General features: G+C 43.4%; 5 protein-coding genes across 11 annotated transcripts in view; 3 read left to right on the forward strand and 2 right to left on the reverse strand.

The window, feature by feature from the left end:
• Positions 1-3,977: 3,977 nt before the first annotated feature.
• pde4a (phosphodiesterase 4A, cAMP-specific) lies at positions 3,978-19,959 on the forward strand. 2 transcript variants are annotated; one of them, XM_076086356.1, is made up of 15 exons: positions 3,978-4,840; positions 6,611-6,796; positions 7,206-7,242; positions 7,403-7,473; positions 8,267-8,316; positions 9,226-9,338; positions 14,377-14,470; positions 14,581-14,744; positions 15,535-15,633; positions 15,715-15,879; positions 16,022-16,121; positions 17,160-17,314; positions 17,401-17,523; positions 18,975-19,157; positions 19,299-19,959. In XM_076086356.1, the coding sequence occupies exons 1-15, from the start codon at positions 4,635-4,637 to the stop codon at positions 19,806-19,808; spliced, it is 2,256 nt and encodes a 751-aa protein (XP_075942471.1). In that variant the 5' UTR covers positions 3,978-4,634; the 3' UTR covers positions 19,809-19,959. The 2 variants fall into 2 exon arrangements, with proteins under 2 accessions (XP_075942471.1, XP_075942472.1); XM_076086357.1 differs by lacking the exons at positions 3,978-4,840; positions 6,611-6,796; positions 7,206-7,242; ... (1 more) ...; positions 8,267-8,316; positions 9,226-9,338 and adding an exon at positions 10,061-12,102.
• Positions 19,960-23,702: 3,743 nt separating this feature from the next.
• prkcsh (PRKCSH beta subunit of glucosidase II) lies at positions 23,703-29,541 on the forward strand. 2 transcript variants are annotated; one of them, XM_076086359.1, is made up of 18 exons: positions 23,703-23,728; positions 24,086-24,221; positions 24,364-24,480; positions 24,619-24,714; positions 24,801-24,858; positions 25,013-25,130; positions 25,329-25,458; positions 25,654-25,738; positions 25,955-26,033; positions 26,839-26,922; positions 27,006-27,170; positions 27,259-27,352; positions 27,678-27,747; positions 27,852-27,941; positions 28,016-28,090; positions 28,182-28,281; positions 28,367-28,526; positions 29,317-29,541. In XM_076086359.1, the coding sequence occupies exons 2-17, from the start codon at positions 24,131-24,133 to the stop codon at positions 28,511-28,513; spliced, it is 1,599 nt and encodes a 532-aa protein (XP_075942474.1). In that variant the 5' UTR covers positions 23,703-23,728; positions 24,086-24,130; the 3' UTR covers positions 28,514-28,526; positions 29,317-29,541. The 2 variants fall into 2 exon arrangements, with proteins under 2 accessions (XP_075942474.1, XP_075942475.1); XM_076086360.1 differs by having other exon boundaries at positions 24,104-24,221.
• Positions 29,542-35,765: 6,224 nt separating this feature from the next.
• On the reverse strand, positions 35,766-47,266 carry elavl3 (ELAV like neuron-specific RNA binding protein 3). 2 transcript variants are annotated; one of them, XM_076081241.1, is made up of 6 exons: positions 47,258-47,266; positions 40,487-40,703; positions 40,292-40,395; positions 38,140-38,293; positions 37,785-38,010; positions 35,766-36,096 (listed from the first exon to the last, which is right to left on the reverse strand). In XM_076081241.1, exons 1-6 carry the CDS (start codon positions 47,264-47,266, stop codon positions 35,769-35,771), a joined length of 1,038 nt encoding a protein of 345 aa, XP_075937356.1. In that variant the 3' UTR covers positions 35,766-35,768. The 2 variants fall into 2 exon arrangements, with proteins under 2 accessions (XP_075937356.1, XP_075937364.1); XM_076081249.1 differs by lacking the exon at positions 47,258-47,266 and adding an exon at positions 36,876-36,914 and having other exon boundaries at positions 40,487-40,709.
• An 8,461-nt stretch (positions 47,267-55,727) lies between these two features.
• Positions 55,728-68,771, forward strand: part of dock6 (dedicator of cytokinesis 6) — a 28,033-nt gene continuing 14,989 nt past the window's right edge. For 2 of the 4 annotated variants that reach the window (XM_076086363.1, XM_076086361.1), the window contains exons 1-20: positions 55,740-55,943; positions 57,794-57,881; positions 59,113-59,291; positions 59,500-59,568; positions 59,710-59,836; positions 60,244-60,456; positions 61,157-61,242; positions 61,336-61,402; positions 61,657-61,806; positions 62,012-62,092; positions 62,342-62,498; positions 62,644-62,774; positions 63,412-63,505; positions 63,602-63,764; positions 66,340-66,457; positions 66,951-67,021; positions 67,112-67,250; positions 67,392-67,493; positions 67,589-67,675; positions 68,365-68,596. In XM_076086363.1, coding sequence (XP_075942478.1) covers positions 55,894-55,943; positions 57,794-57,881; positions 59,113-59,291; positions 59,500-59,568; positions 59,710-59,836; positions 60,244-60,456; positions 61,157-61,242; positions 61,336-61,402; positions 61,657-61,806; positions 62,012-62,092; positions 62,342-62,498; positions 62,644-62,774; positions 63,412-63,505; positions 63,602-63,764; positions 66,340-66,457; positions 66,951-67,021; positions 67,112-67,250; positions 67,392-67,493; positions 67,589-67,675; positions 68,365-68,596 — 2,404 coding nt within the window. In that variant the 5' untranslated portion in view covers positions 55,740-55,893. Of the gene's footprint in view, positions 55,944-57,793; positions 57,882-59,112; positions 59,292-59,499; positions 59,569-59,709; positions 59,837-60,243; positions 60,457-61,156; positions 61,243-61,335; positions 61,403-61,656; positions 61,807-62,011; positions 62,093-62,341; positions 62,499-62,643; positions 62,775-63,411; positions 63,506-63,601; positions 63,765-66,339; positions 66,458-66,950; positions 67,022-67,111; positions 67,251-67,391; positions 67,494-67,588; positions 67,676-68,364; positions 68,597-68,771 lie in introns of all 4 variants that reach the window. The other 2 variants (XR_012952912.1, XM_076086362.1) reach the window with 2 other exon arrangements.
• Positions 64,330-65,597, reverse strand: angptl8 (angiopoietin like 8). The gene is made up of 4 exons (XM_076086633.1): positions 65,286-65,597; positions 64,713-64,856; positions 64,427-64,537; positions 64,330-64,347 (listed from the first exon to the last, which is right to left on the reverse strand). Exons 1-4 carry the CDS (start codon positions 65,595-65,597, stop codon positions 64,330-64,332), a joined length of 585 nt encoding a protein of 194 aa, XP_075942748.1.

A 68,771-nucleotide genomic window follows, 5' to 3' on the forward strand; every position in this document is an offset into this window, starting at 1 on the left:
AGATGCCCTCTCTTTGTCCATGTGGTGCCAGCACTTTCCCTTCAGAGCTTCTTCCTCTTGTGCATCGTACTGTAAATGTCGACATTAAAATAGAAGCAGGCTTGAGCGTGCTTCTGTCTTTCTGTCTCTCTTGTGATTGCCTGAGAGTCACAAAGGGCGAGTTGAGGCAAGCGGAGATGGCAAGCCTCGCTCTGGACATGCCATTTGAGATGTGTCAGTTACGGGCATGTTGCCCTAAAAGCATGCCCCAGCCTGAGAGAGTGCTTCATAATAAAAAATAAAAAAAACCTAATGTGCTCCATAGATCCGTGGATGATTCAACCGCAGCAATGGCGTACAGCTGTGATTACATGGTCAGCTTATAAAAGTAGCACCCTTTCCCAATTTGCAAGTCCCTGCTTCTATTCCCTTCAACTCCCCTCTCACTGCCTCGCCCACACTGGTAGCAATCAGCCAGGTGCTAAATGCCTGGGTGAGGCACAGCTCATGGGTGGATGGGGGCAGTACCGGGGGGGGGGGGGGGGATGATTGAAATTGCATTTGCACGTGGAAATAAGCATCTGCGCTTACTTGGCAAAGGAGGAAGCGCGGGGGCAGGAAATAACTGTCATTCTCTGAGCTGAGAGTACGGACTCTGTGTGTGTTGTGGGGAGAGAGAGGGTGATAGACTCAGGCAGGTTAATCATTAACTTAGTGAAGTGAAATGGATGAAGAAAAGGGGGGGGGGGGGGGGGGAGTATAGCTCAAATGAATGAGGGTTGGTGGTGCATCCCCTCGTGGGAGGCCTGATTAATGGCACCAGGCAGTGTGATGGAGGAAAAGAAGAGCTGACACCAACCAGACTTTTTGGAAAAGGCTGATGTGGCAGCAACTCGCACCGCCCAGGGAGGGGGCGGGGGGGGGGGGGGCTACCTCATGATGATTGTTAATGAATAATCGATTGCAAGAGTGCAGTCAATGGAGGGCATGTATGTGAATCTCTTCTACACTCTCATATAGACTTATAGGTTTAATTAAACTAATCGCTGTATTGACTCGGAGCCCCAAAGCCCTTTGAAGCTTCCCGTATTAATGACATGAAATCCAGCCCCCCCCCTTTTGTTGCAGAAATGTGTGCAGAGAAGAGAGAAATGAAGTGCTACTGCAGAACAGTTCAATTTCCCCGACTTATTCTGCACACAAGGACTCTCTGTAAGAAGATGCATGTTGTAATTTAATAAGCCCACCACCACAGTAATGGTGTGTGATGTTTCTTTATGCATCTAATTCAGCTTGATGTAGTGAAGCACCGATACTGATCCTGATATTGGTCCGATATTGGCTCAAATAGCTTGATATGGTATCAGATACTATTATTTTAATTAATAATAATTTAGTACATGTATGTATTTCTTCCTCACAGAGTTGCATTCAGCTTGTTGGATCGGTACTTGGTATCGGCAGATACCCACAGCCCAGGTACAGATATCGGTATCGGGACTGAAAAGGTCTGATTGGTGCATCCCTAGCTTGATGTCACAAACTTGCTGCACATGCGATAAATGAGCTCAGGTAGCGGGGCTACACGACAGACAGCAGCTTTAATGTGCTTCCTCTCCATCCTGACTGTTTGGTATCTTCCATACGAAGGAGTCACTCGGCTGGCACAAATCTCCTTTCCTCTAAAAATCTCTGATCATCATGTCATTGTCCGCAGGGAAACACTCCGGGGACTCTGCTTTCACATGATGAAACCAAGAGAGCGGCCCACAGCTCGGCTTATAATCACCCTGTGTACACATTAGTGCAACATGGGGGGGGGGAGTTGCCAGTTGTGTGTGTGTGTGTGCGCGCCCACATGTGTGCGCATGAGTCACGTTGAGAGGTTCCACCAGCTATTATTGAGCTGGGACTGGTGTATTTAATAGTAGATAGAATAATTGTCTGCTCATCAGCTCTCCAGAGACTACAATAGAAACTGTCATGTGAATTAGAATTCTTGACATTTTCCCAAAGTCTGTCGTTGAAAGGCACTGTTCAAACAGGCTGGATGTGTGTGAGACCTTTTCATAAGCAACTCTCTAAGACGCGTTCCACCATCCATCCCCCTGTGCGTCATAAACAAACGATAGTTACTCTCTCCCAGGAAAAGAGGGGAGGGGGAAAGCGAGACTCGGAAGAAAGGGTGAGTGTGCAAGGCAGGAGGCGAGGAGGAAACAGCTCGACAAGGCGCCTTACCTTTCCTGTGTTCCTGTGTTCCTGTGTGCTCGTGCTGTAAGCTGCTCGCAGAAAGGTGGAACTCAGAATGCATGCAGCAGGTTTTGCTTTTTTTTGGGGTTAGCTGCTCTTGCAGGAAAAAGGCTGAGGTACAAACGGATACTATTCACAAGTTGTTTCATTTGTGCTCTCATTCTGTATGTGCAGAGTGTATATTCATTAATTGTGACACGCAAAGTTTAAATAGCTTCCTTCATTAGTGTGCAGGTTGTCACACACACAATGTCTCTCTCTCACACGCACACACAATTTTAAATGTCCAATCTGTATTCCAAACACGACTAAAGGTTAGCCCCGCAACCAAAAACAAAAGATGTTTGGAGGTGAGTTTTCCACTCAGTCAAGCAGAAAGTAAGAATTAGATTTCATCAAGAATCAACCAACAGCATGTGATGCTGGAGAGTTTGATCTGTTTTCCTAACTTCTGCAGTGCAGACATCCATCCATCCATTATCCAAACCGCTTATCCTGTTCAGGGTCGCGGGGCGCTGGAGCCGATCCCAGCTGACATTGGGCGAAGGCAGGGTACACCCTGGACAGGTCGCCAGTTCATCGCAGGGCACATATAGAGACAGACAAACATTCATGCCCACATTCACACCTACGGGCAATTTCGAGTCTCCAAATAACCTAAGCTGCATGTCTTTGGACTGTGGGAGGAAGCCGGAGAACCCGGAGGGAACCCACGCTGCAACGGGGAGAACATGCAAGTGCAGACATTAAAAATGTAATAGTCATGTCTCTTAATTACATCACAAAGCTTGAAAATATATCTTAGTTATTTTTACTTTAGTCCTTAAACAATTGCACCATCAGCCCAACAACTAGCCTTCGTTGAGGCACTGGACTGCTATTATTAACTGTCATAAATCACAAAGAAACACCAGACAACTATACCTCTATAATACTCATATTGTTTGTTTTTGTCCAAAGTACATCTCACACTCAAACTCTTCAGTTATACGTGAAAAAATGTAATTAAACAGTTACATTTTTCAGTCAAGTATAACTTTGTGAAGCTGTGGACTATCAGAGAATGCCACAGGAAGGCAACACGGTAAGCTGTGCAATCGTTATTGAGAAATCCTCGTGTTTAACTTGCTCACCACGTCTTTAGTTCTCTCTTTAAAGGAAATTGCCACACTTGCAACAGCAATGTTTCCAAATGCAATTCTGGTAATTCTGGTATTAATACAGTTGTTACACTGCTGTTAATTAATACCTTCTATTATTAAAGTAATAAAGCTTGAAGCTGTCTAACATCTCCCATGTCATCAGTGAATTACTAGTGGTTGACCTAATGCACCTGGTTTGAAAGCTATTTCATTGTTTGAAAGCTATTTCATTGTTGCTCATGCAGAATATCAAGGCGGAGCTGTGTCTGCTCACGTCTAAAGGCCAAGGAGAGTGCTGTTAGTGAGCAAGGCTGTTGTCAAAATAAGAAATGTTTTGGGCGCAAACCTTGCACGCTCTTCAGTGGAACATGTAAACATTTACACAGGGGCGTGAGTCAACCCGCTTCCCCCTGACTTTTTTTTCTTCTTCTCTCTCCTCCTCTTTCTATCTTCCCTTCAAGTTACACAGCTTTTGTGTGTTGCTCGACTCCAGCGCCTGTTGTCTGTTACTCTTACTGATCAGCCTTTCCTGTTGCTGCAGAGGAACTGCGAGCAGTGAGATAAGGACAGTGAGAGCACATGCTTGCACCAGGGAGGCCGGGGGTGGGGAGGAGATAAAAAGTAACAGTTACAACGTGAAGGGCAAAGGCCTGCCTAATTGGGATATTACCAGAGATCATCACAGTTGTTTTTGCAGCCACGGGTGTCTCGGGGGTTGTGGACGTGTGACGCCAGCCACTCCACTGCAACAAGGAGACCAGATGGGGACAGAGGTCCAGTTTGGGCCGGCTGGTCCCAGCAGCAGGAAACAGCTGAGCTTTTGAAATATCAGAGGAGCTCTCTTCTGGGAGGCTGAGGAAGAGACAAACAATCCTGCACAGGGAAGGATTAAGGAGACCTTCATAAATCCAGGGAACAAACCGAGGATGTGAGAAAGGGGGGAACTGGAGTTTAAGCATCCAGGGCCTGAGGATCACAGCGCAGGATATGCATGTTTATGCACTTTGACTCCTCCAGCATGAGACACGCAGGGGAGCACGACTAAAGGGAGGATCAGGCCTCGCTATTAGAGCTCGCTGTGGAATTTAGGAGAGTTTGCATCACGTAGGGCAGGTGCTGCGCTTCTCGTCTGCCTGATACGTGAGTCGACGCACTAAAAAGCCGACGAGGGGGACTGCGTGGGAGGGAGACAGCCAGTTTTAAGTGGAGGCTGGGGGAGTTTTCTTTAACCGGTCGGCTCCACCAGGGCCAGAGAAGGCAGCGATGAGTCAGAGGAAGCTGACACGACAGATGAGGTTGTGGGAGAGTCCTGAGGGTCCACCTCCTGTGCCCTCTCTCACCTCACCTGTGTCACCGGTCGATCAGTCTCGAGGACACGGTGGCTCTGTTTTGTTTCGCCGTTTGAAACTGAACCGCAGTATTCAGGAGCGCAGACGCTCATTTCACTGTAACATCACATCTCTTTGCAGGTACAGTTTTGCATGAAAGCCACTGATCTTTGATTTCACCCAGTCCTCAGTAACATATCTCTGTTCTGCATCAGTTCAGATGCATGGGTGCATGGGCGGATTGTGAGACAACGGGCCCCTGGGCTCGGACATGCAGATGGCCCTCCCACCGCCCTTAGTTAGGAACAAGACACACAGTGGTTTACCCTCTTTTTGTAGACATTATGCTTCTCTTCGTAGTTGTTTTGTGTGTCTTTGTGGTTGTTTTGCATCTCTTTGTGGTCATTTACATCTCCTTATAGTTGTTGTGTGTCTCTTTGTGGTCATTTTATTTTTCTTTGTGGTCATTATTTGAGTCTCTTCCTGGTTGCTACGTGTCTTTTAGAGTGACATTTTGTAGGTGAAGGACAGGGAACCCGCTGACACTTTGGGCCCCTGGGCTTGTGCCCGGTAGGCCTGTTCAGTTATCCCTCCATGTTGAGATGAGGTGTGAGCATTATGAAAATGAATTATTCCAAGCACACACTCTGATAACCACAGTCAGATGGATTAGATTTTGGAAAGTGCTGAAATCAGAAGTCTCATAATTACTCTCAAAGTTTGCAGAAAAAAAAATAAAACGGGGATTAGTGCGTGCAGCTGGCAGAGGGTCCCCCTGGCAGACATTTCTGATGTGTTTTTTATTACCGGAGAAACTTGTTTGATGCTAATTTGATCTGTAGTCATATTCACAAAGCCTTCTGGGGAGAGGAGTGGCTCCTAATTGGCCAATTTATAAGTCAATTCCAAAAATATCACGCTTCACGTTTTAATTTTGGAAGTCAAACTGAAAACCAACTTCTGTTGTCAACTGAGAAGTTTTGGAGAAATGGGGGGGGGGGGGGGGGGGGATGTTGTGGAGATAAAAGTTATCCTACATTAAAAATAGATGCTGCAGCTACACTGCAACCTGCTTCCCCATCTGTCCTTGTCATCTCAACATCTGAATGCAGCCTGAAAGTGATTCATATTATTATTCATCTCATATCTGTGTAGAAGTGTAGTAAGGTTGAACAATTTTCAAGAAATATCTTAACACAATATTAACACGATAACTTGACTGATATGGCAGTGACGATATGAGTTGCAATATCAGACTGAAAGATCAACTCTAAAACCGCATTCGATCAATACTGACTTCATTTCTCAGCAGTAACGTAGAATCTTCTTTCATCTCAGGTTTGGTTGAGGAGTTTTGTTGAGGGCTGCTGGAGGATAAAGGCTTCCTGACTGCAGGTGTTGGTGACAAAGAGACTATTGTAAAGTGTTTGGCTGAGCTCGGCCTTCGAATGGATCCGACCTTGTGTTTAATGTTAATCAGCGATCTGCTGGTGGAACATTTCTGGTTTGGACGTTATACTGTATATCTGGTATCAGTCTTAAAATACAATATTGTCTTAGTGTAAGTAACAAGTTTTCTGAATATGTTTCAATATGCAAATGGAGCATTACTAACTTTTGGTGAATTTAGGAAGAATCTGCAGATTCAAACAGACAAAGTAGTAAAATAAACACCACATGTTTGGATGTTTTCTTTCCACAAGTCTGAAAGATCGAGTGGAAAAACCCGACTTGGTGCTGCAGCATCCGTCACATCTCTCTTTTCACCAACCTGCTCTCTAAGAGACTAGACTTGGGTGTTCATGCTTATCTTGTTGTCGCTGCAAAAGAGAAGCAGCAGCGAAACAGACACCCAAATGAAATGCAACAGATGTAAAAACCATTTCCTCCCTGTCCTCTCTAACCCTTCAGCTTCGATTCAGAGAATGGTCCCTCTCCAGGACGCAGTCCCATGGATTCGCAGGCGAGTCCTGGGTTGGTGCTCCACCCTTCTTTCCCCCAGAGCCAGCGCAGGGAGTCCTTCCTGTACCGCTCAGACTCAGACTACGACACGTCCCCCAAAACCATGTCACGCAACTCCTCCATCAACAGTGAGGGGTAAGCACGAAGCCACTGTCCATCACTGGGCCCATCACGTGGCAGCAACTCTTAAATCTGCAATGTCCACACAGACACACACACACACACACACACACCACAGTTACTGCACATTATTCCAATCAACACAGGAGTGGTTATGATTGTAATGATGCAATCATTATGCAAATTAAATCATGATGAATCTTCATCAACTGTTGTTCTCTGTTTCTTGGCTTGTCTTGCAGTAAGTTCAACGCACCCGAAACCCCCCATCAGTGTATTTCAGGACTATTTCTCTGTTTAGATCCACATAGGTCTTTGTAAACATCTGGCTCACAGATGCAGCCTCTCATATAAACACCAATACTGAGCTGCCCGAGACGCTCACATTCATCTCACTCTGCGCTTTTTGTTTTTCACCCTGCAGGCACGCCGAAGACATGATCGTCACCCCTTTCGCTCAGGTATGCTTTCCTGGTGCACCTCGTCTGACATGTTTAATTGCTGTAAATGACTAGAAAAGGTGGCTAATTAGTGCAGTGAACTTGTCTCTCCCACCCCCTCCCCCTCCTGTTCCCTCCCTCCCTCCTTCTCTCCCTCCTACGCTGTCCATCCATCCCCCAGGTGTTGGCCAGCCTACGAACTGTAAGAAGCAACTTCACCATCCTCGCCAATGTCACAACACCCACTAACAAGTCAGTATCATGTGCTGTCAAACACCCCTTCTCTCCCCCCCCCCCCCCCCCCCATACACTCCTCACAACTGCCTGCTTAGTTTGCAGCGTGTGTCTGCTAATGTCTCCTTCTCCGTGCTCCCGTAGGGAAACAATTTAGCCGTTTATGATTATCAGGCTGTGCTCAAGGAAAAAATACAATGTGCATTATTATTTGGCATCTCTCCAACAATGCTGGCTGAGAACAGAGTGCAGAGAGCATCACGCCTCAGATGTCCCTGAGTCTGTACACAGACGACAGAGAGACGGTCAATAACACTAAAAGGATTCTCCTTTGTAGAGCAGCAGATAGTGAGAGCTTGAGTTGACAGGCTTTTAGCTCCTCGTCAATATGATATATATACATATACATATATATATATATATACATATATATATATATATATATATATAGCAATGTACCACAGAATTATCAGCATCTATAATTATTCAGTGTTGTGCCCTGAAAATGCTTTCTTCAATGCTCAATTATGAGACCATGAAGACTGCATGAAAGGAGAGCAGAGCTTTGTCTTTGACTATTTTTGGATAATTAGATATTTTAATCATATCATATTTTAATCAATCTTATCCATTGGCATTTTAATCTATTTGTCTCTTTTTAGGGGCATATAAAGGAATACATATGTACACCCCCCCTGCGTGAGCCGAGCCTGTTGTTGCCTCCTCCTGTAACGCTGAGTGTGTGTTGAAGCCCAGCAGGGGGCAGCAGCGTGTGGTTCTCCTTCTGATGTAATGATGTGTTTGTCCACAGGAGGTCACCAGTGACAAGCCAACCCACTGTTCCCCAAGCTACACTCTCTGGTATGTTGTCAGCTAATTAAAACTCTTAGTCCAAAGAGTCCCACAGTCCCCTCACACGGCTGTGAGGACACGCTGAAGGCTCCCACACTCCCTGAATGCATCATCAGTAATGAAAATGACTGCACAGAACATCGTGAGGCTATTAGTGAGGATTTAATTAACTGTGCTGCATACATTGAAGAGACTCCACATATGATGCTGAAGTCACCAAAGATTTGTGTGTTAAGATGCAGAGAGAGATGACATGTTTAAAGGACCGAGAGAAAAGTCAGTAACCTACTGTTTGTATTCGGAGGACAAAATGTAACCAGTTGTATAAATGTTGCAGCATTGCAAAACCACAAACTATTTTACTTTAATGAAATATTTTTTGGGATATTAAAAGGAGCTGTCAATCACTTTTATATTTATTTATCTAATCTCACAGCTAACATATGTTTTGAATTTAAACTATACATTTTGTGTCACTAAGCTAATCATAATTCAAAATATAGGCCCACTGTATATGGATCATTTTTACAGCATTAGAAAACACAAATAAGTTAAATCTGATTGTTGTCTGATGTGAATATGTATATTTAGACCTGTCAATCAGGTTTAAAGTGATAGCTGTATTTTTAAACCTAAACTATATTTTGTTGTGTTGTTCAACTGATCATAACATAACATTGACCCGTCTTACACTGTTTACAAACATTATACTAATATACATTTTATATTAGTATAATATCTGATGTGGTCACATTGTTGTTGTCTTATTGTAGTTTTATTACATTTATTTAAAGACGCATTTAATCATTTATGGCCACCGTGGACATTTTTCAACTCTTAAACTAACTTACTGAGCAAAAGATCATTTTAAATGGAGGATCTTCTATCAGGTCACCACTGTGTGTCTGTCATTCACAGAGGAGACGTACCAGCAGATGGCTCGGGAGACTCTGGAGGAGCTGGACTGGTGTCTGGACCAGCTGGAGACCGTTCAGACCCACCGCTCAGTCAGCGATATGGCCTCCAACAAGGTGCACACCTGTCCACACACAAACTTTCACTGCCCTTCTGCCTCAACGTTAACTCAGTATGGCGCCGAGCTTGTTGATGAATCATTGGGTTGCAGCTGTATCACTGTACAAAATGCATTTTGGATAGAGCTTCCTGTTGAAGCTCCACCAAGGTCAATTATAAAATACATTAAAAAACAACCTGCATGAGTAGTTTGTAAAACATACTCGTTAAAAATACTTTTAAGAACACTGCATTTGGTTGTAAAAACCTTCATCTCTAACACCTGCCACATTCAACCTTCACACACTATTGTTTAGAACTTTTACGGAGGTTTGTTCATTAGAAGTAGTAATTCTGGAAAACATTTGTTTCCTGGGTTTATTTGTAAGCCTGTGGTATTAGTTGTCTTGATGAATAATTAATGCCTCATATGTGATCAACCGTCTCTGGGCTTTTATGGCATTTGTTAGACTAAACGCACCGATTATGCCGATTTAAGCATTAGTGTGTACAACTGCAAAAGATGCAGCATTACTACATCTGCATGCCCGTGTGTGTGTGAACATGGGAAGGCTTCTTAATTAAGTGTGTGTGCATTTGTATTTGTTGGGGTATGGGGACAGAGAGAGAGAGACGGGGGGGGGGGGGGAGAGAGAAAGAACAGGGGAAGGGTGACGGTATGTGGGTATGGAGGACATGAGGGGGGGGGGGGGGTGCTGATGCTGATGTCTCTGCTGTAACCTTGGTTGCTATCGAACAGCAGCAGGGTCTGCCCTTCCCTTTTAGTCATTGGCTTGCCACTCTGACCACAAACCATGTGGTTTGAGCAACAACCAATGAAATAGAGGTGATGCTCCTTTAATAGTGTTCTGTCTTAAAGAGACAGCATCCAGTGCCTTGTTTGTTTTATTCTGGAAATTCTTCCCATGTTGCACATCACTATTAATGAATGAAGGTTCTTTGTGTGTTTTGATTCAGTCAGGCTTGTGATGAAGGACTGAGGGAGAGGTAACAGGAGTGTGCTTAAAGGACATAATTTGTGTGTGTGTGTGTGTGTGTGTGTGTGTGTGTGTGTGTGTGTGCGTGCGCACATACAATGTGCAGAGAGAAGTCTCCTGGTAAACATAGTCTCTGTGAATATGTTGCTGCCTTTTCGCAGCTAAGCTACATAAATCCTCTGCACTGTGCCAACATGGAGGTACACATGAATATTCACACTCAGTCTCTCACTCTTGCTCACACCCTTGCACACACACATATTTTCGACAGACGTACATGCTGTCTTGTCGCACATGCGCACTCTGAGGCTGAGAGCAGAAGCAAGCGCAGACACGCACACACACATGCATGCGCCTGCAGCCACACTGCCTGATTAGCTTGCGAGAGCTGTCTACAGCATCCAGGGAAATGGCGCAAGAGGCAGAGCATTGGAGGAGGAACGGCAGCCTAAAGCGGCAGGATTAGACCTCTGGCATTCTGGCCAGCTGAGGCATGGATTGACTCGGAGCAGGGGACTGGGCTACGGAGCGATCAGGAGGCAGCCTGACTGACTGTGGACTGACTGTGTGTTGCTGGGATCGGTGTGAGACGGCTGATGCACCGGTAGGACTGGGCCGGGCCTCTGGATCCGTACCGTGGGGGAGGGGCAGCCGACGCAGGGAGAGGGAGCCTCTTTTTCCAGACCAGAGCTCTGGTGTGATTCTTCAGCCTGACCGTCTGCCACAGGCCTGCCTGCATCCCTCTCTGTCTCTTTCTCTCTCTCCCTCTCTCATCCTCCCCATCCTTGTTTTTCTCTTGCTATTGTCATCTGCTCCTTCCTCCTCCGATGTTCCCGCTGTCATCCAAGCTCCCTCTACCTCCATCACTCGAAACTATGGTCATCTTTCTGTCCTGGCGTCACCATCACTCCATCCCTCTAACCTCCATCATCTAAAAATTTTAGTACTGTTTGCCAAGCAGCTCAACTCTTGCAACATCATTTTTTCATTCACATCTCTCCCACATTCCCACTCATCTCCTCCATCGGCTCCTTTCTGTGCCCTTCAGACGGTCCCCCGCTACCCTCTCCTTTTCCTTTTCCCTCCATCTTCCCTCTTTCGGCTCCCATCCACCTCTACCCTGCAGTGACTGTAGATTTGGGTCAGTCTGCTCAGCAAATGGGATGAGATGTAGTCTCCACAGCAGCCGGATCCAGGGGGCTCCTGGTCTGCCCATCAGGGGGACCCTCATCTTCGGACCACACTAAGGCTGGAGCCTGACTCTGGACTGACTGGGTGGCCTGCTTTGGGGTGCTGCATGTAGGCGAGGACAGTCTGCACCAGCAGCCCCCACCCTCACCCCCTTTCCCCTGTTCCTTCACCCCCTCTCGGGGCAGCCGTCACTCTGGAGTGTCCCGGCTTGACTGGCTGTGGCCTTTCCTCACACAACCTGACGACACCCTCATGCCACTGGGGCACCCGCAGCGCCCCCACTCCGCTCCACTACCGCACCTCCTGCCTGTGCCACCGGCCCAAACCCCCCGTCACCCTCAACATGGGTGTGGTGGAGGCCATTGACCCAGCACCATCCCCCTGCCCCTCGCCTGTACCAGGGGGCTACAGGCTGCCCCGCTCCTCCAGCTACAGCCCCCTGCAGGGGAGGGCAGGGGCAGAGCTGGACCTCGGTGCGGCTGCTGGAGGGGTTCTGGAGGGAAGCGGGACGGCGGCGGAGCGCAGGACGCCCTTAGTCGACCTGTTCTGTGAGACCTGCTCCAGGCCCTGGCTCATCGGCTGGTGGGACCAGGTAGGGCTCGGAGAGCTTGCAGAGGGCAAACAAGGCCTGGCAGTGGCCATCTTGGATGTGGATTCTTCAAGTGTTACATCTAAGCATGCATTAACAACTCAGCTGTTTGTTTACTCCATCTTCTTATGTGTCTTTATTTAAATCCAGCAATAATGGTGTCAGTTTGGGAAATGTATGTGCTTATAAGGCAGGATTGACGTGTTGATTATATTCTGAATTGATGTGGTGGAGGAAGGTTTTGTGGGTCTGACGGTGGCTTTGCGAGGAGCTGTAAGGCAGTGTGTTCATGTACATAATTTATACACGAATCCACTGAAGGGGAACAGGGAGAGGAGCACAGAGTTTATTAACTCTGTTCAGTGGCATCACCTTGCAGCAGCAATGTAAACAAAAAGACAATATCACTCTTATTCTTCATCTTTCTATATCTGGTCTACATTTCTGTCCTTTGAGAATACACCTAGCTGCTTAAAATCTAGGAAATAGCTTTTGGACTTTGTGATAAGTAGTCCAGCCGTCTTTCCTGCAGGTACATTGCAGTGTCACATAATGTCCATTTCCATCCTCCACACCTGCGTCCCACATCCCTCTGTGTCTCTCTCCTGCTAGCCTGAGGCTAATACAGACTGAAGGAAGCCAAGCGGATTGTCAGTGAAGGACAATGCCTATTGTCTCAGGACTGAGTTTCTTTTGTCCTCAGGTGTACCGACATGTTACATCCATAACAATGTATGAAGTCAGACGTTGTGTCAGTTTTCTTTGACATGTCAGGTTTGCATTCGATGCGATATCTTGGCACCGTGTTACCAAAACAAACTCCGACTTTTGTCTTTCCTGTTTTCCTGAATGACATTGGGCACATTAGGATGAATGAGTTTGCTCTCTGCTGATATGTTTAATCAGTCGTACAGGTTGTAGTTCAGAGGAGGGTCATGTTTAGCATGTGTGTTATTCGGTTACAGTTATTCAAGATCATAGGCAGTTAGAAAAAAAAAAAAGCCCTCCTGGGTCCCTCACATATGCAGGTGTATGAGTGTGTGTGTGTGAGTGTGTGTTTGTGGTCATGTCTGTGCAGCGTCCGCATGTTTGCTCCATTAGTCAGTGTCATGAGGAAGAGTGTTGTTTGTCCTGGCACTCGGACTGGCACCGTGGAAGTGTTGGTTGTCAGCTATGACTCAGCGTTACAGCATTAGGGAAGGAAAGAACGAGAGCGAGAGAGAGGAGGAGGAGGTTTGGGCTGCGCCTGCTGCCTAAGTGTGCCACGGGGCTTGACTTGCTTTCCTGGCTCCTGGTGACTGATTCTACCTGACTGCTTCTACGATTTGCTGTCAGAGTATCTATCTGCTCGGCGTATCATGTGACGAGCGGCGGGCCGGATGGGATGGGTGGAAAAAGAGAGAGAACTGGGAGGAAAAGAGTGAAAGATGGATGGAATGCATGGAGTGTGTGAAATGGCATAGGAAGCCAGAGTGGAGCCTGTGACAGAGGAGACTGTTGTTTACCTCGAGAGGGAGGGAGGGCGGGAGGGGGGGGGGGGGGGGGCAGCAGTGGAGGGGTGGAGGGGAGGGTTGACCTTGGTAAAGGTCAGAGACACCTGCCTACTCCCTCAGATCGTCACCCAAGCAGCCACCGCTCTCACATCCAGCTGAAGGACTGACTGTGAGGAGGCAGTTGCCACGGCAACCGCTCTGGTTGCCGTGGAGATTGTTATGTGTGAAAGATCAGTCGGCGGGACACAGACCGAAGGGGTTATGTCCGAACCCTATTGTGCCTTGACATGACTTGTGCAACAGGTGACTATCGAGCCTCCAAATAAAAATAGATAAAATAATGAGAGAACATTCGGTGTTTAATGTCTGCAGGGATAATGTATTCACGTAATCACAGCCCGCACTGCACGGACCTGCAGACTAGTCGTTCATGATTGCCACTGTCGATGTTGGGAGAAGAATAAACATGCCACATTACCAATACAAATACACGGCAATCAAAATACAGGCACACTGAATTGGGGGTGCTGAACAGTATGTTCTCAAAAAGAGGAGGCATGATTCATCATTGGTTTTTCCTCACCCTTTAGTGAATGAAGCCAGAATAAGGGCGATCATTTCTTTTCTCATGTTTGACTCATTGGAATGTTTTGTTGTTTCAGAACAAGTACAATGTTAATAACTCTGAGGGTTTACCCATCTGCACGTCTCTACAATGTTGGATATGTCTGCTACTTTGTAAGTCAAGTCACTCACTTCCTGTGTCTGTCTCTGCTTCCCTCAGTTCAAGAGGATGTTGAACAGGGAGCTGTCCCATTTGTCAGAGATGAGTCGCTCAGGGAACCAGGTGTCAGAATACATCTCCACTACCTTTCTAGGTAAAACACACCTGTCAACCTCTATAGCGAGTCCCTTCTTGCGCTGATCCCAGGTCAAGTCTCCATCCTGGCTCACCTCTGACTCCCCCCCCCCCCCCCCCCCCCCCCAGATAAGCAGAACGAAGTGGAGATCCCGTCCCCGACTTTGAGGGAGAGGGAGAAGCCCATGTGTCAAATCAGCGGTGTGAAGAAGCTCACGCACAGTTCCAGCCTTTCAAACTCCACCACGCCTCGATTCGGTGTGAAGACTGAACATGAGGAAGTGTTAGCCAGGGTAAATATCTTACTGTGTTTTTATTGTGTTCATGACTTGTGTTTTTATGCTGCCTTGATGCAACAGAAAATCCTCTTGTGCGACAATAAAGATCTGAACTGAACTGAAAGGCACCAAAAGACGTTTTAATACCCATACTACCATACCATTTATTATGCCAGAAAAAAGATTTATAATGTCCCAATACATAATAATTCAAACGCAGTATGCCAAAATACCAGGATGCTCTACTAAATCCGGTTGCATTTTGCAGCATACAAGCCAGCATGCTTTTCTGGCGATTCTGACCCGCAATCCTTTGCGCAGCAGATACATGAGCGGGAGGGTCAAAGTTCAAGGTGCTATGTTATGAGGAAGTAGTCCCAAATGAATACATACTGCATGCAACATTACGCACTTTGTAAGGGCAGCTGCAGTGAACTAAAAGTAAAAAGAAATTGCGATTTGAAACGCAGCTACTGTTGTGATATCACATGTGAGTCACGTGAGTTTAAAAGCAGAAAGCGTTTCCACGACTTTAAAACTTCACCTGTCAACATCTTTTCGGCATTGGTCCATCAGAGTTAGAGCAAGAGCTTTCTTATTTCTCAGTGTGGAAAACAAAAAGTTTTGTATTCGAGGAAACCAATTTTTCCAACTCCAAAAACCACAAAACAACACAAGTGTTCGAGCTTCATGAAAACGTATTGTAGTCTAATGTAAAGAACACACAGCTGCAGTATCATGCACCTTTAAGAGTGGATTTAGATTTAGTGCTGATGTGTGTTAATCTTGTCTGTTGTGCCTTCAGGAGCTGAATGACTTGAACATGTGGGGCCTTAATATCTTTCGTGTGGCAGAGTACTCTAACAACCGTCCCCTCAGCTGCACAATGTATGCCATCTTCCAGGTGAGAGCTTTAACGAACAATGGACTATTCACTATGTCATGTAGCACGACTTCACTGTGACCATGACCCCTGTGGCTGCAGGAGAGAGATCTACTGAAGACCTTTATGATCCCCGTGGATACGTTTGTCACCTATGTGATGACCCTGGAGGACCACTACCATGCCAATGTGGCCTACCACAACAGCCTCCACGCTGCAGATGTCACTCAGTCTACTCACGTACTGCTATCCACTCCGGCGCTAGATGTAAATACCTCTACTGCTCAGCCAATACACATCGAACTTCACATGCTCAGGCTTTCATACATACCAGGCCCTCTACAAATAGTACAGTAGTCAAAAGTAAATTGTAAACGGCAGTTTAACGGATTACTTTTCTCTCTGACAGGCTGTGTTCACTGATCTAGAGATACTAGCTGCGTTATTTGCCGCTGCCATCCACGATGTGGACCATCCAGGGGTGTCCAACCAATTCCTCATAAACACAAGTGAGTCGAAATCAGATTAAAGAGACGACGTGAAAGAGACATGTGAATAAAAAAAAAAAAGAAGAAGTGCATAGGAAAAACAAAGGACATCTCGATGGCCAGGAGAAACTAAAACCTGCTTTCAGGGATAAATCCCAATGGTTGAGGAATGAATACAACTGATTTGTGTCGTATGGGACCAGGACTAGGAAGTCTCAACAGAGGCTGGAAAGCTATAAAAGAACCAGTGTAACAAAGACCGGTCTCGACTTCTGCCAACTCTGTGAAATTCACTGATTTTAGAAAGAACATGAAGATCGAAGATCACTTTTCTAGGTCAGCTAGACTGATTATACCTGGAATTTTAGTTCTTTCTACGCAGGAAAGGTTTGTCTTAAATGTTGTTCTATTGAGATTCAGAATATGCAATAGGAGTTATAATAAAGAATACATAAATAATATAATAATTACAACAAAATATTGTAAAAAGAAATTCTAAATACTAATAAAAGTAAAACAAAAACCCACAACAACAGAACTAATGGTTGACTAATTGTTTTTAAACTCTTATTTTAAATATCTATCATGTAAGTTTTCGTTGTCACATGAAATGAAATAAATTATAACTAATCATTACACTACAAAGCACTGGACACTACATTTCAGGACATGAGATAAGTGTTGTGATTTGTATATTTGAAGAGAAAGAATTTGAAGTATTGACAATTACGGACACTGAATTTGGTCTTTGGTTATTTGAAGTATAATTGTTTTTCTTTAGAGCTAATGTGTATGATGCACTCACTTTAGTTGAAACGATCCTATATTTTTGCCTTTGGTACCACAGTCACCCTCTGTTTGATACCCCTTTAGCTTGTTATTGTATGTTTTTAGTACATTTAGTCTGTAAATTGTGTGCTTTCGGTTGTTGTAAATGGGGATATTTGTCACTAAAGTTTTATTTGCACTGTGCTACTTCTTTAAATTGACGAAGTAGTTTTCTACATTTTGAAATGGATTCTCACACTGATGGTGGGTGTTGTATGGGGCTTCCCTCAGACTCAGAGCTGGCCCTGATGTACAACGACGAGTCCGTGTTGGAGAACCATCACCTCGCTGTGGGCTTCAAGCTGCTCCACGAGGACAACTGTGACATCTTCCAGAACCTGAGCAAGAGGCAGAGGCAGAGCCTGAGGAAACTTGTTATTGATATGGTGAGTGTCGTCAGCCCACTGCATCATGCTACCACCTCTCCATCTCTCTATTTTCTTCTCTCTAATGTATCATTTTTTCTTTCCAGGTTTTGGCAACAGATATGTCTAAACACATGAGTTTGCTGGCAGACCTCAAGACTATGGTGGAAACCAAGAAAGTGACAAGTTCTGGAGTACTGCTGCTTGACCATTACAATGATCGGATACAGGTGAGACGCTACCTCCGGCTTCCTTTAACAGATGTTCTGAGTCTGTTACAGAAGAACTGAGCATTACCGAAGCATTGACAGGATGTATTCAGTAAATTCCTTCCCTTCATTTTGTCAAAATGCCACGGCATGTTGTGGTCACAGTAAACTGTGTGCATGGACATTTTGTATTTTCTCCAACGTGTTTCAAATGCTGGTAAGTTTTGGTAGTTAAGACGACATGGAGCGGGCTGATGAAAGGTTAAGTAGTCTCTTCTTCCTAAGGAGGGGTTATAAGAGGTAGAACCACAAGATTTAACATCTGTAGGATCTGGTTATCAAGGATTATGTTTAAGTATTTGATGGAAGACGTAGGAGTTACTTTAGGAGACAGAAAGATCTTGTGTGGGGCAGAGAGTACAGAGCTGTTCGGTGTTATCTAAATTGAGTTTGACGTCAGCCAGACATGCAGAAATATTTGACCTGATTTCACCTTAATTGTGTCAAAATGTGAATGTGAGCTTTCTTTAAGAGGACCACGGGAAAGGAGAGAAGAGAAACATGCACAGAGTCTGTAAGAGTGGGGAGGAAGAGGTTGTTGTTGTTGTTGTTGTCTAAACTGAAGTCAGGAGACCCAGAAATAGGGAGGAGTGTTGGTTCAGTGTGTCAGTTTGAATCCTGACTAGTTGAGGTCCAACAAGTGTTTCTATGGGAATGCTTTGATTCAATAGTTTTGGAAGAGGATTAAGGAAAGCAGAGGCTCACCAATGCTGATGGTTTGATCCGCGGCTCCTCCAGTCCGCATGTCGAAGTGTCTTTGAGATAGAATCTGAACCCCAAGTTGCTCCCCGGGCGCTTCACAGCAGCTCACTGCTCCTAAAATGCTGAGGATGGGTCAAACGCAGAGCTCAGATGTCGTGTATGTCTGTGACGATAAAGAAGTCAACAATATCTTCTACAACGACACTATTCTCCAGTTGTTGATATTAGATGGCTGAAGGGTTCATGAGCATTGGAGAAACTAGGTGACTTGAAGTCAAATGTCACAAAATCATTGATGATCGACATTTAAGGGAGTGAAGGGGACGGGGTTAACGGTGCAGGTGGTTGCTGTGCTAAAACACAAAGGCTTCTGCACCTTCTGGTAATGAGAGGAAAGAACGAAAGAAGCCAGACTCAATACAGCAATGAGTGGTGGAGGAGCTTTTTGAATATGATAAACGTCAAGCCAAAGCATCAGCAGAAAAGGAAAAGGGCATGCAAGGGTGGAAATGTCTATGTGTATGACATAATGTGTATCACTCACAGTTAATAGAAGAGAAAAGAAGAGAGAGGAAAGTAAAAATCACAAAGCTGGTAGTGCACCACCTCCTCTCAGCTGATTTGTTGTCAGACGATCATTATGCATATCTGAATCCAGTGCTTATAACGTTGCATGTACATGATATAGAAACCTGTGCCTGTTTGTGCAGGTGTTGAGGAACATGGTGCACTGCGCTGACCTGAGCAATCCTACGAAACCCCTGGCTGTGTATCGACAATGGACGGAGAGAATCATGGAGGAGTTCTTCAGGCAGGGGGATAAGGAGAGAGAGCGAGGGATGGAGATCAGTCCCATGTGCGACAAACACACCGCGTCTGTGGAAAAGAGCCAGGTAAAAGAAATCCTGTGCACAACTGGATGAAGTGGGATGATCTGTCGTCATCCTCGTACATCTTTAATGCCGATTTGTAGGGAGTGAAATGACACCACTGAGATTTATATAACCCTCACACTCTTTTTCTTCTGGATGCAGGTGGGCTTTATTGACTACATTGTCCACCCGCTGTGGGAGACATGGGGGGACCTCGTGCACCCTGATGCCCAGGATATCTTGGACACGCTGGAGGACAACAGGGACTGGTACCAGAGCACTATACCACAAAGCCCTTCGCCTCCTCCCGTGTGCCAGGATAAGGATCTAAACGCCTGCATTGACAAGTTTCAGTTTGAGCTCACCCTCGAAGACAGCTCTCAGAGAGAAGAGGAAGACGAGGGGGACAAGCCTACGCCAAACCACATGGCACAGGACTGCAGTCAGGGGGAGGAGGAGGATGAGGAGGAGGAGGGTAAAAAAGAAGAAGACATAATGGCAGAGGAGGAAAATGAGGACATAATAGAAGAGGAAGACGAGGTTGCTATGGAGGAAGAGGATGTGGAGGAGGAACTGAAAGCTCAGTTGGAGGTGAGATCTGAGGAGAGACTTTCTGACACAAGTCCTGTAGAGGAAGAGGAAGATTCTTCTTCACAAGCTGAAGATACATGAGTTCTGCTCCTGTGTCTCCCTCCTCACTTGCACACATGATCTTGTTCATCCTTTCAATGGCCAAACCAAGAACAAATAAGACTGCAATGACAATACAGACCTTTAAATATATTTTTCAAAAAGGGAATCAATTAAAATCGCTTAAAGAGAAGGTGATTACACAGCAACTGTAGATTTATAGTGGTGACAAGTCCTCCGACTGACTTCACAACAAACTTTAGACAAAGAGGAATTTAGGAGAGAGCATTAGCGATGGGCAACTGAAGACAGCGTAGCACTCTGGGACTGGAATGCACACACACAAACACACAGACAGTAACAAACTCGAACACGTCGTAGGAGCAAGTCATGAATATATCAATTCAACGTGCGTATGTCATGCAGTACAATTGGAGCGCAAATGTACCTCCTCCTTTCTTACAAACACACTCACGCACACACACACACACACACTCGACTGTATGTTTGCATGTGTGCATTTACATGAGGGACATTGATCAGTAATGAATCTCTTTGGAATTGATCAGTAATGAATCTCTTTGGAAAAAGCCATCTCTTAATGGAGTATTAAGTAGTGTTCAGTCAGTATTAGTAATTCATGTTCGTTAGAACAGAAACTGTTCTCCTCAGAAAAGCTACACATCCGGGTGACTTTTTTTTTTCCATTTCTGTCGGAAAGAAAAATAAAAAAAATCCACAGAGTTGGAGGAGGAGAGAAGAAGATACGGAAGGAAAAGAAGATGCTGCGACGAGGGGGGGCCGCCGGGTCCCGTACCCCTTTTCCCTTTACGAGGAGAGTGCTACTGGTGCAAGATGTTCCTGAACGGAGCTGTCGTGAAGCAATGCATTGTGGGACAGGAGTGTGTGATTTTGTTATAATATTTTTTGTTTGTCTCTTGTTAAAGATCTCTCTTCACTGTTCATGGTGTTGTGGTGTGTATCTCACATGTCCAGTTTCTGTGGTCATATGTTTTAAGCTAAAAGTCTTCCTTTGTTGCTCTTCTGGTAATATAATAACTCAGAACTCTAGATGCAGAGCAATCACTACCACCACCACAAACCACCAGTGGACTCTTTCCAGCTTATGTTTTCATGTTCTATCTATTAGAATACTTTTTTTACTTTCTGAGAATAAGCCATGTGATGCTTTGAAGCATAAGTTTTGCCTATTTTCTATTTAACGGTTGCTAAATATGTTAAAGGGATTCAAAATTACTTCATCAGCAGAACAAATTTCCACTTGCCATCTCATACCCACATGCACTTGCGTGGTTATGTCTCCTCATACACAATGATTCTCACCAAAGTAAAGGATGAGAAACTTCAGTGGGTGACGAACAGGAAAATCAGGGAGGCAGAATGTTTGGAGAAAGAAAGCAGTGGTCCGGTCGTCCCTAATCATCCTCGTTATGTTTGATGCTTTTTTGCCTTAATGTCAGATGCAGGATACATACCTGCAAGTATGTAGATTTATAAGATATATAATAGATATCCTAGTATATTTATATCACGTCTGTATGCTTATTTCTGTGAGTATCAGTGTGTCTACAATGTATCCAGCATTGCATTTGGAGGGGAAAGGGGAACATTGCTGCCAGTTAGTTGTCGTGTTGTTGCTGTGCTCGGACCAACGTAAAGAATGTGTTGTTTTTTAATCAGGATGGTCAAAATCTTTAGCAACGTGGAGGCATGCAGAGGAAATAAGAAATGAGAGGCGGTGAGAATGAATAAGGATGTTTGAATCTGACCAGATATTGATTGGTTGACATGATGGAGTTGATGCGTGTGTGTGTTTGCGTGACTTACTAAGTGGTCATGAGTAAGCGAGTGAGTAACAGAAGGAGAGGGCAGGATGCTAAAGATGTTGTCATGTGTGTCATTGGTCCCTCACTGGCATCACCACGTTGTTGTTGAATGGTGTTCAGGATTCGATCAGCACAGCTTAAATAGGTCACAGTTTGTTTTCGGTGTTTGTTTTTCACAGGGTAAACAAAAGAACATGAATGTGGTTCTTTTGGAGGGTAAGTTTCTGCAGGTCAGTAACTGAGTTTATCTGAAATGACCACAGCTCGGTGCAACAGAAGCCTGTGTGTTTGATCTGCTCCGTCACAGGATGGAGCAGAGCTGCCGGGCCACCACACAGGCTTTCATCTTGTGGAATGGGAATCCAGGATTAATATTGCAGTTACTTAAATACAAGATTCCCATATGCATCGGCCTTTTACTTTCAAGATGTTGCTTTGTTTTTGTGGCTTCTTGCTATGTCATAAGCTATAAAAACATTAATATTTACTTGCCATACAAACACGATACTGTAGCAATTGTTTCTTATTAAAACAATTATTCAATTGATTGATTGCTGCCATTCTTTTTAAATGATGAAAAGAAAACCATGGGAAGTGTTTTCTTTGAACAGTTTGTGTACAGTTTATTTTTATATCATTCTGGTGGATGGTCTGGAAAATGAATCACGTGTTGATGATATATAGCTATAAGCATTACCACTCTTGTACATAATGTAATATTGGATTGTAAATGATAAATTTATCCAAGTCATGATGATTGACAAACAACCAGTTAAGGTTGTTAAGTGAATCACTAAAACACTGCAGGCCACATCCTCACCTTTTCATTCTCTGGTTATGTTCTCGCTCACTTGTGCTAACATTTTTTAATCGTCCACATTTATTGTTAAAATCAAATATATTTGTACCAGCACTTTATTTCGTCAGGTTTTGAGGCAGACAGTGTTCAGGTAGTGTACAGTCTGTGCTGGTGGTTTGGTCATTGGCAGTCACCTGTTGATTATATCCCATTGGGCCAAATCACAAACCGTCATTGTGCAGTAGTCAATGTTAACCCCTTTTCTAGAGACATAATCAAACAAACTAGTCATTCTCTATTAAAGGTCCACGTGAGATTGAACTCATTTGACTGATAAAGTCAAACGTAAGCTGATGTAGTCACATGGGATGTGACATGTTCAAAGGAGATAAATGTGTCCTAATCTAACTTGGCCATTTCTAGTACTATCAACACATCTATTTATTAGTAACTTTAATCATTAGCCTGATAGCCTACATGTCCGTCCAGTGGTGGCCTAACTAGCTGGTTCCCATCTGGGTTGCTGTCGGGTCACTTTCTCGCAGACTGACTCCCTCTGTGAATAATTCTCTGGGCTTTAATTCATGCGTTTGTTCACAAGTAAGAAAGATTATTCAAGGGGAAAAAACAACATGAAATGATTGTAATATTTGTAAATGATCTTGCTGTAATGTGTAAAATGTGTCCAAGTTATTTTTTATTATATTATTTTTATGAAAGTTTTTCCTCTCAACAGAGCTGAGGTGTCATTTTGTGAATAAATGCATTTAATAAGCAAACATCTATATATAAAACAATACTATAGTATATCAGTATATTTTTCTTTTATTTCACTGTTCGGTACTGTAAAGTGTGTTAAAAATACAAATAAAGTAAGATTTTTATATTAAATGCAATACCATTGTCGTGTTTGCTGTTAATTACATTTTCCTTGTATGCTAATCCACTCTTTACTGGTTTATTAAGTGTCAGCACTTTACTTGTTTGTATTGTATTGTTATTAATCCTGGGGCTGGTGCTGCAACGTCCCTTGGTTGGTAATACATTTAAATTATCGTTTTACAATAACATATATGGACGTTATTCACGTGATAATTGTTACGCTGTGAAGAGTGATGACTACCTGCACCTGACCTGTCTCTGGCATGAGATGGCTGCATCCTCCCCAGAATCCTCTACTTCAGACGGGTGTCATGACTCTCCACCAATCACAAGGGCTAATCAAAGCGTCGTCCAATCAGAGTGAAACAAGACAGAATGGCTTGGGGATATACGCATGCGCGTTAACAGTACGGAACTAGGCGGTGTGTTGACCGGTAATGATTAGCCATTAGCTTGTTTCTAAGAATTTATTTTTAATATTTTTTTGGCTTTACTCACTTTATTATTCTTGCACGCTAGGTCGACTATGCTGCTATTGTAACGACACATGTAATATTGGTGTTTTTTAAAATTATTTAAAAGGTTGCTTTCAGCTAAATTCGCTAGTTAGCATTCATTTGTTAGCTGTCGGCTAACTAACAAGAAGTCGTTGTGTTCTGTCGAGATAAGTAAAAACAAGCATAGATACCTAAGGTGGTTTAGACGCTTTTGTGTTTTATAACGTTATCGTCTATTTCACAACTAGTTGTGACAGAATACTTTCATTAACCTGCATATTGTGTCTCATGGAGACGTTTCCGGTGCGGCAGATTCTCTCTAAATACTGACCCACCATCATGACGTCCTGTCAGTACCTCCTGCTGCTGCTGTTGGGTGTGGGAGTCTCGGCGGTGGAGATCCAACGCCCTCGCGGTGTCCCTTTGTCAAGTAAGTACTTGTAACTCGATAACTAATAAGACCGGTTAACAGGTACAGCTGTGTTTACGCAGGGGTGAAAGTTCACAGTGAGTTTTCTGTAGTTTTGGAGCTGTCGTGGCACTGACTCGTTTCTTCTGTTCCACCTCTGAAGAACGGCAGTTCTATGAAGAGGGCAAACCTTTTACTTGCCTGGATGGCTCCCGCACTATTCCCTTTGACAGAGTGAATGATGACTACTGCGACTGCCAGGACGGCTCTGATGAGCCAGGTGGGTATAACCTGCATATTGGAGTCTCCTGTACTATTGTTTTCACAGTTTACTGAATTAAAAGCAGAGGCCTGCTTAGTCTGTTTAGTTCTTGCTTTGCCCGGTTATGACAATATCTAAAAGCACATTTATTTGCAGGCACGGCTGCTTGTCCCAATGGCAGCTTCCACTGCACCAATGCAGGTTTCAGACCTGGCTTCATCCCTTCCTCCCGCATCAATGACGGAATCTGTGGTATGAGTTTTAAACTGTGATCACCATTTCTTTTCGGGTGTGTTGTGTGTGCAGGATTTATTTTAACGTCTGTGTTTCCTGTTCAGACTGCTGTGACACAACGGATGAGTACAACAGTGGTGCTGCCTGTCAGAACACCTGCAGGTGGGAATGTTTCTTGTGTTATAAATCTAATAATTTATGCACGCTTCACAGTCGAACCCAGATTTCCCCATTGAGCCTATACGTGTGTTAACATACACGTATAGTTTCCAGAAAATATTGGATGTATTTTTTTTTAATCATGTGTGATTTGCAGGGAGATGGGGCGCAAAGAGAGGGAGAGCCTGCAGAAGATGGCAGAGATTACCAAGGAGGGCTTTCTGCTTAAACAACAACTTATTCAGGAGGCCAAGAGGGGCCTCGAGGATAAGAAGGTGTGAGAGACAAGAAAACCTTTGTTTGGTTGTGTAATAATCAACATCAAGAGCTTTAGAATATGTTTTTATTCCAAGATACTGATCCTTCAGTAGAGATTTTAGAAGGTGTCTCTTGTTTCATAAATTTAATGGAGTTTTAAGGTATTGTGTGGATCTTAAATTGGTTAATGGCGTTATTTTGATTTGTTTCAACAGGCCAAACATGCAGATATTGAGGTTAGCAAGAAAGATTTGGACAGCATGGTTGAGGCTCTGAGAACTGTGAAGGAGACGGCTGAGCAGCCAGAGAAAGAAGCCAAAGAGCGCCATCTGAAGGCCTGGGAAGGTAAACTAGGATGTGAAAGCATGTCTCTGTCTTATTAACCATGTTTGAGCTACACTGACGAACACTAGTAGTACTCAAAACAGCTCACTGTTGACTTTTGACCTGAAGTCAAAACATGTAGTGACGCTGTATATAAGTATGTGTTTGTGTGTGATCACAACCCCCGATGACTCTAAAATGAAATTGTTGTTTCAGATCAAAAGGCTGTTATTAACATGGAGAAGGACAAGGCTAAAATGGCGGAGGTGTTTCTTGAACTGGATGATGATGCAGATGGCTTGTGAGTAGTCCAGAATAATGAGCACCCATAATGAGGGAGCTCACCAGACACAACTAAAAAACAAAGTTGAATAAAATAGTGCAAAGAAGAGATGCAGCATTTGTTAATCTGGAGCAATATTTACTTTAAGTTGTCTTGTTCCTGAAAAACCTTTTGAGAATGGATTATTGCTCTTTAAAATGATTGTATGTTCATGCGTTCATTGTTTTGTGTCAGTGTCTCAGTGGCTGAGCTTCTGTCCCACTCTGAGCTCGACTCAAATTCAGAGGATTCATTCACAGAAGCAGAAGCTCAGGTGAATCTCTTCTTTTTGATTTGTTCTTATAAAAACACAGATGTTATTAGTAGGGCTGTACCAAATGTCAGGTTTTCAAATTAAGCTTTGAATGTCTGCCATAAAAAACATCGTCGAACAAAACCCTTAATTTGAATACATTTTTATAATTATTTTATTTATTAAATCAACTTTCTTTAATGAGTAAAACTCGTCAGTTTCGTTACATAAATCTAGCTGAGGACTGAATGCCGCTCGCCGTGTGTGTGTGTGTGTGTGTGTGTGTGTGTGTGTGTGTGTGTGTGTGTGTGTGTGTGTGTGTGTGTGTGTGTGTGTGTGTGTGTGTGTGTGTGTGTGTGTGTGTGTGTGTGTGTGTGTGTGTGTGTGTGTGTGTGTGTGTGTGTGTGTGTGTGTGTGTGAGAGACAGAGAGGGGAAGAGAAAGTGGGCTATTGATGCAATGTTTCTGTAAGTTATTGATGACTTACTCAGAATGCTACGATGTCATCTAAACACACAATATTTTCTAGTAAACTCACCCAAACCCGCCCGACTCGTGCATCCCTACTCTGCAGCCACGTCTGGAATCTAATTCTACAAAACATAACCCTAATAATATCAGTGTAGTAGTGTGTATCTACTGTGCAGAACTACCAAGTTTTAACTCAATGAATAGGCAGGAAGAAAAAAAAGCTGGGCAGCATTCTAATGACGATTCTGAATTTGAGTCAACATTATGAACGAAGCTTCAGACTATTCGGTGGAGCCTAAATTATCTTTAAACTTATTTGTTTCAATACAAACGTGAACATTGTCTTTGGTTTTTAGGGGCTGATGGGAGGAGTGGACAACGTGGACCCTGTAGCATTTGAGTCCGTTTGGAATAATATCAAAGAAAAATACATATCCGAGGTAAGAACCTGATGATGATTATTCTAGTTGGCTCCACGCGAGCAACCATCTCTCCTCTAAATGAGCCACTTTCTTGGCGTCAGGCCAACGCAGACACCCCAGCGCCTGTGGAGACCCCACCGGAGGAGATCAGCGAGCCCGAATCCGACAACGACTCTGAGCAGTACCCTGAAGAGGACATCCCAGAAGAAGAAGAGGATGAGGACGAAGAGGACGAAGATGATGACACAGAAGACCGAGACTATAAGGTAAGCCCGCTGAGTTTCTCCATCATACTTCTGCTGGATGACTCACGAGTCTTATTTCAGTGAGTCACTGTTGTCGGTTGATACGCAGAGCCCTCCTACGACGCAGACCCAAGAAAAGAAGGCTGACGACGACGAGGGGACCATGCCGCCCTACGACCAAGACACGCAGAGCCTCATCGATGGTAAGTGAGTGACTCAGTCAGTCCTTGGTTTGAGTGACTCACGCTGTAAAATGCTAAAGGGGAAACAAAAGCACATATGCGACTGCATACCTTTTTTTTTTTAACTTTTAATATGCTAACTTGAAACTCATCGCTCCTTCTGGTCGCGAAAAACAAGTTGTTTATCAGAAGAACGATGTGATTTATTGAACAGATGTGTTGCTTTTATGTCTTTTATCAAAAGCATCAACAGCAGGACATGGTTTGCTCAGACCTTATGTGAGCACATGTTTGTGTGAGTTAGGGCTGAAGTTACATATTTACATTCTGTGCATTTGATACCCAGCTGCTCAGAAAGCCCGCGATGCATTTGACGAGGCTGAGAAAGCGCTCCGGGAAGTTGATGATCAGATCAAGTAAGTACTAATAATATGAAAGATGTTTGTTCCCACAACTGCAGTCTAACTCTAAACGGCTGCAGTGGATTAAAGAAGATGCTGGATTTGCTTTGTGTCTGCAGGAGCCTCGAGAAGGAGATCTCCTTCGACCTTGGACCCAGTGCTGAGTTCGCCTACCTCTACAGCCAGTGTTACGAGTTGACTACTAGCGAGTATGTGCACACTCACACTAAAAATATTGATTGATTATTATTGTTATGTGACTAAGTTAATCTTTTGTCTTCAGGTATATCTACAGGCTCTGTCCATTCAACAGAGTATCACAGAAACCCAAGTTTGGTGGATCAGAAACTAACCTCGGGTAAGAGACGGTCTATCTTGTTTGTTGTTGTCTTTTGTTTTCTTTCATCCACACTTGGCTCCTCCCATACTTCATCCTTTACTTTGTGTAGATCATGGGGACACTGGGCAGGTCCCGAGGACAATATCTACGCTGTGATGAAGTATGAGCATGGAACAGGGTGCTGGCAAGGCCCGAACAGATCCACCACGGTGAGTCTCCACTTGATCTGTGTCTACACCTGATCTCTCATTGGACAAAGCACAGAAAAACGAGATATTGTTTGTTGTCTTTCAGATTAAATTAACGTGTGGAAAGGAGACGGTTTTGGTATCGACCTCAGAGCCCAGTCGCTGCGAGTACCTGATGGAGTTCATCAGCCCCGCTGTCTGCCAGGAACCTCCAAACCTGGATTCAGAGCTTCACGGGCACACGGAGCTCTAGATCCATTTTATTTGTGAGTAGCTAACTCTTCTGTGTTCGTTGAGACAATCCCGCACTGCACGGCACATACAGTGTGGTCTTCATGTTTCTGAGCAGAAAGTATACTGCACCTACAGTGAACAACTGATCACCATTTCTAAATGAGTGACAGTCAGAGCTGTTTAGCCTTCCAGCATTGTGTTTGTAAAGAAAAGTGATTTATTCTTTCTTTTTGAAACATGTATCAGGGTTTTCTGTGGTTACAGATACTGAGATAGCTTATCAGGTGATGTCGCTATAAACAATGTATAGTGACATCATACTGAGAGCTTTCCTGCTAGGCTCCGCCCTGATGCTGTACAGAGTGAATAGATATCAGCTGAAGCTTCCCTTTAAAAAAAAACAGGAACTATAAAAGGCTACTGTCAGTTATTTAACTTTTCAGACTGATTCAGTGTGTATTAAGTTTCTCCTGTTTAAGAGTCTTTATGATTGATGGTAATGTTGTAGACAGGACATTCATTATGTTAGTGTGGCTGACTTCAGGTCTGTTCAAGTGTGTAGGTGAGAGGGTCTGGGACAACAGAATTAGATTTTGGGTTTAATGTATTGTCGACCTAAATAAACACGGAATAACCCAAATATAAGTGCTGACTCCACAAGAAGTAGATTCTCATCACTGGTGTAAAAGCTGAGTCCTTTGGAAAAGAAACCTCTGGGGATTCATTTCAACTAAATTGCCCTTCCCTTTTCAACAACTAGGAAGTCCTGACTTAAGCAAAGCAGCCATTGAAATGAATGTGTGTGTGCGCTCACTCTTGCAGGTTGCTCTTGAGGGACCACAGTCACCGCAGCAACATGAAGTTGCCGTGAGCGTCACAACCGTGGCATCGATAAACAATTGAGAAGAAACGCTGGAAATTCCAAGGAGGAGTTGAATCGTCTACGCGTCTGACTTCCACTCCTACCTGTTGTGTTGTTTCTCTGATTTATGTCAAATGTCGTCATTCCATTGTTTTTCAATAAAGTTAATTTTATCATATTCCAAACTTGTGTCAATCAATTCTGTTGGCTTCCAAATAAGGTGCATGCAGTTTGTATGAACTGTAGTAGTATTGATGAAATATACACATAATATAAACATAGCTGTCAATAGCACATTAGGAAGAGCTGTGTAGAAATAGTCATCTTTTTGCCGCTAGGGGTCTCAGCCAAAACAATAACAAAAGATGGAGTGTGGTGACGTCATGAAGTAGTGTGGGATCATGGGAGTTGTTGTCTTCACTGATGTTAACTGTTAGGATTCCTTCAGGGTTCATTGTTCAGGAGGTTTTTGCTGCGAGACAAATCTTCCACAGCAAACAGCCCAGTTGATTTAAAACCGGTGAAAACACTGAATGAATCAGTTTCATGTTAGAGACGGTGTTTCTTCGAGGTGTCTGGTGGACACTGGGTGTCCTGCAGAGCTGCCGCCAACATTTGCCCCGCTTGTTTGATCCAGACGTCCAAAGTCTAAAATCCTTCATCCGGTTAACATATATTGTTAAATAGATCTAAAAATGTGACTTAAAAATGATTTAAAAAGTCAATTTATGACAGCTCATGGCTGAAGCTCAAAGGGGATATGATGCTGTTGACAGACAACCAAATGAAAGAGACAGTTACTCTCAATACACTTACGCATTTCTCTGGTTTTAAAGATTTGGGATAATGTAAGTACACAACTCAAAATATATAACACAGGTCTTGTTGTTTTTAAACATTTTAATGTGGAAGATTTACATATTATACCTTTTAACTAAAGCAGTGATATATATTATGTTCTTTCTTTCATACTCAAAGCATTACTTTAATGGATATGAAATATATGGATCCTTGTAAAAAATCCTATCGTATAACTAACCGGAGAGCATAAGGAAACAACTTGGTGACAGAAATGTTTGGTCAAAACATTCAATGATATCGTTTCCACAGTCAATAAAAATTGGGTCACTCAATATTTGTAACTTTTATTTTATTTTTTTTCTGGCATGTAAAGTACAAATAATTAAACAATTCCATGAAAAAGTCTTCAAGCGTCTTCAGCTGAAATCCCAGTAATAAATATCCTAGACTAAACTGAAAGGTTTATTTTTTTTTTCTTTGTTAAATTTTGACATTGTTCATTTGGTCATGTTTGGAAGTATGAGATTTTGTATTTCTTCCGCTGACATTGGTGCCAGCAGAACTGTTTTGATCATTTTCACCTTTTGATTTTGTTCTACCATTCCAGGAAAATGTAAGAAAAACATCACTAAGTTACTGCGTCCCCTCTTCTAAATAAATAGACACAAAATACAGTTGGTTGAGAAACAGAAGGACCACTCACCCCTTTACTACCCTCGAGACTCCCAAGAAAACCTTCCTGCAGCTTGTCTGAGCTCTAATATTTAGCTGGAGCTCTTGGCATCTTAGTTTCAATAGCACAAATTGATACAGATGATCTCAGCATTACAATGCTTTTGCAGAAATAGAGCCCATAGTGTCTTTTTTTCATAAGTCAGCCCATCAGCATAAACAGGAAAGCATCTTGCGAGCTCATCAAAGCTGGGACATCCCCTTTGTTCCTGGCCGGGTGCTGGACCCTCAAATGGGCCAAAGCCTCTCGCTACAGGGACTGTCCCACGTCTCAGGGGGTCCACAGAGTGGTTGAAAAAACAAGACTGTGATTAGATTAAATAATTAAAAGATTTTCATTTAACAAGACAAACAGAACACAGGCAGTAAAGGCATAACATCTAGCACACAGCATGTATGTTTGTACACTTCAATTAGTTAAATATAGCAGTGCATTCTTTGACTATGGAGAACGTTTCCAAATCGTACTTCTAAAGCTGTTTTTCTATTTGTCCCCCTTTTTAAGAAACATAATGGTGTAACCACAATTTTGGCAAACTTAAAATCTTTTAAACTTGCAAATATAATGAAATAAACCATAAATATACACAAAACATACTTTATACGAGGCAATAATAATAATCATAATAAATAGTTTTTAAGTTAACAATAAGTTAAAACTACAAGCTTAAAGTCGCCCAAATAATACAAGTTTGTTGGCGCTATTTTGAATTTTTTCTGTTTAAATTATTTTATGTTGCAACAAAAGCTACCACAGACTTTTACAAACACAATTGAACACAGTTTGATTGAAATAAAAAATCTAACTAAGTCTAAAATCTGCATACACTGTAAAAACTGCAACTAATTAAATAATGGAATCAAAATAACAAACTGTACCCAATCAATGCAACCAAACATGATCTTTGACCCATGTGTGTTCTCTATGGCAACATCAACAACACAAATACGCTAATTCAACAAGTGAGTCCGATATGTAAATGAAATCAATAAATTACAGGAAAAAAAAATGATATTTGAAATTGACATGGGCTAAAAACTGATGATATATTAGACAGTATTCCTTTCAAGGTCTTCGAGCGTCGCTCTATTCGGTCGGCCAAATATGCAGTTTTGTTTGAGCTTGCATGGTCAGAGCACAAATTGGGGGCTGAGGAAGTGATTATGGAAATTTACAGATCAGACCTCTCATTGCTTGTTTCATTTGAATGAGTCTGCTCATTTGAATGTTTTTTTGTCTGAACTTCTGCTCCTTTCACTATCCCGCAAACCTTTTCAGTGTGACGTTTAATTTCTTTTTTTAAAAATATATATCATTTGTTCTCAGTCAATATAAAAACAAAGCACATTGCACTTACTGTTCCATAGGAAAGTTTTTTTGTCTTTTTAAATGATTATTGTTGTTGCTCAAGCAGTGTAGTACTGTTTCCTGCCATAATCCTTGGCTCTCTGCTGTACATCCGGTGTAGGTCTTTGTATAGACTGTGTATGAAAGGTTATTTTGGGCTGTGGGTTTGGTTTGTTGGTGGACTGTACTACATCGGACATGGTCGGGTGAACAGCTCCAGCTGCAGTTCAACGTGGCCTGTTATCTCGCTTGTTCTTAACGTCTATCACTGGTCTGACCAAGTGCTCGGTCCTACGCTGCTGTCGACCCAAAATAGCTAGATTAGTCCTTTTTATGTGGTCGGCTCTGGAAACGGCAGCAACAATCATTCAGAGTATTTCGGGGGATGAAACAGTATAAGTCAGATCGAAAGATGCCAGAGTAAGTGGTGCAATGTTTTAAAGGATTAAATTGGTCACAAGACAAAGCAGATGATATAAATGTTGTGGGGAAATACAATATATGGACGCATCCGATTTTTCCCTTTGTCAAGAGGTGAATTATTTTTGATATGCCTTTTTTTATCATTCGGTGTGTGCATGAAATTTGTGCAAATGGGATTTGCTTGTAACTGTTTCATTTTTGCATTTGGTTTAGTGGTTATAGGATTTACAAACTGATATGTGCAACTTAGATATTCAAAAGTAATGATAACTGAAATTGTAGAGGGTCCTTGTTCAATAAATAACATAGATTTGTACAGCAATCACTCAGGGAATAATATAGTTAGTCTTAATTTATCCGTCTTGGTACTGACTTGCAAAGCAATTCTTTGGCAAAAATCAAATCTATCTAATCATAAAGAATCATGCTCAGTGTTCAATATAATTCTGCTGCACGGTTTGAATCTGCTTTTTACCTTTTTTTAATTTTTATTTGCAAGCAGCTATTGGGTTTTCCAGCTGGGCAATGAACCGGTCTCACTGCGGCTTTATCTGGGATTCTCAAGTCAAAGAACTTCTCTTCACTGCACCGTCATTGAAGCAACACTGTACACAACTTCAGGACAAGAGAGGAGAGTGCGTCTAAGCACTCAAACGTACAAATGGGTCAGGTTATATCCCCAACTGTTTCATTTCATTGATTTTTACATCAAATTTCTTTTTGTTAAGTTTGTTTCAATCAATGTGATATGGTTAAGTTTGTACGAGATACAATGTTCCTTCGCCCCCTCCCGAAATCCCCACCCATACACCGCATGCGTATTCCCCCTTGCTCTGCAAAGATCAGAGGGTTTAAAATAAAGCCATGCGATGTCCCAATTTTTCCAAGCTTTAAGAATCTGTAAAAATTCAGCACAAGGTCTTCGTCCTTTGTATGTATAAAAATAGATTTATCTCTAATGTAATCCTTTCAAAGAGATCGTCCTCTTTGGCTAACACAGCGTCATTTAGAAAAGCAAAAGCAAAAATGTCTTGAATATAGTTGACCTTATTTAATCTATTATCATGTGCAGATGTCTTGATATTGAAAGACACTAGCTCTCCCCATGGTTAATCTAGACAGGTTGGCCTTAATGTTTCATCCAAGGTGCCATAAATAATTTCATGCAATTGGGTTGGGGATATTTTGAGAAATGCTATTTTTGATTTTAGTGCCAAACAGATCTGAAGCGAATAAAGAAATACCTCTCTGTTGTAAACAGCAGTATTATTATAACACTTATTTGCAGGCTTGATGTTGTACAGTCATCTTTTGAGAGGGCAGGAGTTCAAAGTTTCTGGGGAGCTTTTTAGAGAATTGAGGGGTTTCAAATAAAATGGAGGAGCATTTGGCAAAGCTGGAGGAAGTGGTAGTCTTTTCTCCTCAAAGGATCTGCCATTATTTCAACATTGCCCGATATTGTCGCTCACAAGACTGAGTCAGTTTTAAACGTTCAGTCATTTGGAACTGTATTCCTCCGAATCTGCTCTTTGCACGTTGTTACGAGTGAATGGTTGAACATTTCACCTCATTATTTCGGGGAGCTTCGTTCTGTGCACTAGACGGAAGAATAATACCGGTGCTCTTGAGTTTTTGCTCATCTGTGTTGTGTCTCTGCAGACCAGCCCAGACCGTTGGTCAGTCCATGGGGTCTGTTACTTCGAGCAGCTACTTGGGTCTTAATTCCCTGCTTCCATTCGTCTGAATGAATCTAAAGACGTATCCTGTCTTGAGCACATTCATAATCCAAACATGTCAGCAAGAACAATATCATTTGGACGTGTTGTTTGCTTTTTCTCTCTTGACCTCTTCACACCAGATGGCCTTTCAGTTAAAGGGATATCACACCGAATCGTGGCTGACAAAGCCATGCTAAGTAAACTGGCCTGTGGGTAATAATGATAAAATACAGGTGCAATGAAAAAATGAAGCAAAAAGGGAAAAAAACACCGGTATTTTCCTTTTGAGGTGGCTGTGTTATGGTGAAACGGTTTCCCCCTCCAACTCGTCGTCACTCTCTCGCCCACTAGAGATTTACTAATGAGCACTGTCACCACGGGAGCACTGCCACTCTGCTCTAAGTTCACAGACAGTCTGCTTGAATCCATCCTGAGGATAGATTCCAAGAAGTACAGGAAATCTTTTTATGTTTTTGTGGACTAAATATATCTTCTAGTTATTGAAGTGTGTACTCTTAATGTTGTGTGAGACTGTGAGGGAAAGAGGGATTGTGATGGCTGTCGGACTACTCTTTTCTGTGACCGGTATTCATTGGTTCGCCGAAATTTTATTGGGTCTGAGCTAACGAGCTCACACAGGGTAGAGAAACTGCCTTCACGCTAGGCACCACCTAATTCAGGTCAGGAAACAGTAGTCAAAGTTTCTAGAAAATGCTTACATACTCGGCTATTATAACCACCTTAAATATTGAATATATAGTTATATTTTAATAGACGTATATAAGAGAACACTGTTTTTTAATTTCATTTTCTTTGATCTAAAAAAATCGCTGATTCAAAATGCCCAAGTGTAAAAAAGTGACTACATCCTCTCCAGCAAGATATTAGGAGAGATGATGGGGTAAGAGTTTGGGTAAATTGCACATATTTGTTCATTAAAATTTTTTTTTGATCGGTTTGTTCATCAGTTGTCATTATTTGCCTGAATTCAATCAAAGCAGTCAGTACACATTCTCTGTCACATTCGTTAGACTGTCTCCTAAATAGATAGCTCTTGCCCCTAACCCAACAAACCAGCTACGTACCCCTTCTAATTCAATCCAGGCAAATACAGGGAAGGACTAGCATGTTGTGTAAAGGAAAAAGAAAAACTCCACTAGTGTGTTTGTTTGATACTCTGACTCGTGTATGCTTGCGCTAATGGGTATGTTTGCTCATGTCTGTGCGTGTCTGCGTGTATCTGCATGTCTGTGATAATATATTATGGATTTGTGTGAGAATGTGTCAGAGAGAGACTCAGTCCAGGCCCATGTAGAGTGATGGCACAGGGAGCTCAGGTTCTGCTCCCTGCAGGTGGAAGGAGCTGGTGCCAGCTGCCTCTCTCTCTCTCTCAGGCCTTGTGCTGCTTGCTGGTCTTGAAGGAAACCTGCAGCACGCGGTCACCGAGGCGGTAGCCGTTAAGGCTAGCGATAGCCATGGCAGCTTCGTCGTAGTTGGTCATGGTGACAAAGCCAAAGCCCTTACATTTGTTGGTGGTGAAGTCACGGATGACCTTGACGTTGGTGACGGCGCCGAAAGGCCCGAAGAGCTGCCACAGGACGCTCTCGTCCGCCTCGGGGGACAGGTTGTACACAAAGATGCACCAGCCGGCTCCAGTTGGACCAGTAAGGTTGACCCCGGCCAGACTGGTCATGCTGTCAATGGTGATGGGGGAGAACCTGGGGAAGAGAGTAGGAGAGCTACCATGGGTGTCATTCTGAAGTTCCACACAGAATCCAGTTCTCTACACTGTCTCTTTATGGGCATGTGTCTGTGAGGAATGACTGGAGTCGGGGGACACCATCTCCATCCTCTCTGCTGTACAGTAAGTAGATAAATATGTGTGGGCACCACAGCGGCTCCAAACTACCCGCTCTCATACAAAATGCCACTGTGTGCCCTGAGACACAGACACCCACACAATGTGAATATTCTCTCTGCTGACCAAAGCCTCTGGAAGAATTAAACACATGAATCACAATGTTCAACAGAAATCACAGCATTGAACAAAACACAGAAACCTAGAGAGGGATGAAAAGCAAATTGGAATAAAAATCATACACAAACTGGAGCAAACAGAGGAGACGCAAACGGAATCTGGTATGTCCATGCTGGTGAAAAAAAGGGGACATTAAAGCAACTGAAACTGACAATGTTAGTTCATAAATAAATACATGTAAATTATTTATATTAATTAAAATAAAAGAACGAAAAGGTTAAACAAAGCCATGCCAGAATACCCTGCTGTTAGAAGCTTGCATCCTTGCTTATTGCAATTGCAGATAGTATTTTGTTGTCTGGGCTGCTTCTGTAACATGGTTTAAATGGGCTGTGGGTATTAAAAATGATGGCTATTATATCTGATTTGGAGATGAAGTCAGCAGGCGGTATTCCAGGCACTTTGTTTGAGGTTTTATTTTGGCATGGATGCTTTTGAAAATACACCTTTGGCATTTACCTCTTGACTCCGTAGCTGGCGTTTAGTAAATTGTCGAGTCTGCAACGCAAGAGGGAGAATGAAGGGGATGCAGAAGTTAGTTATGAGAGCTACAAGGAAGGGGGGCTTTCAGTTTACATGTTGTTCCTTCACCAGCTGGCCTCCAGAGGGCATCCTTCACTGCAGCGCAGTCCCAAACCCTCCAACCACAACCTGATAGACCTCTGTGAGTATGTGTCTCAGCTGGTATTTATTCTTCATTGTGAGTTCAGTTGGTTAATCTTCCAAAATAGATTCCCCTTTAATAGTTTAAATGTCACATCTACTGGTTCTAAATAAGTATCCATGCTGAGTAAGCGAGCATTCCAACCTGAGAGGGTATCTACAGTTGTTTGTGAGGTTCCACACAAATGTTTAAAACAGGAAGCCTTTGACTTTGACACCTTTTGAACCTTTATTCAAAATTACCGGCAATTGTACTCTTCATGGTGCCTATGTGGTATAGGCAAACGTTAAAGGTTCAGTGTTATTCTTCTTAAACCAACTTTATTTAGCTTTAGGTTTTTTGCTGTATTTGGAAAAGTCTGGTCTCTTACATTGGTTTTGAGCTGTTATTTGGATCTGGTCCCTTTCCAAGTGAAGGGATCATGCTGCAGTTTAAAAGAAAGTCAGAGAGAAAGAGTGAGGAGGGACAATGCAATATTGCCAATTCCTTCTGTACTGTAAAGCTATAATATTGCTTAAAGGAACAGTTCACTAATAAGTTGTGTTAATATTGACAGAAAACGTTTTTTTTAATATTTTGAATGCTTTCGATTACACAGTTGTCCTCACAAAATTAGACCACATTTGCTGTTTTCGGGGTGTGCCACTTCATCTGATTGATTTTTCTTCTCTTAGGTGGTGTGAAGTTGCCAAAATGTTCAGTACCTGAAACGCTGAGTCTGGTGGTGCAGGGGCCCCGTGTAGCGGCGGGCAGCAGTCTGGTACAGCTGAGTCAGTAAGGCCTGGCCCGTCTTCTGGCTGGGGTTGTTGGCGAACTTGACAGTGATGGGCTCGGCGGCGCCCAAAGGCTTCTGTCCGTTCAGACCTTTGATGGCCTCCTCGGCTTCGTTTCGCTTGTCAAACCGGATGAAGCCCACTCCTCGTGATATGCCTGCTCCGATTGAGAATACAAACCAATGTTACTACCTTGGCATCAAGGAGCGCTGTGGCGAACCAGTCTTTCATTCAGTGATGGAAAGGGCGCTGGAGTGACAGCTTGAGAAGTGAAATAAGGCTATACCTGTGACTTGGTCCACTAAGATGCGGGATGTGATGATGCGACCGTATTGGGAGAACAGCTGCTCCATGTCCTTCTGGCTCATGGTTTTAGGGAGTCCACTCACGTAAAGGTTGGCATCACGAATAGAAGCCGAGCTTGGCCGGGCATATGATACCTATAACACCCAAATACAATCAGGGATTAAATCAGAGTAAAACAAACAGGAACGTGTCAGAAAGACCTGATGTAACTGTAGTGAGTTCCCAACACAAAGTCCTCACTGTGACTCCTGCTGATTCCTCTTAACAGACCCAACTCTTAGCTATCTGTGGACTTAATCAGTGCCTTTAAGCTCAATGAGACCGTCACACACACACTATGAAGACTGTAATCGTTACCCAAACTGAAACCATCATCAGCTAACAAGCCTGAATGTCAGCTTTGTTGTGCACTGAATCACACATCAGCCTTAGTTGGTGTGTTTTTCTGAATCCACTGGTGACTTAATTAGACGTTTTTTGGTGCATCTGTGTTTATATCCCTTATGGTTTCCTGTTAGCATTTTACATGCATCTTATCTAATTGATTGTAAAGGGAAAAAAGGACCATACACTCATTCTGGTTTTGGTTTGTTTATGGGAGCATGTGAACACACGTGTGATAGATAATCCAGTTGGGTGCATTGTTGTCAGTGCTGTGTTTGCATGTGATGGAGAGACAGAGTGAGTGTTGTCTGAGATAGGCTGAGCTGCCCTTCTTGTCCTGCCTCCTTCCTTTGTCTCTATCCTCTGGGGGAGAACAGCTCCACTGGCAAACAGCAAACAATGTAAGTGCATCACAAGACTTGCAAGATGCTTGGCAACTTTTAAACACTCTGTTCACACATATGTATTGGTGTGATAAATATCATTTGCAAATTTTTGGAAGTATTTGCCTCTTTCGAATTGACTTTGCTCATTGCACGAGCACAACGAAAGCACTGATGCAAATTAAAAGGGCTTGTATGTTTCAGTTGAATACAGGTGTTCTGATTTCATCCATCAGCACTGAGCACCAGTGTCTATTGTGTACACAGACGGACTGTGTGAGCAGGAGGGTTGTGTTGTGCAGTGATTAGGGTGTTCTGGATGAGTCAGGGGGGAGCTGCTGTGTTCGGGGAGCAAAGGCTGCCCTATAATTAACCCTCTCCCTCTCGCTCCCACAGTACAGATGGTGCCTGAAGCCCATATGGCCTCTAATCCTGTCATTGGCATTCTGCTCTCTGAGCTACCCCCTACCCTACTGCTGCCCCCCCCCCCCCCCCCCCCTCAAAGCCTCACCCGTCTCTGTTGAAGCCTCCTACGAAATCAGAAAGATAAAACTAGGCTATGGAGCTGAATGATTATTTTTTACATCTGAGAAGTTCATTACAGACAGAGCGATCAAGGTATAGATACATCAGATGATTATTGAATGTCATAACACAAGATCAACAAAATCATATAATAATTGTCATGACAGTCGACACATACTACCTGGTTGTTCCAGAGTAAGAAGTATTGAATGACATTATACACAAATATTAAAAAAGGGACTGAATCCAGTTCTTTTCCTGCCGATAGCTTTTTGTTTGATCCGTCATTCGTCACAATGGACGTCTGTGTTCGTCGGCAGCTGTTGGAGGATCACCTGCTCTGCTCTCTCAGAGATTTGATTTCTCAATCCTGCAGTTTGTCTCAATCTTTGATCTACTTTGATCAGGTCGGGGGGGATGGAAGGAAGTAGTGTCTAATAATATGCCCCCTCTTTCCCTCATCTGATTTTGGGACAAAGAAGCCCTCTAATTAGCCCAGATTGGAGGCAGATGGGGTAACCAGGACTGACCCTAGTGCACCGCAGTCAGACTTCCTAATTACATTTCCATCACAATAACCTCTGCATGCTGTCCGCCCCTTGCTTTCTGACCTCCACTCTCTCCTGCTCTTTTCACCCTTTCTCTCTCTTCCTTTGTTCTGGCCACCGCTTCCTTCTGCCTCCTCCTCCTCGCCATTTTCTTCCCCTCCCTCTGTCACGTCTGTCGCGCCCCCCCCCCCCCCCCCCAATTGACAAAATCTCCACTTCCTTTTTGTCTAGCACATCTTCAGGAATCAAAAACATGACGAGTAAATACATTGTAGAGTAGAGGTCTGCTGACCTTGATTGTTTTAGTCTGCAGTTTGAGACCATTGAGTGTGTTGATGGCCTTATCTGCATCATTTGGATCCACATAGTTTACAAAGCCATACCCCAGACTCTGACCTGGAGACAAAGAACGAGACAGTGGTGTTAGTGATTCTCAAAGCCAGTCGTAGATGAGGTTTCTTTCTCCACGGTGGACAACGTGTTGTACCTGTTATCTTGTCTCTGACGAGCTTGCAGGATTCAATCTCTCCGATGCTACCAAACAAACTTTTGAACTCTTCCTGGGTCATGTTCTGAGGCAGATAGTTGACGATCAGGTTGGTTTTGCTGTCGTCTGTGGAGCCGTTGGTGCTAATGACTGGACCATTAGGCAGACTGGTTCCGCTTGGACCGTTGGACACCTGGGTTTCCATGGTGCTGATTATCTGCTGAGGAAGAGGGTGGAGTTAGATTTATAGTTCACAAAGAGGCTCAATAGGACACAGCAGATATACGGTCGTATAAATGTGCATGTGTTCATATTTAACATATAATACATCCACCAATACAAACGACACACGCGGGCTGTCCACTCTGTCACTGTCAGAGGGAAAGGTCAGGAATCAGCATTGCTAAAATGAATACGAGCTCTGATTTATTGCCTCCCCTCCCCCATTTTACACCCCATCCTTCCTCCTCTCTCGCTCCCTGCCTCTGGTCCTGCAGATGTCACAGTCCCTTTTTCCTTACTCCTCCCCTCCCCCTGCTCTCTTCCAGGGTCAGACCTCATTACATCATTACACAGGGATGGATACTAGTGATGGTGGTGGGTGTGGCTGGCGAGGGGCTGGGGGAGTTTGGGACGGCAGGGGTCGAGATGACGGACAAGAGGGAGAGTGACGTTGTGAAATGGATTTTTGAGCTCCAAGTAATAAAGGAATTTCATGGTTTGGTAGAAAAACAAGTCAGAACTACTCCTTTGTTCCGGTTTCTTTGTGGTCAACTGACTTTTGTTTTTGTAAGTGGAGTACGGCTGTGCGTTGGTGCACAGTGAGATGTTTGTGTTGCTCTGGAGTACACCGTGTTGCTTAATTTGATCCACAGGGGCTCCTCAAGGATAGAAACAAAACTTCATGCTCCACTTTCCCTTTCCCTTTCCCTTTCCCTTTCCCTTTCCTCACACTCACCACTTAGGTCTCTGGATCATAGTTTCCAGTGTAAGTCGACATGGAAAATCACTGCAAAATCTGATTTGTTCAGCTGTTTGAATTAGATATCCTCGGGGTACTAAAAATATACATTTTACATCCTATTTCATTGTGCATATATTGACTATAAGGCAGGCTTTTTTATTTGCATCTGTTATTTTCATGTTCAAACATCATTAAATGAAATATTTGATTCATTGCACATTCCATAGTAAATACGTATGAATGTTTCAAGTTAGCCTACCCTTGTTGACTCAAGCAACTAAAGAGAGCCTCTTTGACATTATTATTGAATTTTGATGCATTTGAATGTCTTTATTCTCACAAACAATGGTAGGGTGTTTGGATGAACAGTTTAAATCCATATACAGTGTGCTTGTTGTGCCATGATGTAGATTGTTATGTGAAATTGTGGGTTGGAGCTGTTTCAAATCTCTAACTGTTGGTGTTATGTTTGTCATTAAGTCCAAAGCAACAATGTGGACCAAATGAAAAAGAATCATTTCAAAATGATATTCAGTGAATTTCCTGACTTGATGGAGAAATACTGTAGGTGTCATTAAAACACAAACATTATTTATAACACAAGTATTTACCTGGCAGTTAGCCCCCGTGTTTTTTGGATTATGTCCTATAAAACCATAAACAAATAACAAGCTTTATTTTTATTCCTTCAGCTTTCCAATCTCTTGTAAATCCACCAACATGTTGTGTTTGTATGGGCTGTGTTTCTGTGTTATCATCACACTACTGGAATAATTCATTTCTCTCTCCTCTCCCAGCATCTGCGAGAGGCTCTGTCTAACCTGCCTTTTCTCCTCGTCTCTGTAACCTGCCATCTTGCTTTGAGCCTCACCTCGTCTCAGGTTGCCCAGGTAACAGCCCCTCAAAGACTGCATTGTTTTAATGGCTGAATGGCTTTCTGACTTTCAGTGTGCATTTGTGTCTGTGCTTATTAGGAGCAGAGATACAGGTCAGACGTTTCTCCTCCATGTATTAATGTTATATGGCTTTGCAGGAGCAGGGAATATCAGCAAGTCAAATTGATAAAGACAAGGGGAGAAGGAGCACAGTGACAGAGATAAGACAGCCTAAAAATAAAATGCTTCAGACGCACATCCACGCACAAAGGCGGTGCAACATCGACAGCAATCTGTCACAAGATCTTTATGCACTGGCTAAAATGCATGTTTTTCCTGCCATTGGGAATTACGATACGATTAACACGTGTTGACAAAAAAAGGTGGAATCAAGCTGTTGTGTTGTATTTATTGTACACTGTTATGTGTTGCGATGCATCTGACGAACTAGAAATATGAGCAACTGAATGTGTCCCAAATATGACAAAAAGCATTTTGAAGGGGAAAAAAAAACATATTTGGGCAAATTTGACTCGCCAACTGAAATAACCCTCAACATGGCAGAACACACATCAGTGAGCAGTGTGAAGTTATATAATTCACAGACCCACTGAGTAAGGGCTGGGCACACGAGAATGGCTGACACAAGCAGCAACTATAACATCGAGATTTTCATACGGAACAGCATGCAAATAGAAAAGATACAAAAACAGAAAGGATTGTTTCCTTAAGCCGTCATATTTCATATTCCCACAACAAAAATCAAATAGTGTGTTTTGGAGTTTGGTTTGCAGTAACCCCATTACTATGACAACGAGACAATAAATCATTGTGATGCTGTAGCCTACAAGAGCATGAATAATCCTAACATGCCCAGTATGGATCTACTCCTGGCTCCAGACATTTTCGACTACTGGAGACAATAAAAACGTACTCCCGAGGAGTACCGCATGACGTACTCGTTGCAAATATAATTTCCTCTTTTCTCTCTTCTATCTAATAAGAATGAAAACCCGTCATAAAAATTATCTTTTTGAAAACCCTCTTTTATAATTCCTAAAAGATTCCAGTTGTTAAGGTAGCACTATGTGTCCTTCACTCTTTTTTTCTATTTTGGGGCTCTGTGAGATCTCCCTTAATATTTAATGTACTGCATCAGCATCGCCCACACATGGTCCCAGACTTGCACGCAAACAAGAGCCCTGCCTCCTCTGCCAAACACATGAACCCAGACTTGCACGCAAACAAGAGCCCTCCCTCCACTGCCAAGCACACGTACCACCACCTACACTGTACACCATTAAATTACAAAACGCAGAAGCATTGCATGACTAAATGTAAATGCAGTCAGGGTTCTCTTGTCTTCGGATGCTTATAAACCGCTTTCCCCAATTCATTTCTGCTCCAAATGCAGCTCAGCACTGGAGGCTATGATGTACAGAAGAATACTCGTCTCCCAGTTTAAGTCATAAAATGAGATATGCCACATTACATGTTACAGTTCACTGACAATCACAATCAGTGTGAGATGGAACAAGAGAGAAAATGACACGGTCACCTTCAGTATTTTGATATAGTTCCAGCAAAAATGATTTGACATTTTCTGTCTTAGTGTAGATTTAAATTAACTTGCTGTGTGTGTGTGTGTGTGTGTGTGTGTGTGTGTGTGTGTGTGTGTGTGTGTGTGTGTGTGTGTGTGTGTATTTTGTGTACTTTAGTTATCTTTGTGTTCACACAATCAACAATCAAAATGATGAATAAAGACTTCACCACCTGGATCTTTCAATCTAACAATGATGAGAATGATTTCTCATTTGCACATTTAACCTTGTCTTAATGCATAATATAAAGTTTTTTTTCTGGAATGCATGAATTAAAACTGAAAGCTATAGGCTGAAGTGTAAATGAGCCCTCTAAATAACACAGATTACAGGATTATCCCAAACAAAGGGCATTAGCCACACTCTCTGCAGCTTAAGGGATCATGGTGGCAGCTGTAAAACAACAGGACGACAGGAGTCACAGTCCCCGTCAGCCATGCACTGAGGCTCCGTCCTATTCTCCGCTCCGCAGACTAAAAATAAACGATTTCTAAAAGATTTCAGCTCACTGAGTACGCGCTGCTTTGATAAGATGGGAGCAGACAACGTCAAAGGCTCAGGGAGACAAATGTGTCCTGCAAGTCCTTGTAGCATGCGGGGCGCTATCCAGCGTGCTGAAAAAGGGAGTGGCTTTCGGACGGTCTCGTTTGAGGCCACAGAGGCCCCTGAATCCAGCAAAGACCATCGAGTCGTTTTTTCTATATTGTGTTCACTTTGAAAACGTTTTAATTCGAGTAATTAAGAAAAATATAATCAAATATGTGGCTATTTAAATATGGAAAAATCCCTTGATTTCTCCGGTTCTCTAATTTAAGCCCCTTTAAAAAAAGAAAGGCAAGACTGAGCTCTGCAGGCATTCATGAACCAGAGCGCCTTTTTGCTGAATAAACGTATTGAAACGAGCAAACAAAAGAGCCACCCGTTCCTCCTCTTCTCTCGCAGAGGCTATGGCAGCACTATGAATATTAATGTAAACAGTGGCGCTTTGTGTCGTGGCCAGGGGCTGCAGGACTCTCCGGGAACAATGACTGTTACAGTTGCCAGCCACAAGTCAAAAACGCCATGATAGGTCAAATAAAACATCACCAATCCGAAATATTTATTTGCTGATTTGGACCGTTTTTCCTCAAAGCATTAACAGTCTTGTATTGTAATGGTTGTATTTAAAAAGCTGGGGAAACTGGCCTTAACTCGGCGAGAACAATGAGAATGGCCATAAATTGTCAGAGCAAAAACATGTTTTTCCACAACGCTCATGAAATTGTAAATCAATATTAACATTATTAAAGCTGTCCATACTATTTATATTTCATGACACATGAGCCCGAGAGAGTCGGTCAGAGATGGAGGGTACATTCACCTCTTTCTTCACTAAAGGTTTTATATTTGTTGCTTATAATTAAATGAAGTCGTTGGCAACAGGAGGCAAACCACCGCTTACATAATAACATAATTACATTTAACGTCTCATATAATTTACACAGGCCATGAACCAGCTGCAACACTACATGGAGCCTTTTGGTGTGTTTTTTTGGACTGAGAATAAAAATGTTCTCCAACCTAAACGATTTACATTTAACTTTGTATTTTTAGCTCAGCATCAAACAACAGTTTAGACTGCTTTACAGTGATGGCCTCGGCTGCCCTTGTCCTTGAATTGTGTAAGTGCCTCGGATAGGTTATCTGACTCAACGCTTTTTATTTGCTTGGCACTGCGGTACAGGCATGGAGGACTGCGGACCATGTGGAGGGGAGCTGTCCTCTGTCGGTGGGATTCTCTCGTCCTGCGAGGGACAATAGGTGATGTACAACAAAGAGAAAATAAAACTGGGATTGGAGATGTGTCAAGTGGACAGTCCGAGCCTTGCAAGCGAGGAAACAATGCTGTCCACCTCCATTTTGCGTATTTATTTTTCCGAAGCAATATTCAGATAATTTCAAACACAATGAAATGAGATGTTGAAGTTGTTCATGGGCCTAACTCCTTCTCCCACACCCTCTTCCTTCTATGTGATCAATTATGTATCTTGTGTTGCTATTCGTCACAGCCTGACATTTTACCACGTGTAGATATAATTCCAATTCAAATGAATCATTTCATAATTCCACAAAACTAAACTGATAAATATATAGTTTAGGATTGTTTTTATGTCACTTTAATAAATGTGGGCTTTAACACCTGCATGTGATTCCAAAGATCAGCATCCACGCTGATCTTTGGATTCATATTTATTTCCTGGCTTCTATAATTATATGTAAATGTGTGTTAATTGCTCTATCTGCTGGCAACCGTGTCAAGAGGTAAAGCGTTGTAGGCCTTTTGAGGCTTCAAGGCCCTCGTTTTAAGTCCAGCAGAGACACGCCCAATCCGGCCGTCGGCTCAGAGCAAAGCTAATTTATCACCGCTCTCATCCCCTTTTATCCGACACGCGCAACGCAAGCATGGCCATCTTGTACGTATGCGATGTGATACTTGGAGGAAATGCGCTTAAAATGGAGATGTCCGTGCGCGTCCTCATACTATCGCGGCCTCTGATATTTCCAGTCCCATTCACTCGGTTGCATCGCAACGAGAACCCTGAGGAATTTGGACTTTGTGTGATTCAATGCAAACCAATGGATGCGTAATCTCCCTCCTCCCCCTCCCGGAGTGACTCGACCCTTTTTTTCCCTTTGCCTTGCTGGATGGGCCCTCAGCCTCCGAGGCATCATGTTTTGTCTCAGAAACCCGTCTCCAGCATCCTTGTGCTGCACCAGGCAAAGAAAGCCAGTCCTCCCCCCACTGAACCAGCGCCTCGTCGCCTCTCTCCATCTCCGTTACCGTAATGCTGCGGAATTCCTAAATCTTGATTTCTGCATCATTTAGTAAAAATAATCAAAGCTTCGACATGTAGGCAGTCGAAGTGGCTGTGGCATAAAAACGTAAAGGCTGTGCTATCTAAAATGGCAGGATAAACACTTTATCCAGCGCGCATGATGACTGCAGGCTGGAGCGCAGCCGGCATGGCGCATCACTCAGTATGAGATTGCTAATTGCCGCTATCGATCGTTAATCTTATCATAATAATACGGCATTGCACGTCGGACAAAAACATAGGACACTAATCCCAAACATCCTCTGTGCTCTGGCATGTGGGCAAAGCCATGCAGCTCCTTTTAAAATGACGTTTACCTCCACCAAGTATATCAGTGAGAAATAAATCTGTGTATGGCTGCATCCTATGTGCACATGCATAGTAGTGTATACGAGATCTAACATAAAGGGATGCAATGTAAGCATGCTGCTACAGCATCCCCTTCACAAATACAAGAGAAATGGAGTCATACGTACAGTAACCATTCTTGACGTACAATGAAAGAAATCTAGGTCCTTCTTTCCGCTGGTCTTGAAGCTGGAGGCGCTATATGCTCTTCAGCCTTTAAATTATATGGCCCTTGTGTTCTGTCAGGAGTCCAAATGAAAAGAAAAAAAAAAGAAAAAAAGGAAAAAAATACAATCTTCGCCAGGGAATCTCAGCCCTCTGAGATTGTAGGTGTCCTCTATAGGATGAAAATGAGGAGAAAGGGGTTTTCTACTGGATGATGATGAGGGAGAGCGTTCTCTCCGAGTGGCGTGGGCGATGGTTCAGAAAAAAAGAGAAGCAGTGATCCTCAGCAGGGTGTGTCCAGGGGAGGGTGTTCTGGTTCTGCTGTTTTTATGTGTAATTCCCTGCTCCTCTCGCAGTCTCCTTCTGTGCCTCTGCTGCAATGTTCTTCTTTTATGCGTCCTCCTGGCTGGCAGAGCGCGCTGCTGATTGGCTAATTGTGCAGGGAGGGTACTACATGGCAGCCATTGCAATGCGCTCCTCTCCCATTATCCCCTTCAGGAGAGATCACCAAGAGTCCCCCCCCCCCCCCCCCCCCCCCCTTCCTCCCCTCCCCTCCCTTCTCCATCCCTGCCCTTCCATCTCTCCACTCCCTTTTTCTCGCTGCCCTTCCTTTCTTCCTGCCCCCCTCTTCACACACGCAGAGTGGAGTGAATAGGTTTCCACCTGCACTTTTAGAACAGATGGGTGCAGCAGAAGACAGCCGACTCTTCTCTCTCATTCCCCACACTTTGCACTCACTTCTCCCTCAGCACAGCCCCTTCCTTTCTCTCTTATTCTCCATTTAGGTCTGTTTGAAGCCATAGCAAACAACTTCACTCCTTAGGCCTTTGTCTTTGCAAATAAAAGCCATTTTGAGTTGTCGGCAGACTTCCTGAGTCCACATTCTCCGCTGATATTCACAGAATTGAAGCGATGGGGCAAAAAGACAAAATGTGCAATAATTGGGTTTGAATTGTGTCTACAAACAAAGCATTAAATCCATAATACGACTAATGAGTGGATGATTTTTGGACCTCTCGGCAGATGGCTAGCTAGATAGGGTCAGGTGCAGACATGAGAATAACAAATTAGATGCCCCCTGAATTAATTCCCGTCTATTCAGTGAAAAGTTGAGAAAGGTACGGTTGTAGCTGGGACCAGGGAGGGTTGAATGGTCTCTTCTCTTTGCTTCATGAACAGAAATGTGGCCAGCAGTGATTTTGTCTTACTTTATGACATCTATGAATCCCCTTCCTGAGGAGTTCTCATCCCTCTCTGCCCACCTCCTGCTGCTCCCTCCTGTGTGGTGAGTGCTCACTGAGACATGCTGTTTGGGCTCATCTATAATGCATCCCCTGCCCCGGGACATCATGTGTGACAAATGACCTATTTCTGTGCAGACCCCCATAGGGTCTTGACCTGAGGGGGGTGGGTGTGCGTGCAAGTGTGCGCAAATCAGTGTATGTTTGTTTATTTGTGTATGAGTCTTGGGTTTCTGGTCATGTGAGGATGTGAGATGGTGATGGGAGGTTTCATCGAACTAATGTCTCCTGTTTTTTATTTTTGTATCTGTCCATGCGTGGACAAGTGGTTCTGATGTGAGTCCTCCTGCAACAACAATCACTTCCTCTGCTTTGCTCTCCCTAACTGACCTTGAAGAGTCCTCAGACATCTCTGGCTTTAGGGAGTGATGGTACGAGGGAGGGAAGTGTTTGCATTAATGCCACTGACCACTTGCCTTTGAAGGATATGGATGTTGTCTGTGCTCAGATGAAGACATAGCACAGGGCATGCGAGTAACTCATCTCCTCGTACTGTATGCCTCTTATTGTTTCTCCCACCTTCAGTCACTCTTGCATACCCCCTCTTTCTCTGTCATTGTCCTGCAGCTCTCTTCCAGTCAGATTCTGAACATGGGCCCTGTCTGATATTTTACATAATTGCCTTACATAAGTAGCAGGCTCGGCTCAGAGCTTGGATGATATTAGCGGAGATGAATATTGCATGAGGAAAGCACTCGTTAAGCGTTAATAAGAGGATAGAGATGGAGCCCCACTGTCAGTCTGTCTTAACCCCGCCCCCACCGTTCTGTCAAGCAGTGACTCAACTCAGCCTGGTTGCGTTGGAGCCTTTGAGTCAGTTTGTCAGAGAGGGAGGACGAGTATGTGCGTGTCTATGTGTGAGTGTGTGTTTCTGCCGTCTCTGAGAAGAGATTTGGTCATTAGGTGCTTGTGTTTTTTCCGTCTTTGTTTGCTGAATAAAAGCGGCTCTTGTAACACAAAAGCACCCAGGTCCATCGACTGACTGCAGCCCCACTTACGGTTCACACTTAATGTGAATAAATAGGCTTAATTGTGGCCCCTCATTAGAGCCCTGGTTCGTTGCACGGCAGCTGAATCCTCCCCGTGGGTAAGAGGGCATTTAAAGCACCTATTGTACATTACTGAATCAAAGAATCAAGAATTGGTTTTGCTTAAAAGCCTTTTTGTCATTCTACTGATTATTTTCTTATTGTTAAGGGTTCCTCCCCTAGTGGTCATTAGGCGTCTTGTTGCAGCGGTCCTATTCTCTTAGCATATCATGGAATGCTCCTTGGTGCCAAAAGGGATTAACTCGAAGCATTTACAGAATCAGTTTAGAGATTTTGAAGTTCATCAGCCCACAGACGAAACATACAACGCAGCAAATACAGTAAAAGGAGCAGAGACTTGCGTATGGAGCATTTTAAATAGTGTTTTATCTCCTCAGCGTTACCAGAACTGCAAGAATATGCCAGTAGTACAGCATGTGAATTATAAATTCATTATGTGTTTGAACTCTAGATAGTAAATACTGAACTTTGTAAATCACTAAAAGCCCTTTAGGTCTGAATTCCCTAGCCTAGCCTCTTCAGTTTCTCATCTCTTTTATTCTTGTGTAGTATTACGTCAAAATGAATGCCTGTTGCCATTGCCCTGCGGTAAGGTAGTGGCCTTGTGTGTGTGAGGCAGAGAGGGGGGAGAGAGAGTGACACTATGACAGTGTGTCTGGGGGATGGGGAGGATGATTCAGCCTCAGGTTCTGGTTAATTCAGTGGTCTCTCCACTAGGCTTGGCTCTTGGCAATTCAGGGTTTTGTGGCAGCAGCAGTGGAGCAGTTATTGCTTTCAGGAAAGGATCCAAAATTAAATTAGCCTCTTTTTAAAAGGACATTTGTTGATAATGGCAACTGGCCTAATTCAACCCTTTATGTATTATTTGGCGATTTTCTCGTGGTCTCCCTCATGGGTTCACTCTTGCACTTTCTCTCCGTCTCTCTCTTCTCTTATATCTTCCTCTTCCTCTGTGTGTCTGGATGTGTTGTCTCTGGGCTATTATTAGAGTAGACAGGCTGGTGGGAGGAAGTCTCTGAAGTAGACGCTCTTGTCATCTTTTTATTTATGGATTATATTCTGCTTTCCATGTGCCTGTTTAATTCTCGGTGAAACGTTATCAGTCTTTTGTTTGCATGAATTCAGAGCAGTGTGTGATATGTTTGACCTCTTCAGGCAATGTTTATGTGCCACATTCTTATTATTTGTCTTAAGAAAAAATTGAGGCGCCGGTATATATTAATACGTCTTAATCATAACATCATGTGTGTGTGTGTGTGTGTGTGTGTGTGTGTGTGTGTGTGTGTGTGTGTGTGTGTGTGTGTGAATGTTCACGTGGCTTTGAGGTTGGGTGAAGCAGGACTAACCTTCACAGACACCACGTTTAACTGAAAACCATGGTTATTAATCTTTAATTTTGTCCTGTCTGAGTTGGTATCTAGGGAGCGACCTTAAATACACAAAGCTCTTAGACGTTCTCTTTGTTTTTTTATCACTCCTTTTCCTGCTGAACAAAACACACAAGTGACAGACAACGGATAGAAGAGATACAAGTACGCCGGCCTCGTTAGGCTGAGCTGTGTTCATCTTCATGAGCTGTTTAAATGTCCCGATAATAAATAATATAAAACACAGTTCCTTCTTCAACCTGAAGTGTGGACCTTGTGCCTTTATGTAGCATTTGTTTTGTATTTACTCGACGGAGAAAGAGTAGATTATGAGATAGATAACGCTGGCTGTCTAAATGGAATATGAGAATGTTTCTTCGAGAAACTCATTGGTTTAGCCATTGCACTCTATTCCCCCTCCCTCCATCTTCATCCTCCTCTCCTCTTTCAATCTCTTGCTCTCACTCCCTGTAGTCCAGCTCTCTCCCCATCATGGCCTCCCCTGTTTCTGGAACAGGAGACTTGAAATCAATAGCACATTAGTCTAGCCGGAAACTCTTGTGGAATTAAATATGAATGACTGAGATTGCAGCTCTACCTGCTGCTGAGAGAGATGCATGATGGCTCTTGGGGATATGGGTTCTAGTTTTTCGTTCCTCCCTCCGGTAGACAGCCAGGCCATTTTGTGCTGTTCTTCCAGCTTACCGGATCACTGGGCTACAGTACCGTGTTTTGTCGGAGATCAGTGTAGAGGTCTGTCGACTTTGATAGGTATTGTCGGGGGTTGTCATTTTGTCCTCGGCACTGAACGGTGGCCAGCCCGATAGCATAATTTGATAGAGCAAATGGGATTGTGGACGTCACAAAGCCGCGACAGCTCAGAAGGCAAGAAGAATCAACGGGCCACACCCATCCTCTGAACACAGCAGCAGCACCATTTAAATATGAAAGAGCTCTCTGGTTATTAGCAGATTGCATCTTGCTTTTTTTTCAGTATTTCCTCCAAATACAATATGTGCTGTCTCTTTCATTACGCTTTCAGCTTCGCTGCTCTGCACATTCATTCTGGAACTTTTTACATGCAAATTGAGTTACTTGGTAGTGTTCCATTTTCATTAACTGGTTCACTGTGTAAAGTGGAATAATTTCTTTTAGCATGCCGTTTGGCTTAAAAGCATAATTTGCAAGGTGGTTGGAGAGTGCTGGCTGGTGGGAGGAAAGTAATATGAGACAAAAAGCCACTGCATATGCTTCTGGGAATAGAGGCTTGGGCACCAGAAAGCTAATACATAGATGATATAGAGGTGGATGTATTTCTGAGCTATATTTTATCCCATCAGAGATGAAACGGTTTGTGACAGATGGAGTGATATTGTTCCCCTGTACGGCCCGTGAGTGCGGCCCCTCCTGCTTTCCCTCCCTGACAGATGTAGGGGGAGGACCACAGTGCACTCCTCTTTCTTTCAATTGATTTGGGTGCTTGAACCCTTAGGGACTGGATGATGGTGGTGAGATGGGGGTGGTGGAAGTGGTGATGGGGGTTTAGTCGTTTCCTGCAGCACAGAACCTGTAAAAAGTCTAAAGCAAGTGCTGTGAAGAACTCATAAACATATGCATATATCTGCATATACTCCAACATGGAGCACATTAATAGCAGTGTGCTATGTGCACTGCACTGAGTGGAGCTGGAAGGGAATATTTCCATAAATCTTGATTAGTGAGTGACAGCGTAGCATGCAACCATGCATGTAATGTAGGCAGAGGAGAAAGTGTGGCTGTGCATAGTGGTGGCTGAGCCTTATATGTTGCTGTACAAGATACATTCAGTTGATTCTTTACAGTTGATCAGTTAATAGGCAAAGAACTGCTACAGATTTGTTTCTGTCTGATTAGCTCAATATACTGTTTTGTGTCCAGAGAAGATGTTAATACCAAGAAGTGTAGGTTTGTGTGTTTTGTAAAAATTAAGCAGTTTTAGTGATTCAGCAATAATTATTCTGAGCCCCCCCTGCCCCCAAACCCTGACTGTAGGATCACCATTTGGAGACGTAACAGCTGTCTTGTGGCAGATGTATCCTAGTGCTACACCTCACTCTCTGTCCCCGGAGGGGAAAGGTCAAGACTGGGGTGGAGGTCGAAGCAGAAATTCTCCTGAAGATGCTACATGTTGATGCTTTGAGAGAAACTAACAAATGAGCATCTGCCTGCCCGTTGTATAGGACAAGAACCACCACAGGACACCGATTACAATCAGCATCATTGATTGCAATATTCAGTCTTGTGTAATTCCTCCATCCTGCTGGAAGAGCAGCTGAACTAAGAAGAGCTAGAGCGAACTCTGCAATCTTTTTTAACTTAGTGTTGCAAAAACCATCGCTATTTATCTATTTTAAAGTTGTTCCATGTGTATATTTTCCATTGTTGGGTAATTGTTTTTCTCAAAGATAGATTGTGGGTCTTTCCTTCTTTTTTATGAGTTAATGTTGTTAAAGTTTTTTACTGCTGGCAGAGTAATGTCCTGGAAGCAAACCCCAGTAAGAAAGTGGTTAATGATTTTAATAGGACTCCCTGGTGGGGTGGGATAGAAGGGGGACGTGCCCTGGCCACGGGCGTGTGGCGGCGGAGCAGGTGGATGACGAGCAGCTGAGTAGTGGGCTCCTGCAGGGGGGGGGGCCTCCATTTTGGAGGACTCTTGGGGTTGAGAGAAACCCTGAAAAAAGGCAACCCCATCTGGAACTGAGGTGGGGGCTCTTGTGTGAAAGAGATCTAGTGGGTGGTGTCTGACACTCTCTCTTTTGTTCTTTGGTAACACAGCAGTGATGGTGGTGGTGGTGGGGGCTCTCGCTGCCGTGGGGGCTGGGCGCTCAAACAATAGTGCCGATCTAGGAATTGAAAGCCTTCCATGAACAGAAAAGCAAGGAAGCAGGCAGGGAAGGTGCAGACGGAAGGATAAAGCAATCATGGGTTCAGCCCACTTATAGGTGGGTTTACCAGCCATTCAAGGACACTGCAATGTCACACAAACATATCTACTCAATGAATTCACACTGAAATGTTCACGGGGAATCTTTAGGAATATATTTATTCATGCTAGTTTAGCAGCTATATGTACATATGAATGCCTGGAGAAGAACAATATTGTATTATATTTAATAAACAATTTATGGACTGCACCATTCTACAGTAACTCGGAATTTGCTGAACCTTGGAGCAGCAGAGGGGGGGAAAAGCTGAGTTTTGTTATTGTGTTGGAAGCGTGCGTGAAGGATGGAGAGCGTGAGCTTCATTTATTTTCATTTACTGTGTCTATGGACCAGACTCATGCCTGCTACGAACTCTGATGCTGCTCTGACTGCTGCTCCATGCATAAACATATAACCCCAAGACGTCTGTCCTTGCTCGGCTACAGCCGAGCCTCTGTCACGCAAGGATAATTTTTGCCTCCGTCTCCCCTCTTTCCATTTTTCACATCCCTCCTATACAATTCATGCCATTCATCAGCCATCTCACAGAGGACGGCCTGAGTACCTGCAGTGGCTCTCCAGGGTGCTGAATAGGACTGTGGGGTAGAAGGAGTGAGCAGCAGGGGGGAGGGCTGCTGCAGCGAGTATTGCTATATGAATTCCTCATAGTAGGCATGGGGGGTTGGAGTGATTGCAGGCAGGGAGGAGGGGTGTGTAGACGTAGACCTGTCATTACAATAGACTGACGAGTCCTCCATTAGTGGGAAGACTCACTGACAATGTCATTCCTCATTTGCACAAGCAGACAGAGAAAGGGCCTGTCAAATATAATGTTTCTGACATTTATTTTACCCACAATAAAGAATCCAGAATCCTGTTTCATGGCTACTTGTTTTATAACTGTAAGAAACATTTCATATCATTCGTCTTATTAATCTGACTTTCAGTTACTGTGAGGCAGTAGGCCAGTAAACAAAGCTGTAGCTATTTCTCATCTCCTTGTAGAGGTCAAATTTGAGGACTGAATCTTAAACAATCCCTGATGTGGCAAGGCTTTCTTTCTTCTCCAATCATGGTAAACAGCCCCACCTGCTGGTGAGCTCTCCGTACAGACATTATGTGGTGCAAGCAGTCCCCTAGATGCTGCTCTTGTGCTTTCGTTTTCTGGTGAGATTAGATGTATGACCGTCCTTGTGAGCTAAGGAAAGAAAAGGGAAATATCAAATATTGTTCCACGCAAATTTCATTCTGAGAGTTTGACAGTTGTGTCAACGTCATGTTGCCAAAGTAAAGAAGTCCCCTCTAAAGCAGGCCATTGAGAGAGTAACGTCGGGCTTGGAACTTCTTTGTCCTGCTTCCTACATTTTATACAGAAATGAAACCAGTGAAACCCTAAACTGAGGAGGATATGCTGTGAACCGGTCGGGTGAGTTTACTTCATGGACAGATGGTTGATACTAGCCAACTACCGCTAGCTGTACAAATAGTAGGGAAGAATAATAAGACCGGAATTAAAGTACAGACTTCCACTGCGCTCTGACAGCGAACTACATCAATACGCTCATTTGAAATAGCTACATTTCTATTAAAAGAAGCTCTGACATACATGCTATGAAACGAGTGTCATGTTATTCCGCATTACTTAATAGAGAACTTGAAATAAAAGCAAATTGGGTTTTATTTGTATTTTATTTTGAAGCGTAACCGGATATAGTACATAGACCATGGCGGACTTGATGCTAACGGTCGCGGTTCAGCTCCTATCCGCTAGGAGGAACAAGGAGGGATCCATGCCCAGTCCTAGCGTGGAGAAGGAAGCAGTCTGAGAGAGACCGCATCCCCAAACAAGACGGGACTTGGAGGAGAAGAAGCGGTCTTTCAGTTTTACTTCGAAGAGCTTCTGTACATGGGGACAAGAAATGACATCTACAGCGAGCGAGAGGAGGGCGTTTGCTCATAAAATCAACCGGTGAGACCGCAACAGAAGTTATCGTCTTAACAGCCACAGTTGTGCCGCTCGCTGTGCGTGAGAGTGACCCGCTGGACACACGGCTCACATAGCACAGTATGCTAGGATTTAAAATGTACCACTGATCATAAACCGGTCGGTCTAATCACAGCTGAACCTCCCTGTCGTGAAAGTAATGTTTAGTGGAGCAGTGTGCGCTATTGTTAGTGGTCCTCGGCTCTTTGAAGACTTCAGTAGCCTGTTTAGTGTATACGTTAACGTAGCATCGTAAGAGCTTTGTCATCAACAATGATTGAGCTACTGAAGGATATCATTATCAAACTGAGGGCTAATCCAATGACCCAGACCAGTCCGTTTGGAGTTACTGAGCATAGTAACACCGAGCGAAATGCTTTACTCGTAAAAAAAAAAATGTAACAAAGTGACATTTACTGTTATGTTTTGTTCTTGAGTCGTGTGAACGCCTCGCAGCATTGTAGCAACCTGTTTCCACATGTTGTAAACTGGTTTTCCCTCTTCATGCAGAGGTATACCGTTGGTAGCCTATCACTGCATACACTCTAATCTACTATGTCTTATTCTACTGAATAATTGATCAGATTCCAGGAAAAATCTAACAGGCATGTCACATCTGTCAACTGGCTCTTTGAATAGCATGCCTTAACAACACTAGTGTGAGAGCCAAGGGCCTTCCCTTGCTGCAATAGATTTATATATATTTTTCTATAAATGGGGATCCTCCAAACTGTTAATTTGTCCAGGGTTGTGCCTGTTTGTGCTTTACATTTTGGCACCAAATCACCCAGTTAATGTCGGTTAGAAAGGAGCAGCGTAGCCTTACAGTATCAGAAAGCTTCTCCAGATAACTAACGTGATGACAGATTCTCATCATTGACCTGCAGGTGAATATTTTCTCACCCCAGTGAAAACCTTGCTGAAATCATGTCAGTACAGAGGTTATTCTAAACTTTGCACCAGGCTCCGTCACAAGCTGCTTTTGTATATTACAGTATTGATAACTTTGTTTATATGCCCGTCAATAACATATCCTTTAGAGATATTCGCTCCATCGAACAGTCTCCCACTGCATTCCCCAAGTCCCGTCTGTCCTCTCCTTCGTGGGACCCAGACCATTGTTTAGTGCCGGATGCAGGAAAGGGAGGGAAGGGTTGTTCTGGTTATTGCCCTCGCAGTCGATGGCTTTCCTTTTTCCTGTTTTAGATTGAAGGCTACAGAAAGTGTTTCCACGTCTTTTGTGGATGTAGAAACATGCAAAGAAATGCCGTTTCGTCATCATCGGGAAGTCTTGCTATTCCTTGGAGAAAGGAGCCGAGGTCATAGCTCCTCTTTGCTGCCTTACAGTCCATGTGTATCGATGGCACCGAGGCATGAACCGTAAGCCATGTAATCACGAGGACCACGGTTTGGGGAAACGTTGAAGCCTTTGCAGCTGTGTATATGAGAGAAACAGACATTTTGCGGTTGTAGAGGAGCAGCTGCCTGCTGTCTCTGTGAGAGGATTGTTTTCCCCCGCTTTGTCTTCTCTCTTTAAGCCTCCCGTTTGCCGTTAGTCCACGAAGGCCGTGGACAGAGCTCTGGCTCTGTGCCTGCTCCCTGGAGCCAGCTCGCCACCTCTCTGTCATTCAGAACAGCTGCTGGCCTTCAGCATCGCTACTAGTACCAGAAGCTGCAAACTTCTGCTTTGCAGTTTACACACAACATCTGAAGAAATTAAATGAGCAGCATACGTTTGAAAATATTTGTATTGATGCTAATTTGTGTAAAAAAACTTGTGCCTTTGTTCTCTGTTAACTAGCTGACAACCCTTTTGATTTCCTTCTCCTGCTCAGGACGGTAGCTGCAGAGGTCAGAAAACAAGTGTCCAGAGACTATGGCTCTCCTCAGCTGACCAAGAAACGAGGAGGCGCACACCAGCCTGTGAGTCACCGTGTGTTTAACCTGCCACAGTAGCTCTAAAGCTCCAGTTAGCAAACTCAGAAGGTGATGGGTGTAACTTTGTGAGCTAGGTTTAAGTTTAGATTGTATAAGTGCAAATGAGTGTACTTTTAATTAGTGTTGGCAGCAGGCATGGGGGGAGGAGCTTTTGAAACATGATATTCCTGCTCTCGCTCACCTGTGTTGTTTAACAGCCAGGCAGGCTTTCTGCTTGGCTGCTCATCCAAACTAGAGTACGGGGGTAGTTACATAAGACGCGTTGTTTTGGAAAATCTCTGTTGTCCCGCTACACGGATGACCGGGGAGTTTTGAAGTAGTTCAGCAGAAGTTAAAGAATACTTTATGGACTCCACTGAACAAGAAACCAGACATAGACTGTTAACTCAGGGCAGTCTAGATATTCATATATCTCCAGAAGAGAGATGAGTGAAAATGGGTTTTAGGCTAATATAGCTAAGATAATGTATTCAACTATAATTTATTTAAACACTAAGTGGCTTTACATTTGGTAAGTGACTGCTAGCAGTCATGTCTGTGGCAGATTTGTCTACTGTAACATAAAGGAAAGTACGTGCATCCAGATTTAAAGAACTGGGAACTGAAAAGTGGAACAACAGAGAGCTGTCAAGATAACAGATGGACAAGATTGTCTCAACAACAGAATTCACGTATCTAAGTTAATGATAATGCTATCAGTAAAACTCATCTTTAACTTAGTTTATTATGCATTTTGACTTTTTTTTTTTTTTTTTGGCAAATGAATTACACTCAAAGTACAAGTGTAGGGAAGTGGAGAGAGAGTGTGTCGCCATAACTGTACAAAAGCCTGATTTAAGAGGTGCTGGAGTATTTACACTATTATAATATTATAACATGTCAATATTTAATTTTGAAACATCAGTTATCGCTAATGATGATATATAGCAACACCTAATTCAAATTCAACATCAAACTTATGCTTTAACATCTTGTGAATGTGTACATTGTGCAGGAAGTCCTCTCAAAGAGGACATATTATGCTAATGATTCATCTATTTTCTGTGTTTTGTATGGTGTATAAATGTCTAGTATCCTGTATCTGTCTATCCTCATGGCATCCTGCCTCCTTTCCCTGCACCTCGTAAGTCCTTCTGATCCTCCTGATCAGATACGGATGTGTCGTTATGGCCGTGTCATAGTTATTGGTGCTTAATAGTCTAATGTTGATTGACAGTTGCCCCTGACGGAGGTGGCTGAGCCGGTGGACTTTGAGGAGTATGTGAGCAGTCACGCTCCTGGGGTGGAGCCCGGCCCGCTCAGACAGCTCGTGGAGTTCCCCCAGGACGACCTGGAGCTCCTCCCGCTGGACAAAGAGTGCACTACACTGGAGCCTCCGCTGCCCGAGGAGGACGAGTGAGTCCAGCTGCTAATGGCCGACACAACCCTCACACTGTAACACACGTCCCTCCGTGTACACTACCACACGCACAGAGGATTAATGCCACTAATGGAGGACAGACATCACTCCAGATAGGAACAAAGCCTTTCTCTGTGCGACGCTGAACGAACATAAATATTAAAAGCATGCTTTGCTCAATTATTCATGCGTTTCTCTATGTAGCTCCCTGGATCCCAGAGTGAGAGATGCCTTGGCAGTCTACACAGATGACTGGCTCGTCATTCAAAGAAAGTAAGTGGTGGCAGCTGAATTAACCTACAGTACATGTTCCGTCTGTTTTTAAAAATGTGCACCACTTTTCCCTGTTCACTGTTCATGTGATTGACAGTTACATTATCACTGGGCCAACCTTCTTTTTCTGATTTTCTGTAGATATCAGCGCTACAGCACCACATACACCCCTCACAACTCTGAGCGACAGAGGGAGAGGCGGCGCGGGCTGGTCAAACAGACCTTTGAGCTGGATGAGGTTGCTGCTGCCGAGCGCCAGGACGACCAGGTAGCTGATGGTCAAAGGACTCAGGGTTCATTAAACCAATCTACTGTACAAACAGTGTGGCCACGAGTGAAAGCTTAGAGGCTTCGTCATCATTTAATACCTGGACAAAGACACGTGGAGAATAAGCAGCAAATGAAGCTTGTGTCTCCTTATGAAGGGGAAGACGGTATGAGTTCTGCTCAGCGAGTTGATCATGTGGAGAATGATAAATGGATATACCTTGCCCATTATCCATTACACAGTCTCTATATGAGTCATATTCAAAGGGTAATAAGGTAATGGGATCTGTATCATATTGTCCTTGTGTTTCTAAAACATCTGCAGTGAGCACTTAAAGGTGACATCTTCCTCTGGAAGGGAAAGTAAACGCATGATCTCACTCTCCGTCTCACTCTTCTGTGCTTCAGGATGACGCAAAGCGCCGGTCGGTCAGCCTTGACGAGACCCCTCGGGGCAGCTGGGCCTCCAGTATCTTTGACCTGAAGAACTCCTCCCCGGACGCTCTGCTGCCGTCTGTGCTGGAACGTGCAGCTGCAGAGGACATGGACCGCCGCAATACCGAGGCACGCCTGCAGGGGCGCCCCAGTGACCTGCTGGGCCTGTACCCGGCCCCCGATGAGGTTTGTGGTGAACCGTCCTGCAGCTGCCTCTGTTGTGGAGCAGGCTTTGTCTCAGGGGTAGTTTGAGATTTTTAAAGTGGGGTTTTATGAGGTATCCATAGAACGGTGTATTAGCTTTTTTGTTAGGGTTAGTTCTGATTCACCAAAGTGACACAGTAACACACAGACTACAGATAAGTACCGTAAACACCCGAACTATCCCTTTTTAAAGTAAAAAAACTGACTTTATCATATAAATAAGTATCCTTCTGACTCTTGATCACAGGCCACATATTTAATGAGCGAGGTGATTGTCTAAACCTTCATCTACTAACTGAAATGCTTTTAACAACAGATTAACTTAATCTCAGAGAACACTCGGTTGTAGATGTAGTTGCCATTTGTTCAGCTCAGGGTAACACTATTGAATGTTCCCTGAAAGTGAATGTCTGAACCTTTCTACATCTACGGTCCTCTATGTGCTCCCTCTCTCGCTCCTTTATAACTGAGTACACACTGTCTCTCTCTGCCGCTATGTTGTCATGACATCTGTGTAAATGTTATGTGTGTGTGTGTGTGTGTGTGTGTGTGTGTGTGTGTGTGTGTGTGTGTGTGTGTGTGTGTGTGTGTGTGTGTGTGTGTGTGTGTGTGTGTGTGTGTGTGTGTGTGTGTGTGTGTGTGTGTGTGTGTGTGTGTGTGTGTGTGTGTGTGTGTGTGTCAGGATGAAGCAGTAGAGAGATGCTCTGTCCCTGAAGTGCCCAAGGAACACTCTGGCCAGAGAATCATGGTCAAGTGTCTGTCTCTGAAGTGAGTAACATTTGGAATATAATAACTGACTTTTAAGTCTTAACGCTGTGATTTATTATTAGAAACATCCTTTATTTTTTTTATGTTTTTCAGGTTTGAAATAGAAATTGAGCCAATATTTGGAACACTTGCTCTGTATGATGTCAAGGAGAAGAAAAAGGTATTTTCTTTTGTTCCAGCAGATCATTTTTTTATTTAATAAAATTAGTATTCTTCCAATGACCACTCCGTGAAACCGCTTACGTAATGCTGAGCTCATGCTTAACTAATTTAATTTCCCTTGTCTCAAAAAGGTCGAAGTGGTCTTGCGGTTTAGATCACTGAGTTAAAACTGAATTCAAATCCCTTGAGGTACATCTCCATTATCATCTTTCCTCTGCTGTTTCCCCCTTATCTCAATCTTCCCTCCGACAGATCTCTGAGAATTTCTACTTTGACCTGAACTCGGATCAGATGAAAGGGCTGCTTAAACCCCACACGCCTCACATGGCCATTTCCACGTTGGCACGTTCTGCCATTTTCTCCATCACGTACCCTTCTGCTGACATCTTCTTAGTCATTAAGGTACTGAGAGAACCCACTTTTACTCAGAAGAATTCAAATGAAATTTGGTTTGCTCCTAAAGAAGTTCACTTGCCCTTTTATTTGCCATTTTAATTTATTAATTAATTATATATTTATTTGCAGATTTCAAAAAAATCAGTTTAGTTATTAGTATGTGATAAAAGATGTGCTTTAATGTATTGACAATAGTGTGCATGCATTTCAGCTTGAGAAAGTCCTTCAACAAGGAGACATTGGAGAATGCTGTGAACCCTACATGGTCATGAAAGAGTCTGATTCCTCCAAGGTAATGGAGCCAAACATGTGCTTTAAACTGTTGCAATGCCCGGGACCGGTGCCCAACATGCACGTAGGGCCCTTTTACTGTCTCGTGACAAGCATTGCTCAATTCTTTCTGGGTAGCTGCAATATTTACCATCGTCTGGAGCAGGTCAACTCTGTTGGCCACTGCAGATATTTTAAGCCTTTTTAAAATATTTTAACTTTTTTTTTTTTTTTTTTTTTTAAATCTTGCCTGCTCTTCGTCTTGCCTCAGCACAAGGAGAAGCTGGAGAAGCTGCGTCTGCAGGCGGAGCAGTCATGCAGTCGTCTTGGCTATTTTCGCATGCCTTTTGCCTGGACGGCCATTCACCTTCTCAACATCGTCAGCAGTGTGGGAGGTCTGGATCGGTCGGACCCTGACTCTGACTCTGGTACTGCTGACTTCAAACGCCTCCTCAATTCTACACAGTGTCACACATGCATGTACAGAGAGCATTCAACTAGTTACAGTGATGAAAAAAGTAACAGTCATGCACATGTCTCGCTAATATATGATATGAATTCTCTTCCTGCCAGAGCGAAAAGGTCATGGAACGTGGAATGAGAGGAAGAAGAAGGGGTTTGAGCGGATGAGTGTTGGGGATGAGATGTGTAACTTTGCCACTTTCCGTCCAGCAACGTTGACCGTCACCAACTTCTTTAAACAGGTCAGACTCTGTCTTACGACTCATTTGGTAGTTTTATTATTTATTAGCACTGAAAAGCATTCCTGCTCTCTTGAGGTTTTGCCTTTGTGAAAATAGAGTCGTTGCTCTAAATGGATTGTGAAACTGCCTTTGCTGAATAAATTCTGAGGTAAATGACTGATGTGCTGTTTCTGCTGCCAAGCGGTGTCGCGGATATTCCCATAACACGCAAATACCTGTGTTTGTCTCCGGACAGCATTAACGTGGCCGATACTAGCTGACATGAAAGAACAATTCAAACTTACCCAAGTGAAAGAAGTCCCTGAATGTCTCATACATGGGTTAGGTGGCTCAGGCGACTTGTTTTGATTCAGGTTCACATGCCCTACTTCTTCCACTCTGTTTACTGCTGGATTACAGCCAGGTGCTTTTAGCGCAGACCTCGGACCAAACTAAGTTTATTTGCCTTCAAACTAGCTGATGGAAACGAGCCCAATTTACATTTTGTCAGGTTCACTTAAAATTCGCTTGACAATTGAATGAAAACATGGCTATTTTAGTACAGCACTGTGTATTTTAGAAGTAACAGCTAAGTCACAATGAGACTTTTATAATAATACCAAAAACAAGCTCTGGTCTGCTGTTTGTGTCCATGAAGGAGGGGGACAGACTGAGCGATGAGGACCTCTACAAGTACCTGGCAGATATGCGCAGACCGTCCTCTGTTCTGCGACGACTGAGGCCTGTCACGGGTAAACACCGTGCGCTCACATGGTCGGGATATTTGTGTGAAAGTGTTTTTATTCATGTATAAGTTTTAATGGGTGATTTGTGATTTTGTCTCTCAGCCCAGTTAAAGATCGACATCTCTCCAGCTCCGGACTCGCCTCATTACTGTTTGTCCCCAGAGCTGCTTCACGTGAAGCCTTACCCCGACCTGCGTGTTCGCCCAACCAAAGACGTGCTGGAGTTCCCTGCTCGCTACGTTTACACGCCGCACACCACCTACAGGTGAGTGATCCCATATCTCTCACACACACACACACACACACACACACACACACACACACACACACACACACACACACACACACACACACACGTGTATGCACATACTGTGTAAGTTGACCCATAGAACATTCACCCCTTCATTGCATGCATGGCTTCCTGTGTTTATTTGCACATTGATTTGTTGTTCTGCTCTCACTTTAGTCTGCAGTTTTAAGTAAATTGTAAAATGTATAAATACAAAAAACAAGCCATTATCTTTGTTTTTTTTAAATATATATATTTACATATTACACATCTTTAAAATCTTAAATAATTTAACATCTTTATTTAAATGGCTCTCTTGAAAAACAAAGCTTACTTAGTTAGTATATCAAAGCCAAGACAAATATAAGACGAGAGCCACAACAACAAGGACATAATCATAAGACTACTAAAAAAATATTTTCTGTCCATATAGTAGCTCTATAGCATTCATCACAGGGTTGGAAGGGAGTGCAGTGACTTTACAGCTGGAATCTCATTCAGAGCTGCAGAGACTCGGAGACCTCAGTGGTGAATCGTAGAACTATGTCATAGCTTCACTCTGAAAGAGAGAAATGAAACGCTAAATTGGATTACATGAAAACATTCAAAGTTAAAAACTGTACATGATATTTTCTTACCATCTTCTGGAGTTTGGAGAGCTTCTCATTCTGAGTCTCAATATTGTCTTTTTGGAACTGGGTCCAATACTGTAAACCTCTCACGATGTTGGATTGCTCCTCTGCTCTCTCCTAAAAACAGGAATATAGTGAATAAAGTAACCTATCAACAAATCAGTGACCGGTGTTCAAATATGTAACCACTCTGTGTGCTTTTGCTTTAACCAAAAGTGAATATTGGCAGGCTGGTGTGACAGTGTCTCTTCTATCTCTGAGTTGTAGCCATACAGGGACAGCTTTCTGGTACCTGCAGCTCTTTGATGCTCATCTTGGTGTTGACATACATCTCCAACTTCGTCACTTTGGTTTTCAGCTCCACCTCTTCCTGCTCTATGCTGGCCAGCCAGTCTTTAGTCATCTTGGTCTGAGCCTGTTGCTTGGCCATCTGGGCCTGTCAAAAGAGCATCTGCCCATATTATCCTCTTCCCCCAACAACGATCCCAGTGCAGCTGGCAGCTGCCTGCCCCACAGTGTGACACGCAGCTTTCTAATGACACTCTCACTCTCTTATCTCAGATGAAAGAGCAACATGCATCCATATACATCAGGGACAAACATTGAAGAATCATATGAGGATTATAGGTCCTACTAAAGAAGAAGAGTGAGATGCAAGAGTAGATACATCGGGGTTTACACATGTAGGCATTGTTGTGTTGTTTGCAAAGACATACTGTCTCTATCTCGCTCTGCTCCTGCAGGCTGTGCCTCCTTAGATCTGTTAGTTTGATTGTAATTCTCAGTGGATATATCTCTCATAGTAACACAACCATTGAACAGCACATGGGGAATCCGGTGTTTACATATTTCTGTGTTTTCCTACCTGTAGCAGCTGTATCACTTCTTTAATCTGTTTCTCCACTTCCGCAGCCTGCTCAGTCTCCCTCCCCAGCTCTTGGAGAGTCCCCTCAAGTCTCCTCAAAGTCTGGCTGATTTTGTCGATCTTGGCCTCAGTGGTTTCATAAACATAGTTGAGGGATTCGCTTAACTGTATGACACCAAACATGAGCACGCTGACTTCTTCCTGAGGCGCAGCCTTGTTTCCAGTCTTGCCGGTCTTCCTCAGCGGACCTGCGTGGACCGCTCTTAAACTCCCGGCCAAACAAAGCAGCCACAGGCCCCAGACCATCTTCATCGTACCAGTTTGATGTAGAATTTAAAAAAAAATGAGGAAGAGTGGAAAATATAATATGTGTTAGTCTATCGCAGATGTTAGCAGGATGATGAATTAGGAGGGTGGTCTGTGCGCCTTATATTGGGTGTGTACATGCAATAGCATGGTCAAACATTAGCTCAGCTGTCGTTCGATCACAGGTCTTGTCCTTGGCCTTAGTCTCAGTAACCCCGCCTTGCAGTTTAACCCCTGAGAGACTAATTTGAGCTTTTAGGACACAAACACATATGACATAACAATACATACACAGAAAATGTAATATTATTATCATCTGTGTATTATTTACTGTTATTTTAAAGAGATTTTGTGGTCTGTCATTGCCTCTTGACAAGCAGATAAACTAAGATCTTTCAAAATATGAACAAATGTTACCTCGAGTGTTTACCTTGGACGGGAGTCGACGTGACATTTGCCAACCCAAATACTGTGTCACACTTTTCCCATTTGCAAACATGACAATCTTTATCTCTTTCTTTTCTCAGAATAAGTCGATTAAATGCTTTTGTAGGTTATCAGGTACACTACAAGCTAAATATTTGGTGTGAAAGTGTCTCCCTTCGACTAATATGTTATGATTCTGATTTAAGTACAATTATCCAACACGCAATGTTCCTTTGACCCATTAATAACTGCGTTTTCTTATTCTGCCCGTGTCATCTTTCTCTCTCTCTCATTCTGTGCCTCGCATCCTTTTGCCTTTCAGAAACCTGCTCTATGTTTACCCACAAAGTCTGAACTTCAGCAGTCGTCAGGGCTCGGTGAGGAACATTGCTGTGAAGGTTCAGTTCATGGCAGGAGAGGACCCCAGTCAGGCTTTGCCGGTGAGTCACAGACGAGCATAACAAGTGACTCCAGAAACTCCAGTCACCAAAAACAGCTCGAGGCGGTGAAATAATATCTGGCGTCTTCTCGGAAGACGGAACTTCTTCAAAGGGGAGTGTAGTGTTGAGCACAGAGGGAAGGAACATCTAGCTCCGTTTAATGATCTCTCATTTCTTTTATTGAATACCAAATGGTGAAGGATATTCTTGTAGTTTGCTCATTTGTGGATAACAATGTAGTGGTCAGACATCAAGGCAGAAAAAGTGTCAAAACATCGAAAGAAACTTCTTAAAAAAGTTCTCCAATATAATCCTTTTCTCCTCTTGTCCACATGCGTAGTTTATTACAGTTAACAGTTAAATACACGGCAGTCTGTTACAGCCAACTCCACTCTTAACTATGCAGATCAAATAGGAATGATTGATATGATTATGTCAAAGGACTTCCTCCTGTTTGTCACGGAACTGTATTAATACTCTGCTGTTTGACCAGGTCATCTTTGGGAAGTCGAGTTGTGCCGAGTTCATGCAAGACGCGTACACTCCCATCATCTACCATAACAAGTAAGGCTCAATCACTCCTTGCCCTTCCAGTGGACTCTGTCCAACTGTGTGTCACCCTTTAAACATTGTGTTTAACTCCTCACTCAAAAGGTCTCCCGAGTTCTATGAGGAGATGAAAATGAGGATTCCTGCCAATCTGACAGACAACCACCATCTGCTGTTCACCTTCTTCCACATCAGCTGCCAGCCCAAACAGAACACTCCTCTGGAGACCCCTGTGGGCTACACCGTGAGTAGTCTCCTTCAGCTGGCCCACATTTAATGCTTCCACCCACACACCGACTTGTCTTATAAGCTCCTTCTGTTTTGTTGGCATTGGTGAGCGATCGCGTGTCTCTCTCTCTCTCTCTCTCTCTCTCTCTGCCGGCAGTGGATCCCTCTGATGCAGCACGGCCGACTACGCACCGGCTCCTTCAGTTTGCCCGTCTCGGTGGAAAAGCCCCCGCCGAGCTACTCTGTACTCACCCCTGACGTGAGTGTGTTTAAAGGGATTGTGTTTATCAGTGTGCCTGCCGTTATCTACTCCTTTGTGATGTGTTAACCGAGTTGGATGTCACTCTGCGGCAGGTTCAGCTCCCAGGCATGAAGTGGGTGGATAATCACAAAGGGGTGTTCAATGTCGAGGTGACGGCGGCCTCCTCGGTTCATACTCAGGTACACAAAGACTGTAGCTTCTGCTTTTCCATCTGCTTCTTCCTCCCACCTTTGAAAGCCATGTTGGAGTTAGGCTTCTGTTAATGGGACAGGTTCTGAACATATTTACTATTAATAGTGTAGTGTTTTAGAATTTTATGGTTTGTATTATTAAGTCAGATTGTAAATGTCTCATGTGTTTTATGCTATGGTTTTAGTATTAATATATATTTTATTTCACACAAATTGTATTATTCAGTGCTATAGTTTGTTTATGTATTTATTTAGTTAGGTAGTTAGTTAGTTACTTATTGATTTATTTTTCTTAATTGTTGTTTTGGTTTCTCTTCATCTCATCTTCCTCTTGTTTTCTTACTGTCAATCATTCGTACAGCACTTTGAATTGCATTTGATTTGTTTGAAAGGTGCTATATTAATAAAACTTGATTGATTGATTGATTGAGCGTTCATAGTTTTCATCTATTGTGAATAAAAATGATCATAACGTTTTTCTGGACAGAGAATTAAATAGATTTGAGTGAATTACTGAGATTTGAGATACCGACTACAACAGTCAGTAGGCCTACACATACCACCACCAGTGTATGCATGTAACATGTAAATAACAGTTTTCATTCAGAAAGTCATAGAAACGTTGAAATTCACCCAGGTCAAGTGATACTTCATCTGTGTTCTGTTGTTGACTCTAGGACCCCCACCTGGATAAGTTCTTCACTCTAGTGTATGTTCTGGAGGAGTACTCCTTCCCCTTCCGCCTGAAGGACGTCATCATTACCGAGGCAAACATGGAGGGGGAGCTGAAGGCCAGCATGGCTGCACTGAGAGGGGCTCTGCTGGATACCTGTGTCCAGTTCCTGCACCAGCTGCTCAACAAGCTCATTCAGCTAATCATATACCCGCCGGTCATTGCGGGCCAAATCGGTGAGTGAGTTCTGAAGGACAGCCATTTGGGATCTGAAGTGCTCTTCTCGGAGCAAGGATAAAATGCTAATTCTGATCATTTGAGGAGATAACGTGATGATGATTAATATTAATTCCAAGGGAAAAGAGAGGACTGGAGCACACTGGTTGATTTTCAGCCTATTATTGTAGAAAC

The sequence above is a fragment of the Anarhichas minor genome, unplaced genomic scaffold (assembly GCF_050575085.1).
Source record: "Anarhichas minor isolate MPS153535 unplaced genomic scaffold, ASM5057508v1 ptg000007l, whole genome shotgun sequence".
NCBI classification, from domain to species: Eukaryota; Metazoa; Chordata; class Actinopteri; order Perciformes; family Anarhichadidae; genus Anarhichas; species Anarhichas minor.

What these genes read in the sequence shown, in the direction of transcription:
- pde4a (XM_076086356.1), top strand. Translation starts at nt 4,635, where the DNA reads ATGAGTCAGAGGAAGCTGACACGACAGATGAGGTTGTGGGAGAGTCCT. An exon ending in TCGTCACCCCTTTCGCTCAG is followed by an intron (nt 7,243 to 7,402) that starts GTATGCTTTCCT and finishes TCCATCCCCCAG; the next exon opens with GTGTTGGCCAGCCTACGAAC. An exon ending in CGTCTGTGGAAAAGAGCCAG is followed by an intron (nt 19,158 to 19,298) that starts GTAAAAGAAATC and finishes TTCTGGATGCAG; the next exon opens with GTGGGCTTTATTGACTACAT.
- prkcsh (XM_076086359.1), top strand. Translation starts at nt 24,131, where the DNA reads ATGACGTCCTGTCAGTACCTCCTGCTGCTGCTGTTGGGTGTGGGAGTC. An exon ending in CCATCTGAAGGCCTGGGAAG is followed by an intron (nt 25,459 to 25,653) that starts GTAAACTAGGAT and finishes TTGTTGTTTCAG; the next exon opens with ATCAAAAGGCTGTTATTAAC. An exon ending in CAGAAGACCGAGACTATAAG is followed by an intron (nt 27,171 to 27,258) that starts GTAAGCCCGCTG and finishes GTTGATACGCAG; the next exon opens with AGCCCTCCTACGACGCAGAC.
- elavl3 (XM_076081249.1), bottom strand. Translation starts at nt 40,691, where the DNA reads ATGGAAACCCAGGTGTCCAACGGTCCAAGCGGAACCAGTCTGCCTAAT. An exon ending in TGCAGACTAAAACAATCAAG is followed by an intron (nt 38,294 to 40,291) that starts GTCAGCAGACCT and finishes TGGGTGTTATAG; the next exon opens with GTATCATATGCCCGGCCAAG. An exon ending in CACCAGACTCAGCGTTTCAG is followed by an intron (nt 36,915 to 37,784) that starts GTACTGAACATT and finishes CTTGCGTTGCAG; the next exon opens with ACTCGACAATTTACTAAACG.
- angptl8 (XM_076086633.1), bottom strand. Translation starts at nt 65,597, where the DNA reads ATGAAGATGGTCTGGGGCCTGTGGCTGCTTTGTTTGGCCGGGAGTTTA. An exon ending in AAGTGATACAGCTGCTACAG is followed by an intron (nt 64,857 to 65,285) that starts GTAGGAAAACAC and finishes CTCTTTTGACAG; the next exon opens with GCCCAGATGGCCAAGCAACA. An exon ending in TGAGCATCAAAGAGCTGCAG is followed by an intron (nt 64,538 to 64,712) that starts GTACCAGAAAGC and finishes TCCTGTTTTTAG; the next exon opens with GAGAGAGCAGAGGAGCAATC.